General features: G+C 39.7%; 1 protein-coding gene across 1 annotated transcript; it reads right to left on the bottom strand.

The window, feature by feature from the left end:
* Nucleotides 1-42507: 42507 nt before the first annotated feature.
* On the bottom strand, nt 42508-71880 carry GNAT3 (G protein subunit alpha transducin 3). Its single transcript, XM_040971380.1, has 8 exons — nt 71629-71880; nt 62550-62592; nt 58616-58757; nt 52364-52521; nt 48528-48656; nt 45602-45731; nt 45268-45421; nt 42508-42704 (listed from the first exon to the last, which is right to left on the bottom strand). The coding sequence occupies exons 1-8, from the start codon at nt 71744-71746 to the stop codon at nt 42514-42516; spliced, it is 1065 nt and encodes a 354-aa protein (XP_040827314.1). The 5' UTR covers nt 71747-71880; the 3' UTR covers nt 42508-42513.
* Nucleotides 71881-72089: the final 209 nt, after the last annotated feature.

The following is a 72089-nucleotide window of genomic DNA, read 5'->3' as shown; positions in this document are numbered from 1 at the left end:
ATACAAGCCAGGTACCTTTCCCAGCCCTGGGAGGCAGCAATGCGTGGACATACTCACAAGCACTCTCTCAGGCATCTTAGAAAGACTCCGACATCTTCCTTTTGCAAAGAGGATCTGTTGAGTTCCACTTTCTGCCTTTCGCTCACCCTTCTGTAGAAAACTAAAATAAAGAAATAATAACAATAGCTAGACACACACAAAGAGGTTTCTTATGTGCGTTTTCGTCTGTAATTTTCTGCTCTACAATACCACCAGCATTTAAGGGCTGTGAACCTCTTAGCTTCTGGACCATGAGGCTCTTCTCAATTTGTTATCAGCTCTTAGAAGCTCTTCAACCAGTCTGGGCTGCAAATTTGAGGACTGCACAGAAAACCTTCACACTTCTCGGCTTTGGAATCAGAAAAAGTCAGTGTGACCAGGGGTAATTGCAAAAGTGTGCAGTTTTCTTTTCCTTCAAAAATAATGATATTTTTATATAATTTGCTAATATTTTAAATATTCTCCTTTGTCAAAGTGAAAATAGTACTAGAAGAAAAGTTTTAAAAATGCATATAATGTTATCCAGTTTTCATATTGAAAGCTGCTAACACTCTCATGGACATAAAGATAAAAGAGCTGCTAATTCTTTGGGAATGGTTCATCATTGTCTTCCCTTACTTTTTTCCCCACAATGGAAGTAAATGAGTAGTTAACACAGAACAGAACAAGCAGAATCCTAAAAATTATGCAAGTTAGTATTTGAATAATGGAACGCGAACTACTTAGAATTCGTCATGATGAGCAAGCCCAACAGGTCTCAGGAAACCAGGAAAACTGCTAGAAAAATAATGTATGCATACACAATTGGAAAATGACTAACAGGTGCTGTGGTTTTGGGATTTATGCCCACTGCATTTGTGTTATTCTATAAATACATAATATACGAAACTACTTTAGTTGGAAGACTTTGTGAAACTTCCGTTCAAGCAGGTTTAAATTAAAGTCAAATCTTATTTCAGCTGCTATTGAGTTGCAGCAATTATATTTTGAATGGACTTTCCAATAAAAGCACAAAATAATGATACAGAATAAAAAATACTTCTATCAGTAGCCATGTGATTTCTTCTAGAATCCAGGCCTTTTTCTTCTTTAAATATTTGCGCTTGCTCACTCCATTATGTTGTTTTTGTGATTGGAATAATACATCAGCAAGAGTGATGAAAACATACTTGTGTCATTCATTTCTATTTTGGGGTGATTGTTTGAAAATCATGTTGCATAAGGCATAGTATGAATTATTCAAATCTCAATATTAGAGAAATCATACATGAACATGGAGAAAAATCAGATGCATTGAATCACAATGTTACACCTTAAAAAAAATCTTAGAGATCATTTAATTAAGTCCTTTTATTGTTAATGATGCAATTGAAAATAAAAGACTAGCATTTTGAAAGACCGACAGCTGATTGTCTTTGAGTCTGAGCCAGTCATTTTTGATTCCCAATATAGTAATGGCTTACAAAAATACGCGCATGATGTCATCTGTGTGACTTCAAACCCTCCGCTTATTCGTGCATTCATTTGTATGAATCTCCTGGTGGGTATTAATTTTCTATTTTTGAGGATGACAATGATGATGTTTAAAAAAAAAAAAACCAAGAGTGATTCTTCTTTATCTGTTTCCTAAAGACCAAAACCATCCCACAGCACAATGCATGCCTTTACTGGCGAGATTCACGACGGGGGATAGAGTCTCCTCACCAGCCACTGTGGTTGGCAGTGATGTAACCCAGAGGCTCCTTAGCAGGCAGGACCCCAGGACCCATCTCAGATGTACGGATTCAGAATGTGCATTTTTTCACAGGATTTGCAGACCTAGTGAAAGCTGATGTACAGCAATGCCGAGCGGTCTCCTGCAGCTCCAGGATGAGACACTGGGCTGTATGGTTAGTGGGGTATCCCTGAGTGCCGATCTCCCTGTGTTTCCTGGTTTGAGGCAGGCAGTGATGAATGCCATCCAAAATCTTCAGGAGACTTTGTAACAGCCTTATAGACTTTCACTCAGAATTTGATGGCGGCTGCATTAATTACAGCTTTGTGGCTTGGTGGCGTATTCTGTACTTACAAAGCGATCTTAACACTTAATAGAATTGACTGTGTATTACATGGCCTTTAAAACTTTTCCAGCAAATGCGATCAGCTAAATTATAAGGGGGAAGTCAAGGGTGCCCTTTATATGTAGTCACAAAAGCCCTCTTCAGCTGATTACAGTGTGGGTGTAATTTGGAGAAAGGTTTGCAGTGGGCCTGAAATTATAGTACTGCCATTGGAATATAGCCAAGAGCCTGGTCGCTTCCAGTAGCTGGATCGCCACCTGCTAAGACTCTTTTTCACAACTGAGTCAGAGGGATGGGTGGAATCCCACGGATCAGTAATTCTTCCTCTAAAACCCTTCATGTTGCCATTACCGGTCACAAGAACCCTGTGTGAGCCCTGGCCTCGTCCTACCTTTAGGCGGAGTGGAAATCCTAAAGATGAAGGCGAACACATTGCGTAATGCGGTTTTTGTTGTGACTCCGTCCCAGGATCCTGTCTGGATTTCAGCTCTCCTGTGCTCCTCATTCACGAGAACAAAGGTGAAGCAATTTTGATGGCTCCCCCTAGGGTGCTGGTGTTAGTCCACAGCAACTGTTGCAAGAGCTAAGCCTGACAAGCAGCGTTGGTCTTTGGTTACTGCTGACCCGGAATAGCTAAGAAATGTTGGTGACTTCAGGGCCAAGGCTCTTGCTGCCAACACCAGGCATGGCTTAGGAACAGATAGCCAAGGAGCAGTCCCTGTTTTCTAAGGCTTCCTTTCCCAGGAAGGCAGCCTCCATATGTCTTGGGCAAATTGAACTAGTGTTGAAATTCTGTCTATATTGTATGTATGAGTGTGTATGTAAAACATTTGTATGCCTTCCATAGTAATTCTCATGGCTCTGCTTACATATACCTCCCATGTGTAAAGCACTGAGTTTGTGGGGAAAGTTTAAGGTTTCTAGACTTTGCTCATGAGTCTGCCTTGGGCTTCCTCCCATGCTCTATCTATCCACATAAGCAACTCTCTGGCCCATTCACCAGAGGGATCTCTCCAGGTGAGATGACCCCCACTCCTGCATGCATGGGTCTTCACTCTTTTTCTTTCAATGCATTCTCTTCTCACTCTGTTCCTGGCTTCTCTGTTTCCACTCCAGCTCCCTGCCACTTCCATGCCAGGGAAAGCAATGGAAGATAGCTTATATCGTGGCTGCATGTGGGCCTCGACAACAAGTAGCCTTGTGGGAGACGTGGATGGGCTTTTAATCTTTTGCCTTTAGCCTGGCTCGGCCCTAGATATTGTGATTATTTTGGGAGTGAGCCAGCAAATGGAAGATCTCTTTTTGCTGCTCTGCCTGTCAAATAAAGAAATAATTCATACAAAAAAAAAAAGCGAAGCACAAAAATATTCAATGCTTTGACCAAGGCCATTAAACTAATAAGGAGCCAAGGTTTAATCAGAGTTCCCATAGCAGAAAATGCTAATTGATACTGAACATGTAGATTAGCTGATGGTGTCTGACATCAGTGGAGAACTGAGCGGACAGGAATGATACAGGCTGTAAGAGTTAGGAACTGTAGTTAGGAGTTCGGACCTGGAAGGAGGGAGCCTCACACTTCTGCAGAGACCCAAAGCTCAGGAAGTGATGACACATATTTAGTGTTCCTCCTTGTCCTCTCCAGGTGGAAAGCAAGGGACACACAGAAGGAGGGGTAATGCACCTGCAAGGAGAGGAAGGAGCAAGTCAAGGATGCATCCCAGAAGGCACCTGCCCTTCCCTAGTTAATTCCACATGGCTAAAAAAAAAAATAAATAAATAAATCAGGGTTTTGCATTGAGTTACACAAGGGATGTTTTCAATGTTCGGATCTTTGCGTGCAGATGGAAGGGCCGGGTAGAAACTCGGGCAGCTGGCTGGACTGTCGGAAGTCACATGGAAGGATGCAAGCCTGTGGAGGCAGGGCTCTGTGATCTTGTTTCTGTGGTTGAGGTTCATACGCAGGAGGAAGCACCTGTGAGCTGACCACTGCATGAACAGAGGCTAGGAGCAAACAACACAGTCGGTTCCATTCTTTGTTTTATGCAGAATCTTTGCCATTGTATTCGCTACATGATAGAAACTTGAGTATCATCAGCAAGGTAGAATTCCTTCAATTTAGCAACGCACAAAGAATCCTGAATTAAAAATAATGTAATACGTGTCTGGAAATTGGAGGCAGTCTCCTGGGAGAGAAGATGCTTTTAATTAATGTGAAAATAGTGAGGGTTCCTCTGGCATTGAGACCATGAAATATTAAAGCAACATGTTGTTGCCTGTCACTTCTTTTTTTTTTCTCTTTAGATCATTAGCATGGGAATACAATTTTTTTTTTTTAAAAATGCAACTTCAAACTCAGAGCAAGCAGCTGGCTCTTCTATTGCACAGACAATGCACTCATACATATGTATTATGCACTTAATTAAAACTGTGGCACTTTTATTTTTAAAAACTTCTGATGATGTGGTGAATTTTTATAATGATTTTGATTTCTGGACTATTACCCGCTTTCATATTGTAAATGGCAAAGGAGAGCTGGAGTCCATAAGCATTCCAAAATTCATATGATCAAAAGAACATGGCAGGAAATTAACATTAGTGCTGTTATTAACATCCACCATGGGTTTCAAACCTTTCTATTTATAGGAGTTGTTTTCTCTCCTGAGTTTTAAAATTTAAAGTAATATGTGTTCATCACAAAGATGTTAGGAAAATATAGCCAAGCACAAATAAGAAAATTAAGATGATCTATAATCCAATGAAATAAGCATTATTGATTCTGTTTTACCTAGATTGTCTATGCTGTTGTCTGATATCTATATATTTATTAGAATTACATGAATATTTTCATAAATGCACTGTTGGATTCTCACTTATAGACGGAAAATATTTTCCATGTCATTAACTTAATACAATTTTTAATTTCCCATTCTTTTTCCCTCTCCCTTTCTCTCTCTCTCTCTCTTCCTCTTTGTCTCCCTTCTCTTCCCTGGATATAAAGACAGAGAGAGTGACAGAGAGAGAGAGCTTCCACCAGCTGGCTCACTCCAGCTGGTTGCAACTGGTTGCAACAGCTGGACTGCACCAGGCTGAAGTCAGGAGCTTCTTCAGGGTCTCTCATATGAGCGTAGAAACCTGGGCATTTGTGTTGCCCTCTGCTGCCTTTCCAGGCATGCCAGCTGTGGTGTTTGACTGGAAATGAAGCTATCAGGACACAAAGCAGTGACCGTATAAGATGTTGTTGTCACATCGGTAGCCCAACCTGTTATGCCACAATGCCAGCCACACAAGTACAGTTTTCATGGCTATCTCATTGTCATCATCACCAACAACAATTCTGTAGAATGCTTTTGAGATAACATTTTAAATGTACATTGCAGGGTTAGCATGTGGCTGGGCCTAAGCTGATACAAAGGCAGGAGCCAGGAACTTCCTCGGAGTCTGCAGTGTGGGTGCAGGGGCCCAAGGACTTGAGCCACGCTCTGCTGCTTTCCTAATGCACAAGCAGGAGCTAGGTGGGAAGTGGAGCAGCCAAGACTAGAACCATTATGAGGTGTTGGCGCCACAGAGGGAGGCTTCGTATTCTCTTTCTTTCTCTTTCATGCTTGTCTCCTAACAGTTTTTCTACTCATTCTTCCTCTTTGAATTTCCTTTTCTTTCCCCTTCTGTCCCTCCTCCCCATTGCTTTGCCAAGGTTAGCAGTCATAGCCAAGTTAAAGACGAATAAGGCATCATATCCAAAAAACAAGATACATCGCACACAGTAGAGGACATGCACATTCCAGCTGGCACAGCACAGTGAGTTTTGCCCACCACGAGGTAGACAAAATAATGATCGTACAAGATGTCCGTGTCTTATTTTCCAGAACCTTGATGGTGAAGGGCAATGAAAGTTGCTCACCAGCAGGTTGAAACATGGGGAGGTTATCCTGTTCATTAACACGGACCCAATGCAGAAACCAGAGTTCTCAAACATGAGAGATGAAGGCAGAGGGAAGGGAGCCAGCAAAACAGCCTGAGAGTAGAGGGAAGGGCAAGTGTTGTGATGGGGTTTAAAGTCTTTTGCAGGCCCAAGGGGCTTCAATTTGGAGAAGACTCCAGGAGGAAGGAGGAGATGAAAAGGGATATAGTATCCCAAGAGCAAGATAAAACCTTGTGTCATAAGAACTGAACACACACGCAAAGGCAAACAAAGCAGAAGCCTCAAATGGAACACAGTGTGCTGTGGAATTCAGAATGTATTTAATATGACACAACTATAACACATTTAACAACGTACAGATACTAAGTGTGAAAATCAAGGGAATGTAAACTGCAAATTGTTCTTCATTTTTAGAGAACAATCTACAAAGGAAAAAATTAGCTCAGTTCTCTTTCTACATATCCAGATGGCTATAAAAACTTGTTTAAGGGGATGTGGTGGCATAATGCAATGGCTCCGTGGCTAAACCCTTGCCTTGCACACACCAGGATCCCGTATGGGAGCTGGTTCGTGTTCCAGCTTCTCCATTTCCCATCCAGCTCTCTGCTTATGGCCTGGGAAAACAGTGGAAGCTGGCCCAACGCCTTGGGACTTTGTACAAATGTGGGAGACCCAGAAGAATACACTGGCTCCTGGCTCGTGTTCAAAGCTGATTCCCTCCTTCTTAATAAGTTCCTTGTGTTTGTGTCCATTTTTTTTTTTTTGCCATTATGATAGGCACCTTCCTTGTTAGCATGAGAAAGTGTATTGCAATTTATTTATCTGTTTGCAGCTCATAAGGTGGATTGGAAGAGGAAGGGGCAGCGCTTGGATTGGCTCTGCGATATGGGATGCCAGTATTCCAAGAGTGACACCCACCCGCCAGTGAGCCATGACACCCACCACCCCCCGATATTTCTTAACACCAAGAATCGTAATGATTCTAAAACATGAATGATGTGCATGTTTGGGGGAGGAGATAACATTTATCCCATTAATGTCAGCAGGGACTATTCTGTTCTCCTTGCAGCAGGTCAAGAATAGAAGCCCAGAGATGAGAAAAAGTTCCTGGGGACATGCGTGTTGTGGCACAGAGGGCTAATCTGCCCTACAGATGCCTGCATCCCATAACAGAGTGCCTAGTTTGCGTCCTGGCTGTTCTGCTTCTCTCCAGCTTCCTGTTAACTCTGCTGGAAGGCAGTGGGAGATGGCATTGGTACCCGGAGCCAGACCACCAGAGAGGGAGACGGATGGAGTTGGTGGCTCCTGGCATCTGTCTGGTGCAGATGTGGGTATTAGGAACATTTTTTTTTAAGCGATAGAGTTCCATAGGCTTAGAGATCTCACCCCTGTCCCTACCCATCTTACCTTCCTGCACGGATTTCCCCTGTATTAAGACGTGACGATACTGTGGTCATTTTGAGAGTAAAACAATAGTTGTCCCTGCTATCTCTGTTTCTCCCTCTCTCCGTCTCGCTCTGCCTTTCAAAATTTTTCACTAACTGAATCAGGAGTGGGTCTCATTCTTGCTATGATTGTTTCTGTTATATTTTTCATACAAAGAGTTTACAAATGCACTTCTTTCTATTTTATGAAACTAGAAGAGTTTTTTTTTCACCGCACACAGGGACGCCATAGAAGAGTCTGGAAAGGTAAAATATCTGTCCTATTTTTGTATATGTGCTTCAGAAAGAAGTTCCTCAAGCACATAAAAAGAAAAGTACACACAGCGAATTCAGGCTTAACTCACCGCATTGGGTTACTATTTGACAGCGTTAAGACAGGTCATCACTCAGGTAGTTTTCATAGGTTCTCAGGCACATGGGAAAACTTCCAAGACTCAGAGGCAGTGTGTATGAATATGGTCCACGGGGACGCACGCTCAAAATACAAAGATACTGAACAATCATATTCTGGAATCAAAGGGGCTGACATTTGATATTGGACAGAGTAACACAAAAAACTCAAGTGTAAAGGTAACCCACCCTTGCTGGACAGTGGACTCTGGCACTGGACAAAGAAGACATAAGGCAACATTTTATGAAGTCATTGAAATTGAAGTTCACACATCTTTAAATTTCTCTGCGCTATCTGAGAAACTGTAACCAAATTAGTCAAACATGATATTCATGATGTTGTTGACACTCTGATCAAGATACTGTTTCTATTACCTTAGATTGATGGAAATATAATAAAATTATATAACATGATAAAATGATGATTTGTTTAAAAAAGAGTGTTTTTTTTCAGGGGGGGCGGGGGGGAAAGTCAGAGTTACAGAGAAAGGAAGAGGGACAGAAAAGAGAGATTTTCCATCCACTGGCTCACTCCTCAAATGACTGCCATGGACAGAACTGAGCCATTCTGAATCTAGGAACCAGGAACTTCTTCCAGGTCTCCCATATGGGTATAGTGTCTCAAGACATTGGGCCACCCTCTGCTGCTTTCCCTGGCCATAAGCAGAGAACTGAGTCAGGAAGTGGAGCAGCCAGCTCACGATCCAGTGTCCATATGGGGTGTTGGCCCTGGAAGGTGGAAGATTAGCCTGTTAAGCCACTATTTCAGTCCCAAAGTTATGATCTTGGGGAGCTCTTTTGATAAAGTTACAGTTTCTCAGCTTGTGTGGACAGCAAGTCAAAAAATTAGTGCATTTGTTTGTGAAGCTTTTCTTAAGCAAGACACATGCCATGCAATTTTCAAAATTGTGTCTTTCTAGTATTTAGCAGGGTGCCCATTTCCTTGTTGGAAGAGTAACTGGAGTGTGTATAGTCTCCATGCCTTAGTAACAGATGTTATCTCCACAATGTACAAATCTTTTGAATAATTCCAAGCAAACATGGTGTCCAGGAAGGTAGCATCTTTCAGCCAAATTTCCATCTCAGAATCAGATGTTTCTGCAGTGAGGAAAAATGTGCCATTCACAGCCTCTTTTTTTTTTTTCTGGTTAGAGGATTCTATAGCATGCTTTATAAATGCTTAACAATATTTACTTCTCCTTCAGAACAGCCAATAGATTGCCCACAAATTAACTTGACATTTTGTGGGTCTGTTTGCTTTTCTTAGAGGAAGAATGAATGCTGTTTGGATTGAAAAAAAATCTTGGTAGACGTTTGAGCTTTGGAAAACTGAAATGTCATCCCTATAGTGGCAGGGAAGAGGCATTTAAAAAATTCTTGTGTTTAATTGCTTGCATTACTTTCTTGGAAACCTTTTTATTATCGTTCCCCTTAAGTTGTTCCTTCCATTTCAGTTTCCCAGCTAGGGTTTCTTTTGCTTGCTTTGGCAAAGAGAGAATGAAATGTAAAGTTGATTACGTGTCATTTTGTCCTTAAATTTGAGTTCTGTTAGTCTAAAGAAATATTGTAATTTTTTTTTTTAACAAAATAAGAGGAACAGAAATAGAATACATCGGGACAAAGTGACAGCAATCTGTTAATTTTTGCCGACTGCTGGTAATATTGGTTATTTTTGTGTCACTTCGACTCCAAAGAGTAATTGAAAATGCAATTGGACAATTGTAAATGTCTTTAAGTACGTCACGGGTGACACATGACTCAGAAAAAAATGACTTAACAGAATATATGCCAAGGGCAGATGACTGCATAGGAAAGCAAGCGCATGGTCATGAAAATATCATTAATGGATATTTTTGAATCAGATCGTTTCTTTTTGTTGAGATTACTATTGTCCAATACAAGATGTTCATTTGTGCTGCTGTACTAACTGTAGGCTCCTTGGCACCACCTCCATTCTACAAGAGGGTTTCAGAGAGCTCAAGTGAATATTGGATTAAAATCCATTTTATTTGAATACCAAGTTTCTGAGCTTTTTTTTTTCATAATAGGCATGTCCCACTGACCTGCAAAAACCTTCTTATGTTGACTAGAGAAAACACTTAAGACAAATGTTGAACAGACAAACTTGATCACGCAACCTGCCTACACTGGGGGTGAAGGTGGAGGCTAGCGGATTCAGAATGTTTTATATTCAACTTATTTTTTTTTCTGCACTTGAAAAAAGAAAACCAGAAAACATACTAGGAAGGATTTTACCATTAGGCAATTGCACTCCATTTTTGAGATGAGATTTCATCACCGAAATATGATTTATCTAAAATAAAATACACCAATTTTAGAGTGTATATTCATTTATGTATTGCTTCTGTCACTTATCATATTGCTGTAGAAACCCATCCCTCCTGGCTGTGACAGTTAGCCATTTTAGTGGCCACATGTTTATATTTGTATGTTCCTGGTGACTGATGGTATTGAAAATCTTCTGTACTATTGTTCTCAATTATTGCACATATTTTTGGTCAAGAATCTCTTGCCTGTACTCTGGGCCTTTTGAGGCTGAACACAGCCTTCAGATGTGGCATTTTTTTTTTTCACTTGAAAAATATCAGGTGTTGCATTAGAGCAGCCTCATGAGGTTGTTTTTTGCTGGAAGAGTTTGGGGGCCTTGGGAGCCTTCCTTCATGTCACATTCATCTCCTGTGTTCCTCAAGAGAGACACGCGGTTCAGACGTAGAGTGAGGGATAAGACAAAATTTTCCATTGAACTTGAAGCCTAATGATTTTATCAGTTCAGTTTTTTTTTTAAAGACTTATTTATTTTTTTGGAAAGGCAGATGTACAAAGAGGAGGAGAGCCAGAGAGAAAGATCTTCTGTCTGATGATTCACTTTCCAAGCGGTCGCAACGGCCGGTGCTGCGTCAATCTGAAGCCAGGAGCCAGTAGCTCTTCCAGGTCTCCCACGTGGGTACAGGGTCCCAAGGCTTCGGGCACAAAAGGAATTTATTTTCCTTTACGACCCATGACTTGAATACCATTACATTATCTCAATACTAAAAAATAATAGATTTCAAGCAGTGATTCCAGATAGTTCCGAAGAGATGGAAGGAAGAGGGCCCCGGGGAGCGAGTGGGGCTTGTACTACCAACCTGTAGATGCTAATCACTGAGCAGCACTTGTCATCCAATCAGATATTCACGTGCTGAGGCTGAGCCAGTCACAGAGAAAAGTCCAGTGGCTACAAGGGGATTCCAGTAGAGGCGATCAATCTGTCAGTGGAAAGCTTCCGTCTTGTCAATAATATTTTTGAGATTCGTTATATTAAAAAAAAAACCAAAAAACCTCCCTTGATTGCAATGCTGGAAAAGAAAAAAAAAAAACCCATTCTGACCAATTGATAAACCTGTCTAGATTTTTTTTTTCTTTCTGTGAAAACTCAGGTTCTAAGAGAAGGCAGGGAACTAACAGCTTTTTTTGATTCTTTTCTAAATCTGCCACTGACACTTTTATTGCAGTGTGAGGTATCCTTGTCTTCATAAAGACAAGGAAGCTGATTCCTAAACACAGTTGAAAAATAGCTATTGCAATGAAGAGATGCAGATGGTTTATGCTGATTGCCACAGCTTCCATCAAAAACCTTGCTGACAGTGTCTCTGCATCTTCTCCCGCTTTGCATGTTCTCAGTGCTGTTGTCACAGCACCTCTGTGTCTTCCATGACGGTTTCTTGGAAGCAACGAGCTGGGGAATAAGCAGATGGGAATCATTTGAAACAGGTGGGTGACACGAAGAACTGCAGGGAAGGTCAGAGGAAAAGACTTTGAGCAAGCATGTGGTCTCTGGAGGAGACCGCCTTGCCTTCACATGGCACCTGCTCTGCAGAGCAGGGGGCGGAGGGAGCTGAAGCAAGGGGCAGCCCGCGACACTCAGTGTCCTCTGCCAGCAGGTGGTGGTCTCAGGGAGGGACAGTTGTGAGGCGTTAACAGTGACTCTCAAAATAGCGGGGAGACAGATGTGCCAGCAGGCACAAGGACTCTGGACATGGAACCTGTACGATTTGTATTTTAGAACAGCTGCAGTCCCCGAATGGACTGATCGCCATCCGTTGAGTTCTTGGAATTCACCATTCGTGTGTTCATTTATGAATCTGCGGTGATTATCAATGAGGTGGTATAACATTACCGTATGGGCTGACCTTACTGAACAAGTGAAGTTCTTTTACAAAGATTGGTTAGTGAGTCATTATACTTATTACATCCAATACCTTCAATTTCTATTACTTTAGTTAACACATTATAAAAACACTGCCAAATAGGCATGCGAATTATTTTTAAACTGTCTATCTAAAAACTACATGCGTTTATTTTTGTTTTATTTGAAAGACAGGGCGAGAGGAAATCATTCATTCTTCCATCTGCTAATGCAGTCCCCAAATTCCTGCGACAGCCAGGGCTGAACCAGGCCAAAGCAGGTCTCCCACGTGGGTGCTGGGGGCTCAAGTATCTGAACTGTCTTCCAGGTGATTCCCAGAGTGGAGTAACAGCCAGGACTCGAACCCAGGTACCCCACGTGGGATGTGGTGGTGACAAGTGTCCTCTCAGTTGCCAAATTCCCACTCAACTCTTACATGACTTGTTCATTCCCAGCAACTGTGTATTTTTACAGTGTGGCATTAGTATGTAGGGTTTACAGTTATCTATGAGCTTTTCCATCTGTTTTAGATTGCTCTGTGGTTTTCTTTTCTTTGCCACTGAATCAAGATCATTTGTAAAAAGCTTTCATCGACAGAAAATATTCAATACGTGTGAACAGAATCCAAACTGTTGAGGTGGCACACGGAGCGTTAACTCCAACAAAATGGCTCTCTTAGATGAACAGTGTTAGACATTCTGGATTGCTTTTAGTGAAAGGATTCTTTTCCTTAACGAGGCGTTTTTGTTTGAGGAAGGACAGCATGCAGAAGTTTTTGTTTGCCTTCGAGTTTGCCTCTCCCTAGATCTATGTTTATACTGACAACTGGAATAACAGAGGCGTGACTCCAAACAGCCAGTTGGATGTTAAATACAGGATGAAAGAGGGTATGAGATTTCATTTGAAACAAGATGTCACTATGGGTTTTGTCCTATGATTTTTCTCAATCAGGGTCTATGTTTAGCTGAGACAATCACAGCCGTCGGGGCCCTCAGTTTCGTGATGTCAAGGATGTTTTTAAAAGTCACAGAGGATACATGCACGCCTTTGTCCGTTGTGTGCTGACACATGCCTTTGTTTCATAGACACATTTTAGAGCAAGCTGAGAATGCTCGGTCCAGAATAGCACCCATGATCCTAACAGGGAGGTAAAATAGAGTGTGAGACTGGAAATCATGGGAAAAGCCACTGGAGGAAAGTAAGAATTCTAGCGTGAAAATGTTTTTCACAAGAAAATCTTTGAAAAATAGCGAAGCTGCTACACAGATTTCATTTCCAGCCAACGTAAGCTAAGGAATCAGGCAAACCAGAATGAGTAACATGTCGTTTCATGTGCCTTTTGGGAAATCATACTTTATTGATAGGCGTTGAGTAACAGTTTGTGTATCCTTTGGGGCACTTCACCAGTTTTCAAAACATCACATTTCTTTGAGTCTCAGGTTACAGTTACAGCAGCATTTCAGCGTGTTTCTTTGGTCAAGATGACTATTTGAAGACTACAAAACAAATACACATTTTAATGAGCCATTTGAGACTTCAGAGAAGGCATTCTAGAGGAGTTTGTGACTAAAGAAAAGGGACTAGACCGTGCATTTGTAAGAAGCCAGAAGGTAAAAAGATGTTTTAAATTTTTATGTGTTGGAGATAATAGGAACTGATTTCTTCCAAATAGTGTTTGAGATTAAGTGAAGAAAAATCGGGAAAATGGTAAAATAGAATTTAATATATGCCATGTAAGAAAAGATTAGAGAATTTGAATATCTTAATGTGTATGAAAAACGTGGAAGTGCATATAATATCATTTTATGTGTTCACAATCTTTAGGCCATGAGGCATTTGTTTGCATATATATATATATAAATACATATTTATTTATTTATTTATTTATTTATTTATTTATTTATTAGTTAAGTATCTCCTCCCTTTACATACCTGAAAGAATGCCCATTGTTTAAACATTTTATAGCAATTTTTTTCAAGTATTCTCCAGGCGTCCTTATAATATTGTGATAAATATGAGTCAGGTACATGCTGAGATCCCAGACCACTGACTTTGCCATTGGTCTGGATTCAGATTCTTGTTCTGTCCTTTAGAACCTGGGGGGCAAGTTCTTACACCATCAAGCCTCAACGTATTGCAATCTACAAAGCAAGGGTCATGGCACCTGTCTCTTGGAATTGTGGTGAAAACGACGCTAGAATGACCTTCGACATGTTTCCTACCCACCACCTGCTCCTTGGTTACTCCACAGGTCACTCAGTGTCACCCTTGCCAAAGTCTATTGAATTTTGTGATGCTTGACCTAAGGGCCATTAAGGCTGAAGCAGTTCTCAGGTTTTTTTCATTTCTAAAAATGGCCTGATTTGACCATTTTTCCCCCCAGCTTTTTCCAAATCTCCCTCTTATTTAAACCTTGGAAAAAATAAATACAAAGAAATGTCAAAACCGAGGAAATAGCCAAGTAAATCTAATTCTTGTGATACAACAGTTAAAATGAAGAGTTTGATTCTTTAACTTCACACCAAGAAATGCTTTTGCAATCAAAGGAAGTCCTGTTGGACAGGAGGGGTGCAGAGAGCCAGTGCTGTGTGCTCTGGAATTAGAGCCAGGAGTGGAATGGGACTCTTTCTTCCTCACACAGTAAGGTCAGAGAAATAAAAGTCACATTCTTGGGAAGCTTTTGGAAAATGTGAAAAATATTCACTGATACATATGATAATTCTGGGGAAAACACTGGGAAATTATGGGGCCCGGTGCAAAAGTCCTCGCCTTGCACACACCGGGATCCCATATGGACGCTGATTTGTGTCATGGCAGCCCCACACTTTCCATCCAGCTCCCTGCCGATGGCCTGGGAAAGCAGTTAAGGATGGCCCAAAGCCTTGGGACCCTGCACCTGCATGGGAGACCTGGTAGAAGCTCCTGGCTTCTGGCTTCAGATCAGCTCAGCTCCAACCATTGCAGCTGCTTGGGGAGTGAACCATCAGATGGAAGATCTTCCTCTCTGTCTCTCCTTCTCTCTGTATATCTGACTTCCAATAAAAATAAATAAAATCCTAAAAGAAAAAAAATGGGGAATTAAATAGTTCAGAATAAAAGAAGCCAAGAGCGACATAATAAAAGATACTATGACCTTCCCAATTCATGTCTCATTCTGTCATTTCAGTAGGGCGTGTGCCAATCAGAACTAAATTTACTTGCTTCTACTTTCTATAGTGTTGGTTCGCTTTTTGAGCATGTTTGCTTGAATTTTGCTATCATAAATTAAGGCCATGATAGCAAACATACGGCTTGTTGGAAAAGCAAACATGTTACTAACAGTTAAATACATAGAGATTTAGGTAATATTTAACTTTTCTATAGTTCCCCAAAAAAGCATACTATGTTGTTCAACTTCTATTCTCATAGTTATATAATTGTTTCAAGGACATTGAAATCCGTCAGTTATCTTCTAAAAAGTTATTCATGGTTTCTGTATCATACGATTTATTAGATATAAGTAATCACCCTTTATAGCACTACAAAGCAAGGTGCAACAGTACTAAATTCTAGCCAAATCAATATATTCAACTAGAGCAGCCATTACCTGAATCATAAATCAAGACAAAGTAACCCATATAATGATCTTGGTTTTTCAGTATCTGGTGAGTATGCATTCATCTAGAAGCTGAAGTCAATATGCACCTTGATTAATTTCTGCCTGTTGATAACCTTGAGTTTTACCCCGAGTCTCACTGATGATAACACAGCACTCTGGAACATTCACCTGACTCAGAATTCTCCTCTAAGTGCTTTTGGTAGAACACCATTAGACACCCTGAAGGAGGGATGTGTTTCCAATGCTGATTATTTACTCTCCTGCCGACTTAAAATCACATTTTTTTTTTCCTCTGTGGAAACCATTGCTATTCCATCATTTGCTGGTCCTAGGAAACACCATGAGACTTTGATATGGCAAATAGTCCTTTTATTTTGCCATTGTAAATCATCTCTTAGAATACAATACTCATTGCAATCTTTTTTTTTTTCTGTTCTGAAATGAAAGGGAGGAGGATCTGATTATTCAGATATCATCATGTGCTTCAGAGTCTTTTTTTTTTTGACACACAGTAGCCATTGTCCGTGCCAAACACTTAGCATCCTTGGACAATCTCAGCTGCGCTCTAAAAGAGGAGATTCAAATCCAGTGGCCGTCAGGAGCACAGCATCTCTGGGGACGTCTAGCTCCGAAGGTCTGTTCTGTTTAGTGAAGGGCTGAGTCCCGTTTGCACTGACCTGTGTAGAAGACTTTGAATATCCTCTGCAATTATCTTGCGATTTCTGTTGCAAGTCAAGAGACTATTCCAAAAACTTGGGGCTTCATTTTGATTCAAGTAGTCACAACAAGAATTAACCAGGACACGAATTCACTGAGGGTTTCGGTTCATCAAGCGATATGACTAGTATTAACGCAACAATAAAAATTGTAAGAAGTGGCTGCTAAGTTCTATTCATATCCTACGTTCCTCTGATGCCCACTCAAATTCTTCCTTACAGTTCAGATACAGAGTAGAAATTATTCAGATCGTGAAAAGCTGGGGCTTCTGTAGTTTTGTTTCCCATTACTATCAGGATCTTGGAAACATAGGCAATAATAATAGTAAAAATAATAATATACATCCCGTTCAGATTTATTTGGGGATGTTTTATATTCAGTGGAATGATTTGATTCCAACTGTTTCAGAGGCATTATGTACTATGATTGGTTCCATAGGAAAAAAAAAATGTATTTCCAAATGGGGAATAACTTTAACACATAAACTCTGTGTCAGGTGCAGGGAGTGACAGCTCACATGCCTACTTTATTCACACGTGGCTTTGGAACATGACTGCCGTCCCCTTTGACAACTCTCTTGTAGTTCTAAATTCCATTCGCTTTTCTCTTCACTCAGAAGAAATAAATAACGCATATTTAAAACTTACTTTTGGATTGGCTTTTGACAGACTACAAGTTGTGCATTGCCAAAACAATAGATTGTTTATTTTCACAAACTTTTACATAGCAAATATACTGCGTGCAGACATCTCTGCTTTTTAATTTCACAGCACTTTAAGTTCCAGAAATTCACTCTCTTTGCCTGAGAATGTAATAATTTTCTGTCTGCAGTCTTATGTCAACACAACATGGATATGGCAAAATTTATTCTGTTGCTAAGGGACATTAAGATTTCTTCCATGATTATTCATTTCTGTTACAGATATTTTTGTACAAATGTGCGTGTTCTGGGGTTTTCTAAAGAATCAGGCATAGAATTATTGAGTTATAGCTTCTGTTTTAGTGGAATATATTCATTTGTTTTCCAAAATGATTGAAGCAATGGGTATTCAAGTCACAATTTTGTGATTTTTTTTTTCAATTGGGAGGTGAGATATGAAGAGGAGAGACAGAAAGGAAGATCATCTGTCCATTGATTGACTCTCCAAGTGGCCCAAATGGCAGGAGCTGAGCTGATCCAAAACCAGGAGCCAGGAGCCTCTTCTGAGTCTCCCATGCAGGTGCAGGGTCCCAAGGTTTTGGGCCATCCTCTACTGCTTTCCCAGGCCGCAAGCAGGGAGCTGGATGGGAAGTGGGGCTGCCGGGATTAGAACCGGCACCGATATGGGATCCCGGTGCTTGCAAGGCGAGGACCTTAACCACTACGCCATCGTGCCGGGCCCCCAACATCATTTCTTAAGTTGTGTCGGGCTTTCTTCTGGCGGAAGCACAGTTCCAGCCGTCTTCCGCTGCACCAATATTGGATTATCCTTATCATACCTTTGCAACCCTTCTTAATATTTTATAAAGTAATTCTCACCTATTTATCCACCACAGGACTGTTTTTTTCTATTGTATTTTTTGTAAGTCTAGGTACATTTTATGTATTTGTTTATGAGAAAGAGAGAGAGAACACCCTGTTTGCTATCCCTCCTCCCATGGACAAGTACTGAAGCCAGGAGTGGGAAACTCAATTCAGATCTCCTGTACGGATGACCGAGCTCCCACTGTCTGAGCCATCACTGCTTTAACAATTTCTCATCCATGTCCTCACCACTCACCTGTTCCTGTATTTGTCAGGGTCCTTATGTTGACTAAAGATTTATTTCCAAACTTTATCTACACATTTTGTTGCTTGTCAAATTGCTCAATAGTTACCGTATTTTCAGTTAAACTTACCCCAGAACCAAACTTTTCTTTTTCCATGACAAATCAACTGTTTTTTTCTTTCTTTCTTTCTGGCATCAAGCATTTTTATTGAGTCTACCTTGCTTCTTCCATTTACCGGCCCTAGAAACTTAAGATCATTGGTAATTTCTCCTTTTCATTGCATCAAGATTACAGTACAAAACTAGACACTGGGGATCTTGGTGGACAAGTAAACATCTCTCATCCTTATCAAGTAAGAAGTCTGGAGACCAAAATATCCATCGTACCCTCCTGTTCACTTCACTCTACTCGGTTGCTCACATGTAAGTCATGATCCAAACTTCCCTTCAGTTTCTGCCCTCTAAACAGACACTATGGGCATAATCAATTTTTTTTTTAAAAAAAGCAATCTTCAAATGCACAGCTCCAGTCTCATTTGCATAATATTAAACATTTTCAGTGGATACTAGAAGGGTCTTACGCTCTGTTCAAAAACAACATCCTTTCAATTTGTCTAGTGTGGACCAACGTTGCAAGCTAAGTATCGAAACTACATTAAGTAGGTGTGCAGTGAGGATGAAGTGTGTATAAAACGTAATTCCAGGTGACTTTTTAACCTGTATACAGGACTTTTCCCCACCCCAAAAAATAAAAAGTAAGGAAAAGAATAGCAGCTTTTGAGGCATTTTTCTATAACATATTAATTGGTTCACACTGCTTAACTTACTAGTCCAAGTAAGGAAATCCAGAAAACTGTTTTGTTAACCTGTGCCTGACCTATTGTTCTCGGATGGGAAGGCCCGTTTGACTTGTTGGCCTGCCTGTAGAACGGTAATCATGAAATGCTTAATTCTGGACTATGCACGGGTGAATTATTATATTCACTGTAGATAACCTTGATTTAAAATTCCCATTGGCATAATTACACGGAGTGCAGAAACTATCTTTAACTAAATTACACACTGACTTTTGTTTACCTTTATTTTTTTTCTCCAAGTGGCCTGCTGTCCACCCAGAGCCCTTTGACCCACACACACACACACACACACACACACACACACACACACACACGAGTAATACATGCCCATTTCTGGAAATCTCTGAAAAATCATTCCCTCGTTATTGGTTTTGAGCTAATGAATTTTCCTGCGTCTCTGTGTTGGCGTGAAGATCAGCTAGGTTTTCTTCACGTGTATTAGTTTGCTTGTTCAACAATGTTGTGATGCTTAATGATGTGAGTGCCAAACTATAGATTCAAGTGACATCAAGGAAAATATAAGGTCTATAAATAGGATAGGTGTGAATTCTTTTTACTCAGAAATTCATGTTTTTTTTGTTTGTTTGTTTGTTTTTCCAGTCAGTAAGAAGTACATAATAAGCCTGACAGTGTTGGGACCTGGAAATGCATGATCTGAGTCCCCAGGTGTTGGGCATGCGTGTCGCTGGCTGGGATGCTTCAAACCAGGTCGTGGGTAAGCTCAGCGGAATCCAGAAAGATAACGGTCTGGGTCTCCAGGTACAGGCATGTCTACAGCTTGGGCTGTTAAAAACTCTGCCGGGTGGCCGGGGTGCCAAGGGCAGACCAGTCAAAGCCCTTAGGCAGCCTGGTGGAACGCTCTGGACACTTGGGGGTGTGGACTTCTATGTGGCCTGGGGATGGAACAGGTGGGGCGTGCAGTGACCTGAGGGCTCACGTCCACGGGATGAACAACTTCTGAGGGTCTTCCATAGACAATGCCACTGTACTTGAAGGGCTAGTTTATGGAACTTACCTGTGAGAGTCAGATCAGGGAACGGGCAATGTGAGTCTGATTCATGACACTAACCAGAACATGAATAAATTAGGTCTGGGAGCAGAATCTGTGGGCTCACCCGTGTTAAACAGTAATCTCTGCTGGCATACACAAGATCTATTGCTGGGAACAGGCCTGGTTGGGGAGCTAAGGGAAAGCCCCAGCTGGTTTTGAGTTTCCACTGGTGAACATGAGAGCCTACATGGGGGTAGCAGTTTGGACTGGGCATGGCTGCAATCTCCCTTGGCATGGGTGTGGACTGGCTCTGGGGAGTGCCAGACTGGGCAGGACTCCAGCACCCACTGGTACTCACGAGAGCAGAGTGGGTGTAGAACAGGCTAGGCTAGGTATCATCTCCCACTGAGTTACATGAGGGCTGTGCCTGGGTCTGGGCCAGGTGTGGCTGGGCTGCAATGCACAACAGTAATTTTGGGGGTCATTTGCACAAGGTCACTGTTCATCCAAAAACAAGAGGTAGACAAAGTCAGCCTGGACCAAGGACCCACTGGTGTGCACAAGATCTGCCACAAGGAGGTGCCTTATGGAAGAGCCTGTGGAATTCCTTTGGCAGGACGCAGTCCCTGCAGGTGAACACAAGAACCAAGATGGCGAACATCCCAAACCAGGCCAGTCTACAGTACCTGCCAGCATACATGTTGGTCAGACCTGGGAAGCAGACAGGGCTGAGCTAGTTCATAACACTCACTGATATATCTGTGGACCAGCACAGAAAAAAAAAAAAAAAAACAGGTTGAAGAGGGCAGATCGGGCTGAAACACCAACCAGCTCAAACCATGGATAGGATGGGGTGGGGCTGGCAGGGACAGGATTGACTGTAGCACCAACCAGAAAGAGCTGGGAATGGGGCAGCCTGTACAGAGGCAGGCTAAAGAACATACTAGTCAATGCCAAGGTGAGGTGGGCCGTCCTCGACTGCTTTCCCAGGCCACAGGCAGGGAGCTGGAAGGGAAGCGGGGCTGCCGGGATTAGAACCGGCGCCCATATGGGATCCCGGGCGTGCAAGGCGAGGGAGGACCTTAACCACTTGCGCCACCGCGCTGGGCCCCGATATGTTACTTATAATAATAAGATTTTTATTTTGTAAAAATTCAGCTTTGCATGTTAGCTGTTTTCCTACAGAGGAAGCAAGAGATTACTTATTTTATTACATTAACTTTTCCCATACACCTTGCCATACTTTCTCTTCCTTTATCCCTCCAAATATAGGTATATAATGCTTAATATCATTGTCTCATCTTTAGAATCAAGTGTTTTTTTTTTTTTTATCAAAATCACATGTTGATATTCACAGCTGAATCTTAAATTTCTTTCCCTCTACATCTTTCTTGTATAATATTTCTCCCCATGGAACTAGCTTCTTTCTCTCCTCTAATTTCTATGTACCAATGAGCACCTTATTTATTCCGGGGCCCACTAACAGGGAGCTGCTTTGGAAGTCCAGTAGTTGCTTTGGAAGTCCAGCGGTTGTTTTGGAAGTCCAGTGGTTGGTTTGGAAGTCCAGCGGTTGGCTTGGAAGTCCAGCAGTTGGTTTGGAAGTCCAGCGGTTGGTTTGGAAGTCCAGCAGTTGGTTTGGAAGTCCAGCGGTTGGGATTCAGAAGGGTAACCACAGGGATGCCAGCGTTGCAGACAATGGCTTGCCCTGCTGCATCAGACTGTCCGCCCCACCAGTGATTCTAACCTCACCGCCTTACGTGTAGGTCATACTGCTGCACTCTGCATGGTTCCCTTTTATAGTCTCCATAGCGGTTTTGGGAACCTTGCCCTTTCCTCAAGCCATCTCCACATGAAAGACCTAGATAGAGTTCCTGACTTCAGCCTAACCCAGACATGGCTGCTGAGGCGTTTGGGGAGGGTAACAGTCACTGGGAACTCTCTCTCTCCCTCTCTTCGTCTGATTCTCTCTGTGCGTGCCTCTTTTTCAAATAAAATGAGAAAAAAAAATCCAATAATAATCAAGGTCTTTATATCATTTTAGAAACAGAATTCCAGACTCAGAGAACCAAGGTTGTACATGTACATATATATGTATATACCCATTATTGTTATTATTTTTAGTGTTTATTTCACTATGTAGTATCTAAAATGGGCTTGACAAATCAAATGGGTGCCCACATTATCAGTACTGTGATCAAGAAACCATAAAAGCACCTAACGCAATGGCATAAACTGAACCAAATTCCTAGAGTTGAGACGTATGTAGAAAAGTGAGAAAGAAAAAGGGCTGGAAGGTAAAACGGGAGTGTGCATGTTTCGACACAGATGGGACTGACCTGGAAAGCCTTCCTCGCAAGACAAGCTGATTGGGCGATTTGTGCCGTCTGAATCTGATGGTAGCTTGTATTACAGAGTGGTTATGTTCAAACCTTGGAAAAACAATGGATTGGCAATCTATTCACATGCAAAAGTACCCATCAAATAAAATTTATTTTCCTACGTAACACACAAGAGGAATTTCGCTGCCATGCACTTCCTTGTCTGTCCAACTGAAAATAGAACTGGGATAGAGGCAGGAGCCAGGTCTTGCTTGATGAAAACAGCTCCTTGAGATTCTAAACGATTGTTGCCCATTTCTGCCCTCTGGTGGTGGAAACGTTCTGTCCTTGCAGCCTGGGGTTCCCTATGTATTCTATGTATGTAAATATCAGTAATTATCCTTACATTGCCTTCTAGTGAATCATTTTTTGTGAATGAATCTGTCACGCAGTTCAGCATGATATCTTGCACATAGAATATGGGATGTACTTATCTCAGTGGTTCAGTCAATACTAATGATGGCTGAGTTGCACACACCCAAGTTTACTGTCTTGCATGCTATGGTATCACTTTCGGATTGCAGCTTTTAAATGCTCTAACGCGATGATTCCCTACATTTCCCAATCAATGCTTCCCCAAATGCCGAGGAATCTTAAGTAGCTGTCAATATAAATTTGTAGTTTTGAGTCGTTCTACAGAATGGACAAGTGAAATTAAATGCCCGGTGTCAAAGTGAATTGAAATTGTCAATGGAATTCTAAGAATGTGTGTGGACATCCGGCCCTTCCTTCTGGTGTCCAATTTATAGAGCGCTTTCCTACTTATGTGAAGTATGCGGGGCATCGGAGCTTCTAAGTGCAAGTCTAAGCCATCCTGGGCTGCTTGAAAAAGGACCCCTTGTCTCCAGTGTCAGTGTTAAACTGACTGGCCTCCTCTAAGATCCTTACTCTGGACTCCAGATTGCCTTGAGATATTTTGCCTTTCTGGCTGTCAAGAACCCCGAATGTGTCGTGGCTGTAGACCCAGATTTCACAAGATTTTTTTTTTTGGTGGTGTCAGGGCTCTTCATTTTAGATTTGGGTTGATTTCTTTGTTCAAATCTTGGCAGCTACAAGAGTGCACAGTTCAGCCTAGACAAGACTGTTTACAATATTAGCTGAAATTGAATTTTCCATTTTAATGATATCTATGTTTTTCTTCCCCTATGAAATAAAGAATATGAAATTTTGAAGCAATCTATCTGAGTTCTAGGTCTAACTGCTTCTTCTTTTTTTAAAGATTCATTTATTTTTATTGCAAAGTGAGCTATACAGAAAGGAGGAGAGACAGAGAGGAAGATCTTCCATCCGATGATTCACTCCCCAGGCGTCCACAACAACCAGAGCTGAACTGATCCGAAGCCAGGAGCTTCTTTTGGGTCTCCCACGTGGGTGCAGGGTCCCAAGCTTTGGGCCGTCCTGCTTTCCCAGGCCACAAGGAGGAAGCTGGATGGAAAATGGGGCTGCTGGGATTAGAAACAGCGCCCATATAAGCTCCTGGTGTGTTCAAGGAGAGGACTTTAGCTGCCATGCTACCGCACCGGGCCCTAATTGCTTCTGTTAACATCACAAAAATAATTTGGTTCTAGTTTTTAATAGACTCATCAATAAAAGGAATGATGATGGAAAGACCATGCTTGTGCTAACACACTTGATGATCAACAAATACCTTGGTTTTATAAAATTTTTTAAACATCAGATAGCCAAAAATGTATACAATATTATCCTTTGTCAACATTGATCCAATTCTTTTTTTTTCCCCCTTTTCACTGCGTCCAGCTAGGTCAAAACCAAGGGATAATACTATTTCATGGAGCAAGAAAAACTTGGCTTTAGAGAGAAATCTTTCCACAGATAGTCAGCTTATGATGTAGCCCAAGTATGCAGGGGGCTACTAAATGTCACATTAAGGCAGCAAAACAACTTCCTCTCCAAACACCTCCCCCCACTTACAAGATGTCAAACTCAAGTTGAAATTTTGCAATGAAGCTCAAATCCTTGGGGGGATTTTCAATGGCACTTCCTTGTCCCTGGGCCCTTACCACGATGAAAACATTCGACAGGTGTCCAGCAGTGTAAACGACCAACAGCGTACTGACACCAAGCCCTGTGTATAAACTGGAAAAAGAAGAGTAAAATCTTTGTCTTCTCCTTGACTTCAGCTACTCTACAGATTCTTGCAAGGTTAAGCCTTCCTCGTATGATAACATGCTTCTCTCCAAACCTATAATGACTTCACTAAAATAGAACAAGGACAGGCAGTCATCAGGGATATAAATGTACAAGTTTGTTTTCCTTCAATATTTTCTAGACTTTCCCTGAGATAAAATTTGTATTATTCTTTTAAAAGAGGCATGTTTTGAATGTATACTGTGTGCAGTTTTCATAGTGATAAACTTATAAATAAATATATTCTTAGCTCATACAATAGATCCAGACACATTTCTAGGGTTAATCCTCATTGGAAGTGATTACACAGGGGAATTTTCCATTCCTGCTTAAGAAATCAGGATGATAATGAATTTGGTCTTCTAAAATTATTCCTCACCAAATATATTTTGCTCAGAACCATAAAAATGATGTTTAAGATGGTGACAGGCTGTGATCACAATTTCCTCTGTGCCAAGGATGGATTTTTAAAAACAGCTTTGCTGTAAGATTGCCAATAATCATTCTATATATTTTTTTCTCCTGAATACATATTTTTGAGAACTAGGCTGACAAAGTAAGGTAAAAATGAGAGAATTACATATTGAGAGACATTCATAGCAATAAACATCTTCTTCAACTTGAAATTAGTGGAACAAGAGAAATTATAAACCTGGCCATTCATAAAATGCTCCTAGGATATTGACAGAGCTAAGCCAGAAATTATGCTAGGGGCGAAACATGCAAAGATGAATTAAATGGTAAGTACAAAAAAATGCTAAATGCTTGAATGGTACAGATAAATATTCAATCTGAACCCTGATTTTAGGAACATCATTCATTTCAAGAAAACAGAAGGAAGAGAGAGAGTTTGTATACACAATAGCACGAGCAATAACATATTGAAAAGCTGAGGTGCAATCAGACATGATGGCAGATTCATCCTGAGAAGAATGGAGAAGCTGTGTTTTGGGCATAGTAGTTAAGACATCTTTTGAGGGCACCACAAATTTAGATAGATAGGGAGACATATGGAAGAACTATAAGGTATATGACATAAATTCCTAATTGAATGATAGATTTCAAAGAATAGGCATGGATTCTCATGGCATTCTGTGGTTAATTTGTCACTTAGTTTTTTATTCCCACGTTGGAATAGCAACTACTGAAAAGAATGAAATTATTGACAGACTATTAATCTTTAAATCTTTTTTTTTAAAGATTTATTTTTATTATTTTTTATTGGAAAGGCGGATATACAGAGAGGAGGAGAGACAGAGAGGAAGATCTTCCATCCGATGATTCACTCCCCAAGTGAGCCGCAACGGGTCGATACTATGCCGATCCGAAGCCAGGAGCCTCTTCCGGGTCTCCCACGCGGGTGCAGGTTCCCAAAGCTTTGGGCCGTCCTCAACTGCTTTCCCAGGCCACAGGCAGGGAGCTGGAAGGGAAGCGGGGCTGCCGGGATTAGAACCGGCGCCCATATGGGATCCCGGGCGTGCAAGGCGAGGACTTAACCACTTGCGCCACCGCGCCGGGCCCTAATCTTTAAATCTTTCACCTATCTGGTTTAGATTCAACATTTTAAAAGACAGTAGATTATGTATGATATATGCATATGCAAGATTGTGTTTGCATGTTAGGGAAGCATATGAGGATTCATGAATTTTGTATTCTCTCTCCAAGATATGTCACTATTATAAAATTAACTTTGACATTTTTTTACATCAGATCATGTGAATATTTTAGTCCAGTCCTGGCCTTTGGGACCATTTGGGGACTGAAGCATCTGATGAAACATCTCTCTCTCTGTAAATCTGCCTTTCAAATAAAAACACATACATCCTTTAAACTATGGAGATTATATCAAATTAAGATTTCATGCACGAAAATAATGACAGATCTTACTGCATGCAGGACTAACATATCTTTAGCAATGAAAATTAAAATAGCCAAATCTTGAAAACCAATGTAAGTATTCAATAATAATGAAATACTGAATTAATGAAGGCACATTCATCAATTAGAAATCATGCGAGGCTCCTGGTTGTTGGTTTTCAATAATGCAATGGAAGGGAGGAAATGTTCAAATCGGCATAGTGAGACAGTTTTGAAATTTTTGAAAACAGATGGCGTTAGTTTTGGCAGACAAAAGTCGCACAAGGAGCCAACGATGGCAGTTGCACATCAAGAGGCTGTATTAAGAGTGTACCGTGCCGCTTTGTTCATCTTCCTATGTATTAGTAAATTTATGAAAGCCACAGCATCAGGAATTATCTGAAAGCTCAGATTTACTCTATATATTGAAGTTCAAACTTACATTGAGGTGTATTAAACGGGTTGAACACAGCAAACCATGGGACTTCTAAATGTCTGTGGGAATAATTCCATGATGTTTACTTTAGGGCTGGCACAGTGGCAGAGTAGGTCAATCCTCTTCCCGCAGCAGCGGCATCCTATAGGGGTTACCGCTCTCTGCTTATGAACCAAGAAAGCAGCGGAAGATGGCTCAGGTTCTTGAGTTCCTGCACACACGTGGGAAACACTGAAGCAGCTCCTGGCTCCTGGCTTCAGATTGGCTCAGCTCTGGCCATCAAGCCCATCTGGAGTGTAAACCAGCTGATGGATGATTCCTCTTTCTCTGTCTTTCCTTTTCTCTGTAATTCTTTTAAATGAAAAATAAACTAAAATAAATAATGAAATAAAATGTGATTTTTTGGGGGGGGGGGTGGGAAGTGTTTATTGTGTTGAAAAGAAAGTAAAATCCTTGTCATGATTTATCGTATTAAACATTTTTTCATGAACATTGTGAAGCACTTTAATAAACCCATCTTTTTGGCTAAATTACATATGACACAAAAGTGCATACTAACTTTATTCAACTAGAATGGTTGAAAAATTGTTCCTACCCTGATATTGATTGGTGATGTATCAATAAGCATGATCATTAATTATAGCAATTACTTTTATTCAAGTAACAGACGAAGGCAGATGATGGGAGATTTATTCGTTCACGTATTAGGACTGCTTTAAAGTGCAACTATGTTTTTCCTGTAGTTATCTGAGTAAAATATATAAGTAATGTTTATCTTTTTTTAAAGAGACTTCTTTATTCGGAAGTGAAATGATAGAGAAAGAGTTTGTAGCACAGTGTTAAGTTAATCTGAGCAATGGTGGCCTTTCATAGGAGCCCCGGTTCAGGTCCCACTGTTTGATTTCTGATCCGGCAACAGAAGCTGGTACAAGTGCTTGGGATCTGGTAACTTGGAAGTGAGTTGAAGTTCTGAGGTCTTGGTTTGTTGCTTGGCTCAGCCCCAACTGTTGCAGCAATTTGCATAGCACAAATGCAGGCTTGTCTCTTGCTATCTCTCCCTCTCTCTGCCTTTCACATAAATTTTAAAATAAAATCAAAGATAATTAAAAAGAAAGTGATAGAACTGAGCCTCATTATAGAATGCTAGTTGTACACTAGATGCAGTGTAATTAAACATCCAAACTTTTTACAGATGAAGTAAAACCCTAAGGCTTATGTGCCACATCTTTTCCAGTTCATTAATTGCAAAATTAAGATGAGAGTCTATCCATATTTAGTAGCTTTCACATAAATATTCTTTCCACACTGTGAAAGCAGCTATAATTATTCTGAAAATTTGGGGATTTGTTTGAAAATATGTTAACAATTTATTTTTCAGTTTTCTAATGAAGACATTTGCGATCTAAATGCAAATGCATCCACTAAGTGGAAAAGAAATATTGGTGAGATTTGGGGACTTTGGGTTAATTTGATGGAGTATAAAGTTTTGAAAGTCTGTTATTTAATAATTTGTTAGGTAAATTTACAAAATTCCCTTTTTCGTAGAAATCATCTTGCATTTCCTTTTTAAAGAAATATTTACATAGATTACTTTATAATTTCTTTTTTATGTATCTTCTCTGCCATATTTTACTACTATTTTTATTTTATATGCAATGAGCAGATTTCACGTTTTTCATGTTATGGATTTGAAATATTGGGACTGCCTCCTCTCACACTCCTCTCTCTCTAGTTTCCCCTTTACTATTTTTCTCCAAAATATTACAATAGCACATTTGTTCACTTCACAAGAATAATCTTAACTTTCTAAGATACAAAGGTGGAGGAAGAAGAGAGAAGTTTACTTACACGAAAAGTGAACTGGGTTGTTTATGCGTTAAGTTCTTTGAGTTGGCTATGCATACTGGATATTCATGTCATGATGAGTATAAACTGAGATTATTACTCCCCTTCTGTCCCTTCATTCAGTTTATTTTTGCCTCCATTGTGCCAAAATTTCTTACTTTATATGATTCCATCTGTCTGTTTTTGCTTTTGTCATTTTCACCTTTCCGACACAGGTCTAAGGGGGGGGGGGGGTGTCCCTCTGGGTCCTTGCCATCCTCATGCTTGCCTAGAGTGGGAAAGTTTGCAGCAATTATTTTATTGATGAGATTTCCTACAGCTTTACTTTTCTCTGCTTGCTCAAGAATATTGCTCAGAGGACTCCCGAGTGCTCTTCATTCGTTTTACTGCTTTTGTCTTAACAGCATACTTCATAAAGCCTATCCTCACGTTCGGATATTTTTCCTCTTCTTGATCGGATCTGTTGGTGAGGACTTGAACTGTATTTTCTGATTTTATTTCGTGGAGTTCTTGATTTCCAAGGTGTCTGCTTGGCTCTTTTTCAAGGTTTTTGTCTCTTTGGTGAATTTCTCCCGTCTCATTTCTTGCCTGGTTTTTCTGAGTTGCTTCAGCTGTCCGCTTCTATTCTTTGCATCTCTTTGGCTTCTTCCATCATCTGTCTGCTTGTCAAGCAGCTCCCCAGGCCTTATGATTGGGTGAAGATCTTCCTGAATTTTAGCCAATTATAGAAGCCCCTATCGCTATGTTCTCTGTTCAGGGATGCATTTTGTAGGTAATTCCTAAAACAAAAACAATGTTAGGAAAATGAGGGCATTAGACTGTAGGCAGCAAGCTGATGCCAAGGCCCTGAAGCCAGAGCATGGGTTGGCATGATGGCCCACCATGTGACATGTTTAAAACATGACCCTGGGAGAGGTGGCTCCAGGCACAGATTTAGAGCCCAAGTTCTCACATGAAGGTTATAAACATCTAGTTGAAATTCACAGGAGAGCTTGATTTGTGCTGTAGAACGTTCTTGGCAAATGTGTGAAACTGAAGGAAGTATTATTGACAAAGTGGAAAAAAAGCCAGTTTTTTTAAGGCATTTTTTTTTGGTTTTTTCTTTCAAAGATTTATTTATTTTTATTGGAAAGTCAGATATACAGAGATGAGGAGAAACAGAGAGGAAGAATTTCCGTTCATTGAGTCACTCCCCACAAGGAGCTGCCTGATCAGAGCTGGACTGAGCTGAAGCCAGGAGCCTCCTCCGGGTCTTCCATGATGGTGCAGGGTCCCAGGGTTTTGGGCCATCCTCGGCTGCTTTCCTAGGCCACAAGCAGGGAGATGGGTGGGAAGTGGAGCATCCAGAGCATGAACCAGCACCCATATGGGATCCCGACATTTGTGAGGTGAGGATTTAGCCATTAAAACCACCAGGCCCCTAATTTACCATTAAAGTTCTCTCATAGAATAAACATTTGTGGGCCCGGCTCGATAGCTTAGTGGTTAAACTCCTGGCCTTAACCATGCTGGGATCCCATATGGGCGCACCAGTTCTAGTTCCAGTGGCCCGGCTTCCCATCCAGCTCCACAGTTACTCTGACACTGAAATCGTGGCAGTTCCACAGTAAGTTTGCAAGTCTTTGGAGTTCTTCCACTCATGTGTGGTCTCTGCTTGAACCCAGGACAATCCACAGGCTTAGTAGGAGGAGAAACTGTCTTGGCTCCAGTACATGGGCAACCACTATCTTGTGATTGTCCACAGGCGTGTTCCAATGTCTCTTCGTTGTTGTTGTTGTTATCTCCTTTTAATTAGATGTTACTGTGTATGAATCTATAAACAACTATACATGCTATTATGTTTGCGAAGGTTAAAGAGAGAGCTTTAGGGAGCTGACTTTCGGCATCACAGATAAGGCACGCTTTACCCACGTTGGGGTACCACCCTTTGTCTTCCGGCTCTGTGTCCCGACGGCAGCATCCTGTAATGGCCATCGATGTTGGTTACAGTAAGAGGGTTCCGACACTCACATGGTGAGGCTTGCATGGGGCTCCTGGCTTCTGGTTTCTGCCCCTTGCCCAGGGCCATTTGAGGAATGTCCCAGCAAGTGCGAATTAGCTCTGTATGTGTGTGCCTGCCTGTCTCACTGCCCCTGTAAGTAAATACATAAACAGTTTACAAATAATATTCAAAGTGTCAGTTTGGGGAACATGACGTAAACAACAGCAGATACTTTGACTATGTTAGTAAGAATAATGAAATCGTATTTAATATAACCAGTTGCTTATGATCCCTATGGCTAGAATACACATGAAATAGGCATTTTTATTTTCTTCGTACCATGTTCCTGGGGAAAAAAAAGCAGAAAAATTTCAGAATATGCAGAGGGTAGCCTTATTTTTTTCCCTGGAGAATTTGGAGTTTGGAAGTTGGCAAAGGAAAAACTGGTCAGTTCTTTCACTCATGTTTTGGGCCTGACTGGCAAATTAATTATAATACTTTTTGTCTACAGTACCCTAGGGGAATTTACTGAAATGTACTCTCAGAGCTGATTTCCCAGGAGGATACAAGTCAATTATAGTTCGAGCTCTTCTTGTCTCATTAGCCACTTGAATAATAATGTATTTGAATGATAACCCTGGAGACCAGAATTAGGAAGTGCGTGTGTCGGTCCCAGATGAGCTTCTGAGTCACACGCGGCCAAGTGTCCATTGTCAGTGTGAACACGGCTGAATGCCTGAGTCAGGGCTGTCCCACTCATATCCAGACAGACGGATGGACTGTAGCTTTATCTGCCTTGAACACATAAAGGTGTGACTACATCAGACATCAGTAGCTGGACACATGGTTCCTCAGCTCACCACAAATATTCCCAAGCCATGAGAAGATGCAAGAAGTAAGCCAGTTTTGAGTTTTGTCAACTTACAAGAGGATAAGTATTATCTGTTGACGAGAATTCAGCTTATAAGTATTTTTAAAAGCACTGTATCGGTATAACCAAGACTGACATCTAAGGAAATTATTTTGTTGTGTTATTCCTGTGATTTTTTTCTTTGTGTGTGTGTTTTTTTATGGATGGGCTTGAAGATGGGGACTTTCCTATAGAATTCCACAAATGATTCTAGCTTGGCTTGCTTTTTAAGTGAACCACGTAAGGAAAAAATTGCAAATGTCCCAAAGGGATGATTTTTCATCTAAGTCAGATCTTGAAGTGTCTATATATGTTGAATTAGAAGAAAAAAAATTAAGATAACATTTGGGTTATTCTCTGGAGCACTTGAGAGAAAGCTGAGGCAAAACAATGGAATCCAGAACTTCTTATTTGCTAGTCCCTACGGAGTACAGATTTCCTATTATGATGGTACGAATGTTAGTGGGACTCAGCTGACCAGCAGCTGTCATTGCTGACTTAAAGCCACTACTTCAGTCATTCTGTAAAATGTTGAATCACACTGCTTGGAGCATGTGCCTTTTTTATTCTAAAAAGAAAAAAAAAACCCCTAGAATTTAGAGATAATACGAACATATTACTTTCTGCAATTAATATTCGTTCTATAAAATCATTAAATCCTTCCTATTATGGATTAATATGAAATCTTGATGGAGGAACACTTGGCTTCTCAGTGGAGACACTCCACTCCCTTCAGACTGCCTGGGTTGAATCTGGCTCTGCTTCCTATTCCAAGCACCTGCTAATGTGCATGTTGGCAGTCATTACATACTCCTGCTTCTTCCAACTTTTAGGGTTTTAAAAAAAATGTCCTTCAAAAAACTCCCTGCTACGTTTTAAAGAAGTTCTAAATTGCAATACTTCTGATTTCTGTGTGTATAAGAATCGTCTAATATTTGCAGCAGCAGTTACAAATTCTTAAGCTCAATAATTATATACTAACAACAAAGACACTTTATTTTCTCTGCGCACTATGATCTAAGGAAGATAATTACATTCTATCACTTAAACTTCCCAGGGTGAGGTGGAGACTAAAACTTTCCCATGTCACACACGATAAAATTGAGGAACGGCATGCAACGAATGAGGGCATTGGGACTTCACTGTCTTTTCCCGGTGTTTGTTGAGACGGTAATGTTAGGGATTCCTCACCTTTGCAGGGATGAATTTCCCACACACAGACTAGGCTGGTGTGAGGAAAGAAGGCTTCCCTAGGAGGGACTGTAGATGCTCTGCCTGTTCATCATTATGCCTGGCATTATTGTTGTTGTTGGATTTTAACTTACATATCAAATAACCTTGCACAAGCTACCAACACCTCCTAAGCCTAAGTATCCCATCTGTAAATTATGCATCCTCTTTGCCTTACTCAAGATGTGGGGGATTTTATGAGAAAAATAGAGACAGCATCCCCCAAACACTGAAAAACCATGCTTTCTGTGTGTGCATTATATTGTTTGCTACCTGATCATACTCTGAAACACAAATTGATTTTTTTTTTCTGAAATAAGAAGAGAGAATCCTATTTAGACATGAGATTCCTGAGAACAAGCTACCAGCACACAAAGATGTCTCAAGCGCATTCTTCTCAAACATGTGGACAGAAGGAAAGGAGCAGCTGTTGGCACTGCAGACAAGCCCTGAGAAGGAGGAGCGAGTTCTTTTCCTGGGATGGCAAATATTTAGAATGATACGTTTCTTTCAAGCATTGCTAACCATTTGCAAAACAAAAGAAGCTATGTTTATGCACCATAAAGAACATATGTAAACATGAACAGAACGATATATTGTCTTATTAAATGTCCTTGTTGGCACAATTACATTTATTTAGTCACACACATGTCTATGTCCCTCAAGGTATCATTATTATCCAATATTATTTGGAGCTTTTGTGCTCGACAATGAAGTTGTGGATAAGTCAGTACATGCCTCCGAGTGAGTTTCCTATTCTAAATTCATAGTAAAGTCCAACCTGATTTCGAAGTTAGAGGAAAGCAAGCTAAATTAAGGCAGGTGAAAACAAAATGTTAGCACTCTCACTGGTGAAAAGATCTCTGGGTAGGTCTTGCTCAGATTAACTGAATCCAGGGCCAATTTATTTGACACACTTTGTGTGTCATCAGACCTGATTTTCCTTCTCTCTCAGCTCTGCTCTCTTGATGGGTCAATTTTCTGGAATAAAAACAAAACAAAACAAACAAAATAACCCTCTATCAGCTCTTGTTGATTCTTTAGGGTCCCAATTCATTTGATAAGTAAACTTTCTTTTCCTAAACACTTGTAAGCAAAATGCCTTGATTGTATTTTAACCTAGCTCCTTCCTCACCCCTGTGCCAAGTCTTATAGAGCTAAAGGCATGTGCTGTCTGTATTGGACACATCTCAATCCCAGGATGATTCTTGGAATCACGTGCAGATTCTATTCTGGGCGAAACACATGTGATGGTTAATTTTATCTGCCAAGTTGGTTAGATTTAGACTATGGTGCCCAGTGTTGATCAAACACGCATCTAGATATTTCTGTGATGAATTTTTTAGATAGGATTAACATTTAAATCGGTAGAAATTTCAGCAAAGCAGATTGTCCTTAACGGTATGAATGGGTGGCAGCCAATCAGCCGACAGTCTTAAGTGCCAAGGCTGACATTGCCCACATAGAAACGAATTCTGGAACATAGACCTGGGGTGAGTTTGCAGCCCTCTCCACCAGGCTGCTCTGGGCTTGTCAACTCTCACAGCTAATATGAGCCAGATCCTTAAAATTAGTCTCTATTATTTAGATATCTATACATTTATATGTGTGTCTGTACCTATGTAAGTATATACATGTTATATATTGTACATATATGTGTTCTGTCTGATATAGCACTTGACTAAAATGGAAAACATGCAACCACACAAAACATCAAGGCTCTCCTTTTTTTTTCTAACAATTTATTGACTTTTATCTAAAAGGCAGTTTTACAGAGAAAAGGAGAGACAGAAAGGGAAAGATCTTCATCGGCTGATTCGCTTCACAGATGGCCTCTGTGGTTGGACTCGAGACGAGCTAAAGCCGGGTGGCGGGAGCCTCTTTCCGACTCCCATGCAAGGACTTGGCCCATCCTCCTACGCTTATAATGAAAAAGTCAGTATTTGTACTAAGGTATTCCAGTAAAGGAAAGAATCCAGAAAGGCAGAACGGAAGCCATCACTGTGTGCAAAAAAGAGTCATGTGGGAAAAGTTATGTAGGAGACCTTGCACTGGGTATATTTAAGAGCCAATCTATAGGACAGACAGACTGAACATGATGATACCGGTACAATGGTAAAGACTTCTGCAGTGGCCAGTATAGACCTTGTGTGTTAGGCTCAGGGGTTGCTGTTTACACTGTTGACAGAATTACGCACTTGTGCAGCAAGCTCAGCAGATGCGTGAGTCCTACCATCTGGTTTGCTAAGTGATCAACCATGCAAGCTCTGGTAAACGATGAGATTTGGCTAGGCTTAACTTTCTTCATGAATAAAATGAGCGAGTTGGAGAAAATGACTCCCAAATTAACTTCCGAACTCATTTCCTTTTGACGCTGTAAAATTGGAATACCATCCGTGCGAGAGATTTTTAAAGGATGTGTTTATACAGAAGGTTGGGGGGGCAAGGTAAGGCTGATGGCATCCACTCTGAATGGAGATGGCCTGGTTTCCAGGAGTGGAGACAGAAGACAGTCATTCTTTGGGCATCCTACGACAGGTCCCCTCACCAGAGCTGTAGCTATGGGAACAGAAAATGAAGACAGTTTAATTTTGAAAAGAAAACACAGTGGCAGATTTTAAGACTGTCGACAGATTGAGGGGAGAGAACAGGAAGGTGAGGTTCCTCATGATCATTTCATGAGAATGAGACCAACGGATATTTAAAATGTCAAAAAATGTGGAAATGAAGACGGTTTGGGGATGATGTATGGTCGAGCTTTCTAAACAGAGACAGCCATCAAGCTATCGAACTTGTGAAGAATGTAGACAAAACGATGCATTGGAGATGTTTCATGAAGGAGCAATGCACGATCAGATGAAAAATAAACATGAAGACGAGGGGCTGGTGTTGTGCAACAAACCTAAGCTGCTGATCCCAGCAACTGGCTTCTTTGATCAGTGTTGCTTGGAGTCCTGGCTGATCCGCTTCTAACCCAGCTCCCTGTTGATGCTTCTGAAGAGGCAGTGGAAGAGGTCCCAAATGCCTCTGGAGCTAGGATCTCCTTCCAGGACTGCTATGTGGATGGGCAGAGTCTCCCGGAAGGAGATCCTAACTCCTGCTTGGGGCTTGGCCTATTTATTGTGGTTATTTAGCAAGTGTACTAGTAGATGCAAGAGATAGATGAATTTGCAAAGCTGGAAAAGGTAAGAAATGCAACTGACACCATGGATGAACAGACCATGCTGCTTCCTGGCAATGTCCATAGGGAAGTGTTGACGAAGATGACATTTAAGAAAACAGGAGAACAGAAGCAAAACGCCATGTCAGCGCTGCGCATCCTCGGCAGGCAAGAATAGACGCACGGATGGCAACTGTTGCAAAAGGAAAATCCAAGTTAGGTGACCTTAGAGACAATAGTGTTGGTCAAGAGAGAAAAGTAATACTATCTTAAAGAAGTGGTAATCAGAGAGAAGGGAATGGAGGCAGAGAGAGAGAAGAGGGGAGAGAGCGCTAATGCAGACGCATATTTAAAAGTGAAAGGTCTATAGCTCAAAGCAGAAGCTCATGTTTGTGTTTAGAGAGGCAAAATGAGACAAACTATCTTTAAAAATTAATTTTTTAAACTTTTAATTGAAAAGTAGATGTACAGAGAGTAAAAAGAGAGATCTTTCCATCCAGTAATTCATTCTCCAAGTGGCGATAACGGACAAAGCTGAGCCGATCCAAACGCAGGAGCCAAGAGACGCTTCCAGGTCTCCCACATGGGTGCGGGTGCTTCAGGACTTGAAACTTGCTCATTCGCTTTCCCGAGGCATAAACAGGGAGTGGGATGGGAAGTGGAGAAGCCAGAACTTCAACTGGCACCTGTAGGGGATGCTGATGCTACAGGCAAAAGATTAGATTGTGCTGACCCCAAAGAAGTAAGCAGAGCAGTGCAGAAAATCAAGTCCACACTTTGGACACCCTTCCAGATTCAGGGGCCCTGCTTCTGACCAACCTGCCTGCTAATGCCCCTGGGAACACAGCAGGTGATGTCTCAGATACACAGGCCACCTGTTTGGGAGGCCCAATAGAATTCCAGGTCTCCTTCAGTTTGGTCCAGATTTGGCTGTTGTGGGCATTTGGATGGCAGCCCATCAGATGGAAGATCTCTGTGCTCTGTTTCTTTCCTTCTTGGTTGCGCTAACTATTCAGAAGTTAAAAATAATAATAATAATAAACAGTCGAAGAATATACAGTGTGACAAAGCCTTGCACAAATAGCCAAAAGTAGGCTGGGAAAGAAAAACTTCTCTCCAAGGCGTGCACTGACTTAAAAGAGAGATGGTTTTTGCAAAAACCTTGATTTGAGTTGTGGGAAATTGTTACATATGTTATTATGTACCTAATATTCCTGCAAAAATTTTAAAGCATGCTTTATCTTCCAGGAATCATGATAGGTATTTGAATTTTAAACGTCACCCAATCTCACTAAAAACTATATGGGGTATGTTTTATGAGTACCACTTATTACAGATGACAAAATTGAGGCGTGGTATTGAAATGACTTCCATGGAATTACAGGGCAATCAAAGCTTATTTTAACCAAAGGTCTGTGTTTCTCTGCCTTCTACTGTTGCACAGCGTTTTCTATTATATCGGGCTCAACCTTTTCAGGCTAAACTACAAATGAACCTGAACATGATTCTCTATCTCATTGTTTCCTGCCATTTGGAGTAAATATCTCATTTACTGTGAATGAGATGTGTGGTCTCTTTCAATGAGTAGAAACCACAATCTGGGGATGGATGTGTGCAATGAACGTTTCAGTGAGATATGTCTGATTCTCAAATTGCTATCTTAGCCAGATCTGAACAACCAGGGTAGGAGAGCATGTGGAGGCAGTGTCCAGCTCCTGAAATCACAGCTCTGTGCTTCTCCAGCAGGGCGCAGCACACACCAGCAGATAGGATCCTTTACCTCTCTGCCAACACACAAAGGAAATACTTCATCAAACTGAAGAGCTTGAAGACCCTGTCTTCAGAGAGCGCTTGACAAAACACACCCCGTGTGGCTTTTGCTCCTACTTCCATTCTTTAGTAATGAGCTACCTTGTCAGTCCTGTTTGAGTTTTGTAAAGAAGCCTCTTAGAGGTTGAAATTATGATAGACAAATCTCAGGATCAATGTTGAATATCAAACCTGAAGCGACTCTTGGGAATTCAAAGAAGTCAAAGGAATCTTGGGAAATCAATCTTCAAAGATTGTTGGGCATCTAAGACTTTGAGAATAACAAACTCATAAAGCCACACTTGCTATTGGCTGTACAAAAGAGAACCTGATGTTACTACAGGTGCAATTCATTTATTTTTTGTTTTGTTTTGTTTTGTTTTTCCTACCAGAAAATCACTGAGCTCTGTCTGGTTTTCACTATGAATATGATAACCCTCTTTGAGAGGTTATTAATTTCATTTCCATTAGTGCTGTTACATTACTTCGTTTATAAAACCACTCTTTTGAATTTGATGTTACCATAATTAAACCACAGGATAAAAAAATCATTGCTTAAAAAAATCATAGATTAGATACTATTCAGACATAAACCTATAAAATCCCATCCTGCATGAGACGGGTTCCTGGATGAGATGGGTTCTCTCACTGTTGTGGGTTCTGCTAAGCTCTGCTTGTCCAGGTGCTTCCAGCTGGCACCTGCCTGACAGAGCTTTCATTCAGCAATATCCTATCCCTCCTAGCCTTGTTCTTAGGGCACAAAAACATCTTGGTGTTCTTCCTTGGTTTCCATGCCCCGCCACTTGAATTTCATCTTGCGAAGTGGCTGTAACACAAATACAGCACATATTCAAAGCCATACGTTTATCCTGTGACCTAGAGGCGGATCCTGCCCATTAAGCTGACCATCCACATTTACACGCAGTTCATATACTCCGGCCTGTATTTTGTTTTTCTCCAGATGTCTAATAATCATCCTCATTCTCTTTTTTACAAAAAGAGACCCCAAAATGCTAATTTAAGCAATCTTCTGCTTGCAATAGCCAGTTCAACAAATGACAGCAAAAACCTCTTACAGACCACAGTCTTCCTGTGAACACAGAGACAACAGATTATTGACAAGGCGCAATCAGCATGTCGTTTGTCTTAAACTGAAGGACGTGTTAACAATTGTGAAAATTCAATCAGAACTAGAAACAAAAAGCTCCAAAAACTTCGTTAACAAATAAGAAGAAAATTATACTTTATAAAATTTTAAAATGGGGGAGCATTTTAATCTGATTGAACTATTTGTATGAAAACTTGCTGTTGTTCAAATTAGAGTTAGAAATGCATTGCCCTGCACCACGAGGGAGTCTGTTTTCCCAGGAGGTGGCCTATCTAAAGAAGTGCGAGTATTGGTCCTATCTCACAGGCATTTAGTTTGTGAACACATCTGTTTATGTGTCATAGAACTGAAAAATCAGGAAAACAGAAAACAAAGCCTATGGAATACTATTATTCCTACTCACATATTACTTAATATTTCCCAAACTCTACTTTCCTAGATTCTAGCTATGGAAGTAGCGCCTCCAAAAAGAAATGGGTCTTATAATGGGTTGACTTCTCAAAGAAACACGTTTAATATTATTGAACTTTGTGTATCTATCAATGGCAGAACTTCCTCCTAGAGTGACCTCCCAAACACGCAATAACAGTAATTCATTGTGGAAAAAAAATGGCATTTAATTTGTGATTATTTTTTCTTCTTCAGAAGAGAGAATGACAACATAAACAGAATTAAGGTTTTGCATCATAAGTGTGAACTTGTTTTTGTTTCATTATTGCCACTTCAGAAATTATCATTATAAAATAATGACTTCAGGCCTGACACAAGGGCTCAATGGATAAACATTTGTTTTGCACACGCCAGGATCCCCTGTGGGAGCTGGTTCATGCACTGGCTGCTCCACTTCACATCTACTTCCTTGCTTGTGAGGTGGGAAAGCAGTAGAGGTTGGCCCAAAGCCTTCAGACTCCTATTTGGGAGATCCGGCAGAAGCTCCTGGCTCCTGGCTTCTGATCGGCTCAGCACACCATTGTGGACGCTTGGGGAGGGAACCAGCTGATGTCAGATCTTTTTCTCTGTATCTCCTTCTGTCTGTAAACCTGCCTTTGTCAGTAAAAGTAAATACATATTTTTTAAAAATAGTGTCTGTCACATATTATTCCTTGTGTGAAAAAGTGTAATAATTATAGGAACATTGCGGAACCGAAGAAGCAAATTAGGTTCTTTTTATTTTCTCTCTCGTGTGACTCTTATTATTACTCAACCATATGACAAATGGGACTTAAAAAAATCCTATTACTGTTGAAAAATAGGCTGGCAGCAGTAATGTTATTTAAAGAAAATGTCACAAAGCACTCACTCTCTTTTTCATTTGGTGGAGTGGTAGCAGAGAAAATTTTGCAATAAAAGCAGCAATAAGACAGTTCATGTTTTAACAGAAAATGGAATTTTCCTTTAATTTATTTAGAGCACCCGTATTAATAAGCAACCAGTTGGGCATAAGTCAGAAAATGTAGTGGACGTCAGGAAGTAATTCTTTTTCTTCTGCTCACATTGTGAGCGAAAGGGTATTTACAACCGTGGAAATTAATAGGAAGACAGACCACGTAACGTGGAGGTTACTTAGATTTCAACCACAGCTTGGAAATGATATAAAAAGAAAAAAAACGAAGCCATGTGAGTGTGAAGAGGAAGTGTCTGCATGTCACTCTGCAAATTTAGATCAGTTGAAATGGCTTGCTGTTTTGGACTAAACTGTTGCACGTTATGATTATCGGATTATTATACACTAATGAGACAAAAGCAAAAACTGAACTGTGAGTCTACATAAGATTTACTGCTTCATGAATGTTAACGTAATCCAACTTTGCAACATTTGGGTAGAAAAAGATATGATGTAAGAGTGCCCCCATGTGGTTCTAGAGCAGGTGAGAACCATGTCTGAAAGTGTGTTACAATGGAAACAGTGTGTTGGCTGTGTGTGACGGGCACTTTCCCCACCCAAGGCACAGGTGGAGAAAAGTTATTTGAAAAGTTATATGAAATTTTGGGCCCAGCACGGTAGCCTAGTGGCTAAAGTCCTTGCCTTAAAAGCACCGGGATCCCATATGGGCCCCCTTCTCATCCTGGTAACCCTGCTTCCCATCCAGCTCCTTGCTTGTGACCTGGAAAAGCAGTCAAGGAGAGCCCAAAGCCTTGGGACCCTGCACCCACGTGGGAGACCCAGAAGAGATTCCGGGCTCCTGGCTTTGGATCAGCTCAGCTCCGGCTGTTGCGGCTGCTCGGGACGTGACTCAACGGACAGAAGATGCTCTACTTTGTCTCTCCTTCTTTCTGTATAATAATAATAACAAATAATAATAATAACAAAATTAAATCTTTAAAATAGTTATACAATACTTTAGAGCTCCCACTTTCTCCCATAATTCTTTTTTTTTTTTAAAAAAAAGATTTATTTATTTATTTATTTATATTGGAAAGTCCATATGGAATGCAGCTGTTTCAGGTGGAAGATTAGCTTGCACCATACTGGTACCAACATAGCAATATAATTTATCTTTTACTTCATAGTATTTGTTGAACACACACACACTCTCTCTCCCTCTCTCTCTCTCTCTCTCTCTCTGTGCATGTGTAAAGCCAAGACACTGTAGTCAAGATGAATTACTGAGATAACATCATGCTTAGGTGTTGAGAATGGAGACATGTTAGACATAGCGAAGCAGCCACACTTGGAGACACAGCGTTACCTAAGTCCACCTGGACTGGAGACTGATAACTTGATTAATGTATGTTTTGTATCTCACCTGATCTGTAAAAGCATCGTTGAACATCTTTTGATAGCAACTCTTTGCTTTATACACTGGCCTTCTATTCTGACACATTGCTTTTAGGAAGTACAGAAAACAAAATCGAGGTATGCTTTTGGAGTGGATGTTACGTGCGTTTGTTTTTGCATTTCTGGAAAAGTGTCACGTCTACTTTGGTTTGTGAGGCTCAGAGGGAATTTTCAACGTAGACTTTGATCACTGGGACACATGATGTTGAGAAAGAATGGGTCCGTACAGTTATCAACAGACAAGGTCAACGTTTCTCTTCCAGAGACTTCCTGTCTGCTCATTCCTAATTTCTTCTTTTTAGCAGAATGTAGCAGCATACTAACCCTGACCCGCTCTTTTTCCCTTGCTGTCTAGAATTGTTCTCCCACAGCCCGTGTGACCCTCTCCATCATTTATTTCGTACTGTGCCAGCCTGGAATAGGATGCTATTATGCACACTTCATTGGAACTGAAAAAAATACAAGAGGGCCAACTGACCAGTGAAATAACTCAAGCCATTTATTCATAGTTCCTACAGTACAAATAGGGTAACATTTATCAGCAAAAATGAGTCTTTCCAAAATCTGTCTACTAAAGAGAATATGGAATACACTGAACTCTTTCAAGGTTTTATGCTTAAAATTAGGCCACATTTAGAAGTTTATTTCCAAGAAAATTCCTTATTACTAAAAAATATACAATTTCAGCTATCAAAATATATCAGTGTTAAGGCGTAAGAACATAAAACACAGTCCTAGTGTTCATGACCCAGATAAATTAAAACTTATTCAGATATAGATAATGCACTTAATTTTGCTGGATGAAAACTGCTGCACTTATAATGCTAGTTATTATTTCTAGCTGACCTGATAGTCAAACTAATAACACAGCCCTTTTTATGCCTCGATGTACTCTTTTAAGAGTAGAATACAACGAGTTGGCTAGAAAAGCCCACAGTCTTTCAGGTTCTCTTTGATTATTATATCGGTCACGGCATCAAAGACAAACTTGACATTCTGGGTGTCTGTAGCACAGGTCATGTGAGAATAAATTTCCTTATCTTCCTTTTTTAAATTCAAGTCCAGAAACTGGTTCTTGATGTAGTTCCCAGCATCTTCAAATGTATTTGGCCCTTGTTAATAAAACAAAAAAAAAAAGAAGTAGGTAAATAATTACACTACAAATAATAAGTTAATAAATATTATTTAAAAAGTGTTAGAATTTTCCATTGTTTACTTAAGTACTAAGTACTCTGTTATGAAATCAAAATGTCAAGAGAGTCAATTTTAAGAGATTTATACAGCATCAACTTGGTTCTCGGGGCTTCTGGTTGCTAACATATAAACCCTGCACTAAAAAAAAAAATCTGATAATGCTTTGGAAATAATGAATAAAGTGAATAATAGGAAAGGGCCTGGCGCAGTGGCGTAGTAGCTAAAGTCCTCAGCTTGAATGTGCCAGGATCCCGTATGGTCACTGATTCTATCCCTGCCAGACCTGCTATCCAGCTCCCTGCTTGTGGCCTAGGAAAGCAGTCAAGGGAGGGCCTTGGGACCCTGCTCCCGCATGGGAGACCCAAAGGAGGCTCCTGGCTTCAGATTGGCACAGCTCTGGCCCATACGGTCGCTTGAGGAGCGAATTCTTGGAAAGATTTTTCTCTCTGTCTCTCCTCCTCTCCATATATATCTGACTTTGCAATAAAAAAATAATTTTTTTAAAGATTTATTTATTGGAAAGTGAGATATACAGAGAGGAGGAGAGACAGAGAGGACGACCTTTCGTCCGATGATTCACTCCCTAAGTGAGCGCAACGGCCAATGCTATGCCGATCCGAAGCCAGAAGCCTCCTCCGGGTCTCCCACACAGGTGCAGGGTCCCAAAGCTTTGGGCCGTCCTCGACTGCTTTCCCAGGCCACAAGCAGGGAGCTGGATGGGAAGTGGAGCTGCCGGGACTAGAACTGGCGCCCATATGGGATCCCGGACGTGTTCAAGGCAAGGACTTTAGCTGCTAGGCTATGCTGCCGGACCCAAAATAAATTAATCTTAAAAAAAAAAGAGAGAGAAAAATGTATCTATTTACTTATCTACCTATGTATCAAATGTTTATGCCGGGTGTTTTAATGTGTATATGTTTTGTATGAATCAAAAGAAGTAATTTTTAAAAATAGATGATTAAGCTGAAGAAACAGAGTAGAGAAGTGGGAAAAATGAATGAAAACAAAGAGAAGAAAAGAAGAAAAAATTAAAAGAGAGATACACAAGTCTGCACAGAGAATACAAGGGCATGGTTGGGAAAAGGAGTGGATTTTGAAAGATGTAGCCTTGTGGAAGAGAAGTCATTTTGAAGAGGAACTGTAGGAACAAGGTTGGTATGAGCCACATGATGAGTGTGTTGCTACCTGAGCACAGGAGCTAACTTGAGCCCAGAGTTCTTTTTGACTGATCTTTTCATAGAATACTAACATGGCGAAAGCTGCTCTGGAGAAAGTCTTGCCTAGACCCAGGAATACGGTGGATCTATTCAGAAAAGGCAGAAATAAAATAGGTCTAAAAAGTATAAGGTGGCTACAACAAACCTGTTGGCTGGTTTTATAACAGAACACACTTGGGGTGGGGGGACTTTGTACAAGATGGAGCAGTAGCAAAAAGGTTTTCCTAGAAAATAGTTTTTTGTTCCTTACTTTATCATAACTGGGAACAAAAATTCCATCCCAGGCCAACTATAGATGTATATAATACAACTAACTAACCATTACACGGACAACACCAAATTCAGTCAAGAGTGTAGACTCATGTCATACTTACTCATTTGTTGCAAGTGTCAAATGGTCTGGTTACTTTGATAAGAATTTTGACAATTTCTTACAGAGCCAATTATATCAGCTCATTAATTATGATAAGTATACCACCTAATGTTAATAATAATTATACATCAACATCAATTTATAATATAAACATAGACACACATATATAATTCTATGATGCATATATCAAAATATTATACGTGATATGTATAATACATACTAGCACTAATTACAATAAATTAATTAGCACAAATGTCTATTTTTGACACAATATCATGATCTTAATAGCTTTGGGTTATTACATTTACCTGAATGATAATTTGCATTAAATATGAACAATCTCATTTCACCTAATTTCATCAACAATAGAGTACCCAACTACTTATGAACTACTTAGTTTATGAATGAAAAACAACCTTGCTATGGAACTTAACATTTATACATTCCATAATGGAGCAGTACTAAAAAGCTAGAACTGAATGACAACTAAAAACAGAGAAGATGCCACTAATTTTGAACTTACTCGATTCCTTCTAGAAACTGAATTTAGAAGTTGAAAGTCACAGAGATCAGTATACATTATAAGCTCCAATTTGGAATACAGTTTGTATTCCTATTACAACATGGAAGGTATTATCTTGTTTTGGAACGTTATTGGACAGGTAATAGGGAATGTGTACCCTGTTACACCTAACTTTCGTCCTATTCCTTAGGACTCTCTTCATGTTTAAAATGTACTGGAGATTTCTCTTATAAAATTTCTTCCTGTATGGATCGTCAAGAACTGTTCCTAGAGCGCATCCTTATAAACAATACACATCCAGACCCAGACAGGAAAATACAGGCCTGTTCAAGAATGCATCGCTATGAGTTCAAGGGAGAGAATCTCACCAGTGTATTCCGGGAAGCAGATGCTGAGATGCACCTTGGCGACTTTTTCCTGGAAGAGATCCTTCTTATTGAGGAACAGGACAATGGAGGTGGTTGCAAAATATTTATGGTTACAGATGCTGTTGAAGAGATGGAGGCTCTCGTGCATTCTGTTCTATAAGTACAAAAGACCAGAAAATGTGTAGGTTTATTCTTTGTAAAACATGAACGTTGGGCCCCCTAAGCCAGCATCTAGAACGACTGTTCAGTTTCCTTCGCTGAGCTGAGAAATGTGGTAACACTCCTAGCACAAAGTTTGCTTTCTCACCTTGACCTTGTTTTCCACTTGACTTACCACTTCTTCGTCCTCCACCAGGACCATGTCATACGCACTGAGTGCAGCACAAAATATAATGCAGGTAACGCCTTCAAAGCAGTGAATCCACTTCTTCCTCTCTGATCTCTGTCCACCTACATCAAACATTCTTGAAAAGAAAACAATGAAGTGAGCGACAGATCCCGTGAAGTTCCTCCAAAATTGCCATTAACCTTCTAAGTGGCGAACAGACGTTTCCATCTTTCGAGGCTGTACTCTTTTGATTTGTACGGATTCTAGAATGAATTTACGTTGATCCTTACACAAGGAGAAACTTCATCTTCCTTATGTCGTCTTCATGCAGGCTAGAGTAAAATAATTCATGCACACACTTTCAGCAACTGGAAGATGCCACCTGACCCAATCAGCTCTATAAAGAAGAAAATGTTCATTTTGGCTCACAGTTCAGATTTGACCCATCATGAGCCCTTTTGGTAGGGATGGAGCGCATGTGAAGAGTGCATCACATATCCTGAGTTAGGAACCAGTCATTGGGCCTATACTAGGACTTATAAGAATCTTCTCCAAGAACTCTCTCTGACAGCACTCCATCCACAATCTGAACACCTCCTTCTAGATCTGTACACCCCCACAGAATGAGGTTCCCACCTCCTTAGCATCATCAACTTATGACTCTAGGGTTCAAAATTCTATCAATTCACCTGCCAAGTCACACTCAAAGAATAGTCGGTGACTTTGGATAACTGTTGACTCTCTCAGCCAGGCAATCAAATATCTTACCTTAGAGAAAACAATCTTACTTCTCCCCCTGCTATGTTCATTTTGCTTTACTTTTAGCAGGGGTGATCCCTAGTGAGTCAACGCAAAAACAAGAATAAGCAAGGCATTCAGCTGCCATTGTAGACTGTACAGGAGACACAAATTTCCTACTCATTCAACTCATTCAAAGAGGAACAGATGGAAGGCAACACACACACACACACACACACAATTTGGGGCAAAGAGACTCAATACCAGAAATCAAATTTTAAGAGTAGTAGCTATGTCTGGGATCGCACAGGTGAACGAGCTGAATTTATGTGGACCCCATGCATTCGCTTTCTACAAACCAATACTCTCAAGCAGTTTTCCACCAAACTGAAAACCAGAACATCAGAAAATAAAGGCAAGCCAACGAATGCCCTAGCAACACCTGGCTTTCTCCGACGAGTCAGCTTCTCTGCAGCCTCCATGTGCCATCACCCTTACAAGAAGCTGTCCCCCGACTTCAGCTGCTGGTGAATCATCATGATGGGGATTGCTCATTACAGTTCAACACTACACGTTCCGATTCTCGATTCTAGCTCCTTGCTGCCTCGCTCAAGACACTGTGATAGCTTAGGTCATTGGGTTCCGGCCATTCACGTGGGGGACCTGAATTGGCATCTCTGGGTTTCAGCTCCTGCCTTGATCTCATTGTGGACAGTCAGGCAGTGAGCCAGTGGATGGAAAATCTTCTCTATTTTTATAAGATTTAGAAAACAGTTCCAAGAAAATGCAATCAAATGCTGTCATGTTGGTGAAGAACACTGTTTAGATTTGCGTAGATTGTCATGAGTTGTTATTGTTGTGTGTGTGTGTGTGTGTGTGTGTGTGTGTGTGTGTGTGTGTGTGTTTTGATTCTTCCTATTCTATCTACCCTTTCTGTAAGTGAAGAAGCCTGGCTTTTATAGACTGGGTGGTTTGTTTCCAAACACACAGTTGATCACAGGTAGAAATGAAGCAACACGACCTTTGGTCCCACGTTCTGTTAGTAAATCACACAGCATCCAATAAACACGCTTTAATAGGCCGAATATTCATTCTAGGGAGGACAAAGAGCATTCAGCTTTATTCATGCTGATAAAATGAAACTATCATACCCTTCTCCTTCATGACTCATTGGATACATGATGCTTTTTTTTTTTCTTTTCTCTTTGTGGATTGCCATAGGAGACCTAAGTCCAGGAAATACTATTTCTCTAATCACATCTGCTGTTACCCAATTGAAATGCTTAGCAGCAAGTCAGGTCAGGATCCAGGGTTTACCTTTTTATTGATTTTCCTTGTTGTTTCGTGAGCTGTAGGAACAGTTAGAGCTGTTTTGCTATTGTGGCCATCAATTATTTTTCACACATCTCTTTTCAAATTCATCCTTTCCCCTACATTTTATTTTAATTTTTTTTAACAGAGATGAAAGGTTCCCAACGTATTAAAGCAATTTAAAGACGCCTAGAGTAGGATACTTACACACAGATTGTATAAGGATTTTCCCTTATATATAAAAACAAAGCAAAAATCTCCAATGTGCTCATTCTTCCCCCTTCCCCCCCAAAAAAAAAAACAAAATTAAAATGTGAGAAAGACATACATCCTTACTGACTGAATATTTGGGTTGTTCAAATGTAATGAAAATTAATGGCATGGCTATCCATGAATGCCCTTATTCTCTGAAAACTTAGAGCAACTAGAGAGGTGGCGATGTGGAATAGAATTTACAGTCCTCATTTCATATATTTATTGGATGGAACTGCAATAACCATCTCCTTATTTGATCTGACGTTTAAGTCAGGATTCTTCAAGTTTAAAAAATGAAGTTTCTAAATCATTTGTATTTTTGTAGCTAAAAAATGTCAGACCAGGCTTCAAAGTGACAGCTAAGCATTTGAATACTCGTGAAATTGCTCATGAATTAATACACTACCAGTCACCAAAATTTTATGGTTTTATACCATAAGCAGTTTGCTAAACACTTGAATTCTGTAGTTCTAGCTCAAGTAGTTGGCATGGCTGCTGGGTTTCAGAGTTTCTGTTAAATAGTTGGCTACCTATTGGAACACACAAGCACATTCAAGCTTTCTCTAGCAGGAGCAGCTGAGCCCGATCCATGCATTCGTTCATACTTAGCAGCAATAGTCGGTCATACCTGAAGTGCAAATCTTTAAAGGAGAATTGAGTTTCAATGATCCCAGTGGTCTTCACTCGAGAGTGTAGAACATCCTGCTCGTTTGGTACATATCCGGGAGCTGTGATTCTATCTAGATCATTAAGGTAGCTGATAAAATCAAAGTGGAATAGCATAAGTGCACTTAGATGTTTTATATTGTTGTTGAAGATGCCGGTACAAATGCATTTTTGGTGTAGTCCTGATTAAAAATAGCAAATTCTAGAAGGGATGCTTTGTCAAATCTGCTATCAGATTCACCACTTTGGAAGCCGGGGCATTGCCTAGCTATGGCATGAGGGGGTTGCCTAAGCCATATAAGCAGCCTATACATCCATGCATATGCATTAAATTCCATGGTATTTGAATACAAATCTGATGCTTTTCTTCCTTTTACAAGGCCTGGTTCAGTAAAGCAGGGAAAGGTATGTCAATCGACAGTCACACAAGGTAACTTAGAACAGACGCATGTGCAATGGATTGAGTCTTCAGGATTGAGTCTTCTGTTTGCCTCCTCCAGCTCAATGTGTCCTTGCTTATCCCTTATCAAAAGGAACTCACTGCATTGAAGGGGTCCCCATGCTGATCCAACAGGATCATAATCCCTAGGAGACCCATATTCATATCCATAAAAAACCCCATGTGAATGAATCCTGGGTCCTCACCACTTTACCGTGATTTCCATCTGGTCTACCAGATGTAGAAATCATTGTTCGGTAGCTCTTGGCTGTTTCTAAGGGACTGTGCTAAAATTGCCTCTGGGGCTATTCATTGATCTGCCACATTTGTTGTTGTTGATAAAACAAGGTTCTAGGGATCAAATCAGTGGTAACAAACCTCTGCTCCATCAATATGTCCTTGTGTGTTCAATCCTTCCACAATGCCATGGGTAAAAATCCTATCCTCATTCCTACATACAGACACTGCCTTGCTTCTGCTCAGGGAAACTCGGGATGGACTGGACAGAACCATGTACAGTGAAGCTGCATGCTCCGGAAGTCTTTTAGCCCAGAGGAAGGGAACTCTCTTATCGTTTCCATCTTTGACACAGAGAATAATCCTAAACTATATCAAAGTGTTTTGTCATTCCAGGCTTTTGATATTAAAGATTTAATAGCCTCAACATGCGACTACTTCTGCAGAAATGTTAAATTCAAATGTTGGTAGCTTGGGAACATTTTTCATGCACGTTTGTCCACTGTACCGAGTTTACACGTTTGGCTTACACAGGAAGATAAAGATTGGAGCAGCTCCATGGAAAACAGAATTGGGGAGGTAGAATCCAGCTGAAGGTGTTCAAACACTGAATCCATTCATCGAATCAGTTGAGGAGCTGCTGTATCTTAGCATCGGCACAGCGGTTTAAAGAGCAAAGTTATTTTACTATCAAAAACACAAATCCAATACAGACATGGCTTATCTATTCTTTAAGGATCGTTGCAGTTTTAAACTGAAAGCAAATTAATCGTGGGCAAGTTGTTGCAGAGGGATTTTGGTCAAGGACCAAATCTCTCAGAAAAACACACGCATGCATATCATGAGAGTGAATTGTTATTGGGGTCATGTCTTCTTAATATGTAAACACGTCAAAGAAATTGTTGGCAACCTTGGTTAGTTTATTTTCTACTTTGGAAAAAACAGATCTCTTGTGAATTTTTAATCAGCTAAGTTGACGTTGGTGTAGATATTCTGTTGCTCAATTGGTCATGAAGGTTGAAAAAATTAATATAACTATCAAAATAGAGTCGGTTCATTTAAAAAAAACAGCTCAGTGAAGGTTTTGGTAAAGATAAGTTTTAAGGTGCTTTGTTTTGCATGTGTCAATGATTTCAAACAAAACAGGGGTGTTGACAGACACATGTTTGCATGTAAAATGCTTGATTTAATTAACAAATATAGGATTGGGGTGCTCAAGCATGGGGTCAAGTTTGCTTCATGCTAATGTCTCAAGTTTTAAAAAAATAAGCTTGATTCTTCCTCCAATCACGTGAAAGTAGTAGTTTTTCCTTGAGGGGTCTGTGTTAATTCTTAGAGCCTGTGGAATCTGATGAGCAGCCTGGCTGGCCCCATCCTTAGCCAGGCAGCCTTCTAGCAAAAATTCCCCTAATTGCCTCTGCCGTGCCTTCTTTCCTTATAATTACTGGTATGAAAGGGGTTGTCTTAGTGTCAGCTACAACGTCCCTGCCCTTTTCTCTGATTAGAGCCCTTTCTTTGTTCACCTTAACATCAAGGATCTCTAGATTTGAGAAAATGATGAGTTGTCTTACTCTCATTCTGCTCCTTCTTTCAAAATTCAAAAGAAAAAGATAAAAAGAAAAGAAAGAAAAAGGAAATGCTTTGGGGTTTGCTCCGTGCAATGCATATGAGACCAATCTGTGTTTCCATTGTCTTTTAGATGACTGTATTTCAGTATTATTTATAAATCGACTTAAAATTTCTTGGAGAAATCAGTAGCATTTAACTGTTGTATTTACAAAATGCTGGTTTAACTTTAAGGGCATGTGGGGCAGAAAAACTTCTACTTTTTGTGCCTTATAAATGCAATTAATCTAAAGCGTGAGAAAAATCAGCTCTCCATATCATGATGTGGTTGCATTCGTAAAAGGAATGCGAATCAATGTTATTTAATTATAATTAACTTGAAGGACAGATAAAGAGTAAAAAGTACAAAGAAGTTACATTTCATTGGCCCATTTTAACTGTGGAATGTTTGTATTATCAAATAGGATGATAGGATGATCAAATATTATCATAAGGACTACGTACTTCTTTACACAGTCAAGTCCACTGTATGTACAACTTAGTTTGAATCAACATATTTGTGCCCAGGCTTATAAGCATATCGCAATGAAACAACCCGGTAACTATTTTCTAAAAGGGAATTTTAGTCATGAAGTTACATGTTGTAATGTCACAAACTCCTGAATTCCTTAAGTCTAACAGGCTTTAACTGGGGAATACCAGTTGTAAAGACTGTATAACCTTTCTTGAGACTTCAAATGAATCCTGCAGTACACAAATGTCTTAGACGGCAGTGCATCACTTCCTTCTAGAATGTTGTGTCATGATCATCAATCCAGTGAGCCCAAACCCAGTCAAACTCGAAGTTATTTTGGGGAGTGATCTCAGTAATATGATTACAAACGGGGTGGATCACTCCAAACCCTCGCTGGCACCTCGCCTGTCATCGAGCATTGTGCAGACTTATTCATTTTTTTTTATCAAGAAGAAGATAATTTCAGCATTTCTCTTTCTAACATTAGTCATTTAAAAGATACCCCAGGGTCAGCACAGTGGCATAAGAGGCTATCTTTATTGCATATAGCCTTGTCATCCATGATGGGCACCAGTTCATTTCCAGGATGCTCCATTTCATTTTTAGCTCCCTGCTTATGACTGGGGTAGGCAGTGTAGGATGGCCAGATTATTAACCTCCTGCACCCCCACGGGTGACCCAGAAGAAGCTCCTGGCTCTTGACTTCAGGTCTGCTCAGCTCCAGCCGTTGTGGCCGTTTGCGATGTGAGTCAGCAGATAGAAGACTTCTGTTTGTCTCTGTCTCTCTCTGTAAAATCTACCTTTCAAATAAAAATCAATGAATCTTCACAAAATAGCAAAATAAAATATTCCCTTGGCTGTATATTTTAACATTTCAATTATGTCATCAAAAAATTCCCCATTCGATTGTTATTGATGACAATAAAATAAATGGAAAGCCATTTATATTTTCCATTCCATTCACCAATGCACAGTGTACAGAAACACCGTGCCTGATTTGCAATGGATCAGTCGCAATTTTGGTTCAAATGAGTTCACTTACTATGCTGCCGAATCATTGAGCTGATATTCCGAAGCCCTTTCAAAGCAGGCCTGAATTCCCGGGTCTTTCCAAAGTCGTTTGATTATCTCAGCCAGCTGAGGCGTCATTGTACCATCTTCCATAGAGTTTGCCATAGCACAAAGCTGTTGCTGGTCTTCCTAGAGCAACATTTGAATAAGAAAGAAAACATAACATTATTTGGAAGCAATTCTATTTTCAGTAGAACGTTGTCGTCGGAGGATTTCTTTCTGATGCTTTTAGTTAATAAGTCTGCAGAACATCTTTTGAAGACGTATTAAAGTCAGTATGATGGCGGGCCGTGTTGTGGTGCAACAAGCAAAGCTGGCACCTGCAACAGCAGTATCCCTTTTAATGGGCACAGTACTGGCTACTCCACTTCTGTTCCAGTTCCTTGGTGATGTGCTTTATATCAAAAAGGATAACAAAACCATAGTGTATAGTGATGGAGGTCTCAGAGGATTAAAATGACAAACTCAAAGAGTAATAAACCACCGTACAAGAGTTAGGAGTAAAAGCTCAAGGTTCTAAGATTTTATATAAAATTAATATATGGTATTTTTGTCATCTGTTACATTTTTGCCATCATTTGAATCCAAAATGGTTAATCTTCGATCCTCACGAAGATTTTAAACCTCCCTATAGGTACCATTGCACACCTGCTGAGAGTAAATTAAAATAGGGTGGAGTTGAGAATTCATAAAGACAAATATGAGAAAAGTCAGGATTGCCATAGCCCTGTTGAGCTAATACTGGAAGATAATAGGGGAAGAAGGAATTGAGCATTTGTTGGATAAATACGGTAGTCCAGAGTTTGCTGAAGCTTCCTATCAAAGCTCTTTTATTAACTTGAGAACAGTAAGAATTTCTTGAGGTTCAGAGTAATTGTGCTGATCATGCGAAGAAACTCACGTCTTAATTTCCAGATGCCCAAACGCATGTTGTTTGTGTTCGTGGTCTTTCTGATACACTCGTTACACAGACCATCCTTCACCAATTCCTCACCGTGTCGGAGAGTCACAGGATACTAACGCATATGTGAAGGGTCTAAATCTCTCAAAACCATGTTATAACTAAATCAAGGACCAAGCCAATAAACCAAACAAGCACCTGAAATGGAATCCACCCCATGCACATTTTGGCCAAAGTCAGGTTGCTTTTCTTTTCTAGTAGGATTCTATTTAGTATTCTCAACTGATCAGTTTTATGTTACCATTTTATGAAAAATTCACTTCTGTATAAGCAATCAAGGCTATATCTCTTATTAGAGACCATGTTTAGAGTTAAACACCCCATTTCATTCCAGTTTTTTTCACAAGCAGATTACTCGGGTTTTTTGTTTTAGTTGTTTGTTTGTTAAAAGCAAATTCATTAGTGGATAATTAGGCCAATGAGTTAAATGACCAAAATCAGGCATTACCCGTTTTATTGCATTAGCACAAGATACAATTTTAAAAGCCTTCCCTGGGGCCCGACGTGATAGCGTAGTGGTTAAAGTCCTAGCCTTGCATGTGCCGGGATCCCATATGGTTGCTGGTTCTAATCCCAGCGGCCCTGCTTCCCATCCAGCTCCCTGCTTGTGGCCTGAGAAAGCAGTCAAAGATGGCCCAAAGCCTTGGGACCCTGCACCCACATGGGAGACCTGGAAGAGCTCCTGGCTCCTGGCTTTGCATTGGCTCAGCTCCATGCATGTGGTCACTTGGGGGGTCACTTAGGGAGTGAACCATAGGGCAGAAGATCTTCCTCTCTGTCTCTCCTCTTCTCTGCATATTCGCCTTTCCAATCAAAATAAATAAATCTTTTTTTTTTTTTTAAAAAGAAGCCTTCCCTGTTAGCAAATGGAAGCAGGCAATTGCAGACCAGTAGAGTATAGCCAGTCATTCTTGTGAAGAATTCTCTTTGCTGCCTCTCACTATTCAAGTGTATTTTAGCACAAATGATGCAAGAAAGAGCTGCTCGCCCAGTTTTAACCCCAAAGGAAACAAATCATATGCTTTATCAGTACATCTTTGTAAGCCAAATAACACAAGATTTCTCTTTAAAAAGATTCACTTAGGGGCTGGCACCGGGGAGCAGCACCTGTGGCACTGGCATCCTCTATGAGCCCCAACTCATGCCGTGGTTGCCCCACTTCTGAGTCAGCTCGTTGTTGATGTCCTGGGGAAGCAGAGGAGGATGACTCAGATTCCTGTGTTTTCGTACTCGTTTAGAAGCTGCAGAGGAAGCTCCTGGCTCCCGGCTTTGGATTGGCTCAGCTCCAGCCATGGTGGCCTGCTTAGTAAACTCTTCTCTAAGCATCTCTCTTTGGAATAGTTCCTCAAGCATACCATCATTTATATTTCTTCACAGCACTTAACACTATCTATTTAGTTCAGATTTCTTCATTTGTTACATATCTTTCTTATTAGACCTCAAGGACACCAAGTTGTAGATTTCGAGTTTTTTTTTTTTTCCATTTCTCCATTTTGAAGACTGAACAAAATTTAACACACAGTGCGTGTCTTTGAAACATTAGTGAAGCATTAGTGAATGCATGAATCAGTAAAGAAAATTTGTTCATCAGTTTAGACCCTCTGTCTTAGAGAAATATTAAATAATATTTAATCATCTCTCAAATTTTAAAAAATACTGCCCTGGGTAATTAAGTGACATCGTGAATGGACCTTATGTCCCTCTGTTATAAAAATCTGCACAGCCTTGGGACTTATGCTGGTTTCAATTTATGAATGGCTATTTTCTCAAGGTGTCCTAGCCTGAAATTCTGCATGGAATACCAAGGATGCTTTTTCTCCTAATATTTATCAATAACCTGTGGTCTAAGAAGTTCATAAAACTCATTATGAGTGGTAGAGTTATATGTAAAAAAAAAATAGGAAAAACAATCCGAGAAAGTAAAACATATAGAGCTTGATGCGATTGACAAGTACTTGATGAAAACAGGTGTAATTGCCGGGAAATTTCCAATCCCGGAGCCATAAATATTGGTTGCAAATTTTCAAGCTCTTGCAGTGTGTTTATATCTCAAACTCATTTGGCACAGTGCTAAAACTGCAAATGACCTGGAAAAATCAGAACTCTTTCGTTCATATTACATTTCTCTGGTGGTAGGAGTCTTTGTCAAAAATGGTCAGAAAAGCATCCACGTAAAGTAAGAAGAATCGTGCGGTACCCTGTGAAGTCTCCCTAGAGGATTCTAACAGCAGAATGTATAGAGAAGCAGAGCTGCCTTGATTGTTTTTTAGCTCTCTTTCTTCCTGATTCTTCAGCTTTCTCCTCTTTGTGAGGTCTATACTTTTGAAACAAATAAATCGGAGAGTAAGCTAAAACTAAGCCCTAGGAGTTGCCCTCTTCCCACACCCGCAGGGTTCACTCTCCCCTACCCCTAAACATAGTTACTAAAAAACACGGTCTTTGACCTCTGTTCTCAGCACTTCAATTTCCCAATCCACTCTGAATTCTGAGTCAACCCCTACATCTCTCTTCTAGTATCTCTTGTGATCCCATATTGCTAAACCCAATGCGGTTTTTGCAAAATAGGTTTCTTGCATGACCTCTCATATCCTTTAACCCTAAATAACCTCCCCTTGAAACAGTGCTGCTGAATTCTGCTTCCACAGACACCTGATCGTCTGCTACCAAATGTTCTATCATCTCTCCCGAGGGTTTCTTCCCTCCTCCTAGGACTAGGCAATGTTGGAAACACTGTGGCATTCTTCGTTGCTTCATCTCCTTCCCCTTGATTCCTTGTCTTCTCCATCTAGGCACTTGACTATCACATCTCATTTTCCTTCCTAGTGTAAATTGCATGACATTGAACTCTTCAGTCAAGTGCCTCTTCTGACCATCACAGTAGACACCTCATGGAACTTCCAAACTTGGCATTTCCTGTCGAACTAGTTCCTCTTCATCTTGTCTTAATGTTCCCTTTCTTACTGATTCCGTCAATCAATAAGTACCTAGCTCCTTTTGAAATAGCTAATATTTGGCAGTCTCTTGTTCAATGTCAGACTTTTCTCTCTTTCGAGGAGGAGTTTTATTAAGCCCGTCTCAATCATTGCTGATCCCTCATTATATTCCCAATATCTGATTAAAAATGTATCAACATAAATAATAGCTCATAAAATATTTTTTTAAATATGTTATATGTACATAATTTTAATGACATTTCTTTAATGATCATTATTGAAAACAATGTCTAGTGTTTGTTGGGAACTGACATTCTGCAGTCCTCTATACTTAGCATGCTAGTGGATGCTTTGCTTCTCCTGATCATTGTTAAAGAAATTTAATGCGAAAAACTATAGCCTTTGTGAAGAAATTGATCCTTAGAAGAGACCAAGTTACCTGTCCAAATGAACAGAACAAGTAGCTAAGAAAATTCATGCACGTTTTTCCATCAGACTTTTCCCTTGTGTATAGCCATCTGCGTGGTGATGTGCAAATAATTATCCAAAGGAGTACACACACCCACATGCAAAAACAAATGAAAGCTAACCTCAACTTCAGAGGTTGCACATAGGCAACGTTTAACAAACAATGTTTTGACTAAATAATGTAAAACCCATACAGAGTGCATTAATCTTAGAGTCAAATACTAAAAACAGCGATTGGGACTGTTAGAGCTTGCATTGTTTGTTTGAAAGATGAGCCATGTGGCACTTGATACTTGTCCTGACATTTGAGGGTACAGGTGACCCTGTGACCTCATGACAATTCTTTAACACTGGTTGAGCTGTTAGGCTGATGCCATTCAAGGCCACTGTACTTATTTTAATGTTCTGCTTAGCACAATGGTAACAGTTACATAGGCACTATTATTTTTATTCCATCTGTATCATTAAAACTCTCAACCAGCTGATTTTATTTCTTGCTATCACTGATTTGCAAACGGAGTGAGATGTGTGATCCATGTGCAGCAACAGGTACAAGTGGCATTCCGACTTTCTAGACACAAATACATGGAATATTGCACATACAAGTTCTAAACTCATTCTCAGGGAAAATCCATTTCAGTAACAATTAGCATCAAGAAGCGAATTAGGTGTATGAAAATGTCTTTACCATTAGAAAAAAAAAAAACAGGCCTAGAGAAAAGCCAGGAGACGTGACTTTTGCTCCAAGTGCTGGCTAGCTTCTACACATGAACTAACCGATGTTTGCTAGGTTCTAACTTTCTTTATCTTTACATTAAGGCACTTGCACCAGTTTCTCTCCTAAGGACCAATTTAAAATCCTGGGTTATGAGAAGAGACCAAAGACTGAAAGTAGCAGCCTGGAAAAAGGCATTTTCCTTCCCATCCTCATGGCTTCCCCAAATCAGGTGCAAGGACTCAGATGCAGAGCAGAGGAACAAAGGATGCTTTCTGTCTCTGTGCTCACTGCGCTATTCTTCGTTGAATGTTCCTCTCGCAAGGTAACTGAGAAGCAGCCTGGAAACAGTCCAATGCCATTTCTGGAGCTAGCCAGCAACTGCTGGAGCGGATCTTTGGAAGTGAATGACCTCTTCCTGACTATTGCGTCCTGACTCTCATTTTGGGGTGGAGTTAACCATTGTTCTTCGGAAGTAACGCTATAGGCATCCAACAGCATCAACAACATTTTGTGTTTGCATATACAGTGTTTAAACTTAAGTGTATCCATAGCACATTTTAGTCTAAGCTAACCATATTATGAAAGAAAAATGCAACAAAAATGAATTTATTTGCTTTACACCTAGCAACAGAACTGTGAAGACCTGAGCATATTGGCTACACAGATATTACACTCATTTACACAACCTGGAATTCTTTTTTTCAAAACAGATTAACCTGGAAGAATAAGAACTTTCTTGTTCCCACACAGTCTTTGCAGTGGTCACAGAATCCTAACGAAAATTAGAGCAGTATTGTTAAAAAATATTTTGTTTGTATGAAATGACAATTAGACTAAGAAAATGAATGTCGCATATTGCTGATTGTATTTATGTACTAAACTCCTCTATAATTTATCAATCATAAATCATGTTTATTGCAGTGGAGTACTAGTTATTAGGTTTGAAAAGTCATGTGGAGTCAGACCATAGTACATAACGAATAGTGCAAGCTTCATTCATGAAAAATTAAGAAGTCATATGCCAAAGACAAGTAATATTTCTAAAATCTTAATGTATATTATGACTATAGGCTTATTATGTCCCACTGTTTATAGCTCAGATACCTTCGTAGGATCGCTCATTATCATTATTTGTGTACTTACTGCACTTCTGGGGTTTGCATAATCAATCCCTAGGGTTGTCATAGCTTTCACAATAGCTAGGATGGATTGCAAGGTGTTACTGTAGATGACTGTTTTGAACTCCAGGCATTCTTGAGCAGTGTAGCCATTCTTATGGATGATCCTATAATATAAACAAGGAAAGTTTTGGTAAATGGAACAATTGATTATATGAAAGTCCAGTGACCACAAATTGCTTACATGCAATTACGGTATATCTTTCTTTAAAAAGGAAGAATGGTGACTACTTGGACATGTTAAATCTGACCATGTGTTCCTTTGTATATTGATTAATCAATGTCTTTTAATCATATTTTCTCTTTCTGGACCAGTCATGATGTTTATGAAGAATATTCAGGATTTGTTTTTTTTAAAAAAAAGCCACTTTCTAAAAGTTTATACATCATGTACGTCTTGTTTAGCAAGCTGATTCTTGTGAGGGGTTTGCAGATCACAGATAAGGAGTTTGATGAGGATTTGCTGTGGTGTTTACAAAATGATGCCCAGAGGAAATGAGGTCGCTTAGTGAACATGCTTGTCTTTTCCTATCACCTCAAGCATGCTGGAAAATAGGAGTGTCTGATTTCTATTTACAGCTCTGACAAACCCATATTCTTCCTGCAGGTAATTGCACTCTGTTAAAAGCCTTGTCACTCCTCCATCTGTGTACGTGCCACGGAGTTCTCCAAGATGAAATGACCAGACGTTCTAGTTGGCTGACCTCCCCTCTTCGTTCCACATATTCAGAAAGAAGCAAAATTTTGGAATAATAACAGCTCAAAATAGATTTGCTTAATAAAAGCTAAAATCTCTGCATGTGCCAATTGGCCTCTGGGCTTCTGTATTGCTTGATATATTCTTGTTGTTTTATGTGGTTATTTCTTATCATTTTTGTGGTGTTTTCTGTTCAAGTTTGAATGCAAGATTTCTAAAGATTTGTGTTGTATATGTACATAGAAGCTTTATCTCCAGGAGAGAGATAATCATGACTGCTTTTTAATTCTCTTTGACAAAATTATAGCCACTAAACCTAAGGATTTGGAACTACGATTTTTTTTAAAGTCCGATTTATTTTATTATTTTTTTTAGCATGTGTGCTGCCAAAGTGAGCAATTCTAATTAGTACTTTTAATGGGAGACAGACAGAGAATTAGAGAGGGTGAGACTGAGAGAAAGAAGAGTTCTGCCTACTAGTTCACTTCCCAAATGGTTGCAACAGTCAAGCTTGTACCATGTTGTTTCTGAGAGCCAAGAAAAAAATATGTGAGCAGACTCTTGCTGCCTCTCAAGGTACATGTTAAGAGGAAGCTAGAAGTGTGTGGAGATCAGGAATGAAACTCAAGCACTTCATAATGGGATGTAGGAATCCAAGGTACTCTCTTAGCTCCCTCTCCTGATTTATTTGTTGTCTTGTATTTGATTGCCAACCCTCCGTGTATTTCCAGATTAAAACTGGGCCATATTCATCTTCATGAATGAAACAGTTACATAGTTTAAATCAACAAATATAACATAGAATTCATTAAAAGTTATAGAAAATGCAGTGAAATATCTTCAGGGGTAGATTAGGAACGCAACCATGCAGGAAATTGCAGCTGTTTTTCAAAGTTTGAAATGGGAACAATATTTTTATTATGAAATGAAAGTGATCATTACGAATGGGCTTGGCATCTTTGCCTATTCTTGTTGGAGCAAATTTTGATATCTATCCTCTCATCATTGGGAAAGGAAGCATATATCAGAAAACAAGATGCTCAAACCAGAATTTGAGTCTAGTTGAAGTTGCACGTTAAGCACCGCCTAACATGCTTTTCTAGCTAAAGTGTTTGAGTGTTTCCCAGGTCTGCTAAAATGAATAAGCTTTAACTTGCATTTTCTAGAAATCACTACATGATAACCCACTACAAAGAATGACTGGATTTATATGTCTCTGCTCCCCAGGAACAAGCAGACTACAGTTCCACTGGACAACACAGCTGTGAATAGTGGTGATGAAATTAGGGGCTGGTAGGAGAGGCTGGTTAATCCTCCACCTTCAGGGGTGACATCGCATATGGGTGTGAGTTCATGTCCCCGCAGTTCAGCTCCCCTTCTAGCTCCGTGCTGGTGGTCTGTGCCAAGGACTATACTGAGAACTTTATTGTGTTTCCTTAACTCCTACAAAGTTATCACGCGCTTGCATAAATTAAGGGCCTACGTGCTATTGCTGCCTTGTTGATGCTGCACTAACAGGAATCTGGAATCAGGAACAGGAGCTGCGCAATTAACCTAATACTTTAACATGGGCTGCTGGCTGCTGCCCTGCCACGTGAAATGCCCGCATCTAAAAGATGCAATGATTTTAGTGCAATGACTTAGTGGCCATGCTGATAACTCAGTGTCAGAATGGGGAAGGGAAATTATTGGAGAAGATGCTGAAGCAATCCAGTTGAGAAATGATGAGGCAATATTACTGGACAAATTCTTTACTAATATCCTGAAATTTAAAATGTCATTGCGGGTTCAATTTTGAAATTACATAAAATACATTTTATTTATTTAATTTTGTCTTTTGTTAACTGTTTGTTGTTTCATTTCTTAGGTTGGTCAGCTTTACTGCAGTCTTATTTAAAACCAAAAGCTTTTGTATATGAGATACCTCTGTAACTATATATGTGCGTATCAGAGATTCTTTTTCTAAGTTTTTAAAAAATTCGTTTATGGTTTATTCAATGAGAAAGCTTCAGTTTTTTCTAAAGCAATAACTAATTTTGTTTAATTCATAGAAAATGAAGAGTTCTATAGATAACAGACCATATGATGATTTAAACTGTATCAAAACACTGCTGATCGGTGGGCATTTTCTCATTTAATACATACAAAGGAACAGATCTCTTTAACATGCAATTTAAAATGGATTCAAATATGTTTCTGCATATCATCTTCCTTCTTTCTTCCTCTTCTTTAGCAACAATTGTGTGAAATTTTTTTTTAAGATTTATTTTGTTTTTTCTTGGAAAGGTAGATTCACAGGGAGAAGGTGATACAGAGAGAAAGATCTTCTGTCCACTGGTTCACTCCCCAAGTGCCCACAATGGCTAGAGATGAGCTGATTTGAAGCCAGGAGCCAGGAGTTGCTTCCAGGTATCCCATGTGGGTACAGGGTTCTAAGGTCCTGGGCCATCCTCTACTGCTTTTCCAGTCCATAAGCAGGGAGCTGGATGGGACATGGAGCAGCAAGAATATGATCCGGCACCCATATGGGATCCTGGTGCAGGCAAGGTGAGGATTTAACCACTAGGCTACTGTGCCAAGCCTGCAACAACTGTCTTTCAGGTTTTTCTATTATTGACATTTATGGAGTTTAGCAATTGTTGCTTGTCTCAAGTAACCCATTCTCATTTTACTTAGAGGTTATATTAATGCATTATAGCACTTGTATGTTCAATATTTTCTTATTAAGAAATTCAGGTCTATTATGTCACAAATAAGAAATCTGAGAAATAGTACAGCGACAATATTCACCATCCATGTTGGTAATAATGTAAAATAAGCATTCCATTCCTGCTGTCGGTCTGATAACAGCAATGTTCAAAGCAGTGTTTCCTCGAAAATTCAATTGTATCATGGTTTTAAATGTTTCATGGTTTTGGCTCTTGGTATTGTAATCCTTGATGATTCTCAGTTGAGTGTAGTAAAAGTACAACTGCTTTTTCTATTTTCCTATTGAGAGGGACAATGTAAAGAATACGCACAAGCTACAATATGACCCATCTCTTCTGTAGCTATTGGAAAATAAAGCAATCATTTGTGTAGCAACCGTGACGCCTCTACCAACGTCCCTTATGTGAGGACGTCAGCATACAGCACGCGGCATCCATTGGCAGCGTCTCAATGGATCAACTACCTAAGCAGACTTCAAACAGGAAGCACCTACTTCATTTGTTTAACGATTGTGCTTTTTCCAGACTCCCCTGCTCCTGCAAGAAAAAAGAGCAAAATGTTATCAACAAACTCAAAGTAGTTGTACGGCAATTAAATCCTGACGATGACTTTCTTAGGCGAGAATCCTTAACAGGTGCTTCTCCTGGTCTAACTTAAAAACCAAGTGGCATACACCATCATGGAAAAACATGGGGCAGCATTTGACTGTAATTCAGAGAGCTTCCGATGTTGTAAGCCAAGAAAAGTGTATTTCACAATCTCTTATTTTCTTAGCATATTTTTTCATATACATTTTTTTGGTTAAAGTGGTAAAAGAAAAATATCAAGTTATGTTTTATGTATATATGTAAATATATGTGTATATATATATTTACAAAATGTTTTAATTCTTCTGATTAAAAAAAAATGGCCTCTTGTCTACAGCACCGTGTATACGTTGGGACACAGATACAATTCTTTTTGTTTAAGCAAAAGAAGGTTGCAACAATGGTAAGTAAACCTAGGGAATTTGTATGGTAAAAGCAGTTATGAGGGAGTTTCAAATGGGTTTCATAGTCCTAGAAACAGGATTTGGGGACTGGCAGGTATGAGGGGCGGGGGGAAATGACAATGACACCATAGAAAAGCATTTGTATTTATTCAAAACATGTATTACAGGCTCTCTTAAGAAATATTAGACTTTATGTTGATTTCAGCTCTGCAAACATCATATAAAGGAGAACGATATGGATAATTCTTAAAAGATAAAACATCAGCCTTTAGTGATAAATCAGTTGTTTCAGACAAAACAAAATGGAAGTGTTTGAGGCTTAATTCTGCCCTGCACCTGTGTGTGTGTGTGTGTGTGTGTGTGTGTGTGTGTGTGTTCATACGCACCTGTGTGCAAGGTCTTCAGAAAGTTCTTTCATTTCTTTGATGTTTTTCTTGTTTGAGGATACTTGAAAAGGTTTGTGAAAAAGGTGAATGAAAGATAAGGTTTTTGGAAAGCTAGCAAACACGGAAGTACTCTTTACCCAGCACAGAAAATAAAAAATCCACTTGTTTATTTTTACTGAAACTGTGACATTCTACAAACAAAAGTAATCTGAGTTCGGTATTCCCAAATTTCAGAATTCCATTCCAATTATATTCCAGGAAATGATGCCTCAGCAGAACTTATCTAAGTTGTTAAAACATGTCACAATTTGATCTTATTTTCCCGATCCACTTTGACTTTTTTCCAAGCACTTATTTTAGACGCTTACAAGTTAATCAAACACAACTAAGTTTTTTTTTTCTTAACCATATCCAACAACATTATTTCTACCATTTCAGTGCATTAATGCAGATTCATGATGTCCTTCTGCGAATCACAACTCCCCCTGGTCCTTTAAATCTTACGGGACTGGCTCTGGGACTCCTGTGGATTCCAGACCTACCTGGCAAACACTCAAGCACTTCACAACAACAGCATGGTATCTGCACGTAACCTGTGCATAGCCTTCCGTATTTGTCCCATCACATTCAGTACAGATGCACCATTTTTCAAGTATTTTTGACCCACTGATGGTTAAATCCATGGATGTAGAGCACATGAGATCAGAGGTGGACTGTGAGGTCAGATAGTCATCTGATGACAGCAGGAGCTGGTGTAAGTTACATCTGAGGACAGAGTTTGGGCTATGAGATTCCGGTTCTTTGCAATTTAGCTGTCTCTAAGTTTAAGCAGGAGAATATTTAACAAAAAAAACAGAGCGTGTGGTTTTTAATGAAACTGCATCTCCAAATTAACATTTTTCGTGAAAGGGCATTTAAAAATATTTCTGGAGCATTCTTGATCTAGATACTGACTTTGGTATTCTAGGATAGTGAGTTATACTGTAACGGGAGCCTTGTTAAAATCTCTTTTATTAATAGGGAGCTCTGTTACAAAGTGATTTCAGAAAGAAGTTCTCACAGTGTTTCTAGGTTTTAGTTCACAGTAGTCCGTCCATTCCTGCCGCATGAGATCATGTCACAGAAACAAATATAAACAATGTGTTCACATACACTGGGAGTCTCCTGAAACAACCACTTCCTTCCACATTGTAGTCATTCCGGACATTATTTTCTGGGTCAGGAAGTCCCAGACTATTTTGATGAGATTATTTTAAAGGAAGAAAGTTATTTAGTTAATTGCATTAAGTCAATTCATTTGTACTTGAATGCTGAAACCATACTTTATAATCAACAAGAATGGATTAGAATTTTGTTCGCCTTTTTATTTGTACATATCAAAAACAATTGCAAAGCTGCTTAATACCTACACTTGTAATTGAACATCAGGAGAGCAAACGCACGGCTTGATTTTTGCTACCGACAACTGTTAAGATGGGTGAAATGAGACTGGAACCTTTAATTTATAATCATGCATTTCATGGTTTCTAGACAGTGTTGAAATTACATAATTGTACAATGAAAAGAAACCTGAAAACTGTCAGCCTGTACACCTTTCAACCTTTGCCTGAGAGGAGAATGCAAAAAAAAAAGCTGATTATTTTGATTCTCAAGTCCAGGTCCATCGTCAAACAAACAAACTGTATCTCCTAACGCCCACGTCAGTGCCATGGCAAATCACTGCCTTTTACCTTTGCATTTGTAATGTCAATACTAAAAAATAATAAAATTATTTCAACAATTCTTTGCTAAACTCATGGGTTGCAGTCATTTCAAATGAATGAAACAGAATACTGTCATACCGGAGTCCCAGTGTCAGGTTAGCACTCATGACTGTCGTAGTGAGGAATTGTCAGCGCAATATTTTTCTCACTGACTTTATTCTATTCATTATTCCTCCTGCTCATGGGTTAATAACAAAAGTATGTGTCTCTTCTGTATAGTGGCTTTCCAATTGCATCGTCTCATAACGAACATAGAATCGACAAACTCGAGGTTCTGTGTTTCAATATATTTGCGCTTACCCTAATGTGTGACTTTGAGTGTCTTGATTAACCTCTCTGGGAGTTGACTAGTTCATAAAATGGCGTTATCCATATCTACCTCTTAGGGTTTTCGGGGAACCAAATTATAGAAATAACATATTCTAATCTAATATATGAGTATAGTGATCTCAAACTATTTTTCATTATCTGAAGAATATTTTTAGAGAATATGAAGTATGAGCCGTTCCATTCTTGGATCCACATTTGTGCAATGTGATGCTAAACCTCTTAACCCGTGAAGCACACCATTTGCAAGTCATTGTTCTTCTGAAATGCTGTTATTTTGTGCATTAGTTGTAAGATTTATGACCTGCCCTGATTTTCTGGTGGAGCAAGATCAGGAAGCAACCTAGATCCACTTGCATTTAAGCAGAACTTTTCTTAGTAAGCTTTATGACTCATTTACCTTTATTTTTGACTTTGCAGTTTTATCACATTCTGTATTCCACATTGTGTCTGTAGTATTTAAACTTTTCCTACTTTCCTCACATTGACATATATAATTGATTCTGGAGCTCAAAAAGATATTTATTAAATCCCATTTTATTGGTTTTCGGCAAACATGTATGCTAGTTAACCTTCTCTTGTCATTGTAGCCTCTTAAACTAATTTTACTTGAGTTTGCAATGTATCTATTATTGTTCTTCACCAGAATTCCTGTTGAGAGTATGGAACAAAAGATGGCCAAGAGAATGGTACTATGTGTGTCATAGCAGGAGACCTTTCTGTTAACAGGAAACCCGTTAATCATTGTCAGTCCTTGTTTACTGTCTGGGGGAAATGCTTACCATTCGTCATCAAAGACGATAATACACCGAAGGCTTCCAAACATTGTCTTTATTGGATTAAAGGAATTCACCTATATTCTTTTTTTAAAAATTTTTATTGGTAAGTCAGATAAACAGAGAGGAGAAGAGGCAGAGAGGAAGATCTTCCATCAGATGATTCATTTGCCAAATGGCCAAAATGGCTAGAGCCAAGCTGATCTAAAGCCAGGAACCAGGAACCTCTTCTGAGTCTCCCACGTGAGTACAGGGTCCCAAGACCTTGGGTCATCCTCAACTGCTTTTCCAGAACACAAGCAGGGAGCAGGATGGGAAGTGGGGTTGCCGGGATTAGAACTGGCACCCGCATGGGATTGCGGTGTGTTCAAGGAGAAGACTTTAGCCACTAGGCTACCAGATCAGGCACAAATTCACCTATATTCTTAATCCTGATAAGTATGTTTTGATCACAAATGGCTGGAAAAATTTAATTTACTACCTATCCCCAACTTCTGACTTACATTATATAATATTAATTGATCTCCTGAGAGTCATTCAACCATGCATTCTTGGAAAATACCTCATCCAACTTTTGTTTAATTTTGCAAAATCTTGGCAATCATTTATTGATATTTGCTTCGTTTTTTATATCTATATTTCAGAGAATGGTTTGCCATGGTCCTCACTGTTGGAGTCATCAAATAGTAGGCTGAAAAGAATTTCTTAAGAATCGAAGTAACTGTTAAATGCTTTGTCACTGGGTTTTTTGACAGAGCTCATTTGAAAAGCAAACCCTACAGAAGTGTGAGAAAATGTTGTTTTAGGGTCTTTTGTACTATTGACTTTTACCAATCATTGATACTTTGTCCTATTTCTTTGCTTCTCATACATACGCAATTTGACATATACATATACAGCCACTCAATTTTATAGGTTTTATTTCCCTGAAACTTTCAAAAGTAATCAGATATTTTCATCAGCAATATTTTACAATTATCTTTTTTGGAATAAAAGCCATTTTCTACAAAGCTATGATATTATTCTGCACCTGTTTTATGTTAATCCCAAATACTATGAAACCAATGCATTTATTATTCATTTTTAAAAAGATTTTTTAAAAATGCTTTTAGGGGCTGGCACAATAGCCTAGCAGTTAAAGTCCTCTCCTTGCACATGCCAGGATCCCATATGAGCGCAGGTCCTAGTCCCGGCTGCCCCGCTTCCCATCCAGCTCCCTGCTTGTGGCCTGGGAAAACAGTCAAAGATGGCCCAAAACCTTGGGACCCTGCACCTGTGTGGGAGACCCGGAGGAGCTCCTGGCTCCTGGCTTCAGATGGGCTCAGCTCTGGCAGTTGCGGCCACTTGGGGAGTGAACCATCAGGCGGAAGATCTTCCTCTCTGCCTCTCCTCCTCTGTATATCCGCCTTTCCAATCAAAATAAATAAATCTTAAAAAAAATGCTTTTCATTCCTGCCATTGTATTTCTTGCTTTCAAGATTCAATCTTTTTATACCTTCTGTTATTCAGTAATTTAAATTCTTTTAATCTGATCATTTCCTTGTAATAGTACTTTTATTTTTTTATTTTATTTTTACTTTGGACACATTTTCTGAAGTCTAGAATCATTTTCTTACATAATGTCCAGTAACCTCATTATTGGATTCCACAAAAAGCTTTAACATAATCTAATAACAATGTTGCAGTTTTTCAGTGTCACATTAGTGAGTCAATGGCATCAAATTAATTTTTATATCTTAGCATTCATAAGTACTTACTTGTATAAGACAATATCACAACCTTCAGAAATCTGTGTAATTTTTCAGCAACCAAGCCACTTAAGCATGTTTCATTTATGAGAAAGCATACATTATAGCTATCCTATTTTATCTTTTTAATGACATTCAATTTCAGTACTCCAAACATCAGATTTTATGCTTTTTAAAAATCTGGTAGAATTTACAGCTAAATTAATAATTTTGGAGTGTATATTGAAAAATTTAAAAGCAGAGTAGATCTTTGGATGTTTTAACCACTGAGACAGACCAGGCAGAGCATGGCTACAACACTGGTTGGCCTACATGTGACATGCGTTGGAGGAAGCCTGTCCGGGCTAACCAGCTGTGTCCACTGGTGCATGCGTGAGCCACAGCAAGTACAGGCTGCTTGGGCTTTGCCGCAGCATCTGCTGACAGGTACTGGGACTAGGGGCAACTTTGGTTAAGTTAAACTGCAGAACCACCTAGGAAGTGTAAGATCTGAGACTGGGAGTGGACCCAGCAGGGAAAATGTGGGCACCTTTCTGATGGGCTGCAAATCCCACTGGTGAGCATGAGACGAAGGAAGGAAGGAAGGAAGGAAGGAAGGAAGGAAGGAAGGAAGGAAGGAAGGAAGGAAGGAAGGAAGGAAGAAAGGAAGGAAGGAAGGAAGAGAGGGAGGAAGGGAGAATGAAAAGGAAAACAGGAAAATAAAGGCTAATTATTACAATTTTAATGTACATACTTAAAACATTTTAATAACTTCTTGCAGACTTCAAGCTAAAATAAATTTCTTATAACATATGTTGCTCTTTTTTTTTTAAGTTCCATTTCCACATGCCAAGAACTCACAGGAATAGCTTAGATTCCAATTCTGTCATTCCTCCATTCGTCCCAAACGCATGTTTCATTGTGTTAAGCCACAGGAATTCCATGAAGTGCAAAGCCAACTTTGCTCTCCGTTCTCACACGGTCTAACATGCTGGGATCAGTTTCAAATGGACACAGCTAAAAAGAGGAGACTTTACCCTGATGCAAACTAAGGTTTGGGACTCTTAATATATTGCTGAATAAAATTTCAAACCAGAATTTCTTAACGTTGGGGAAGTTATATCGTAGCCCGTAACTCTAGAATACCAGCAGTTCTTATGAAATCTGTCCCACTCATATCCAGACATATGAACTGAAAAGAGAGAGTCTAATTAAAGAAAAAAAAACAGAGTATAAATAAAAAGTATGATTTAACCAGAGTTATATGTCCTCTTTGCTCTTAGTTATGTGTCTACATGGGATACAAAAGAAGGAAAACTGTAGGCATTGCATCTGATTTATTTCAGAGTTAAGAATCTATTATGCAAAAGCAAAAAGCAATCTGTCTGAATGTTTACACTTTATACAAAATTCTAACAGCCACTACATCTCTGAGGATTGTAGCTTTCACAAGCTCATCCTGAGAAGGCACAAAAGTGCATAAAATCTGGCAGAGTCATTGACAAATCAATTTGACCTTAAAGACTTAGAACATTTTCTGCTCTAGTGGTATAAAATTCCATTTCCTCACTCTGCTATGCCGTTAAACCCCTTTAGCCATTTATGCTGGGTAAGCAGTATCGTACCAGTTACTTTATAGGAATTTAGATAATGTCAGAATCATTATAATTCTCCTACTGCCACACTACACAAACTTGCATGCTTTGCAAAAATATTCGTTTGTCGAATAAGTAGGACAATTTAGGAACTTTGGAAGTGTGCAGTACCTGCATTAAGTCGAGGTACACTAGGGAACTCTGTCTTCGCTCTCCACACTTAATCCAAATTTCTGACTCTAACAACTAGATAATTGGCATGATTTTTTTCAACAATAATCAGATGGCTCAACTAAAAGTAATGTGACCTTTACTGCATAGCACTTTCCAGATTCAGAATAAAAAATTTTAGAAGCAATTGGGAGAAACACTTACGATGAGTTTTTTCCCCATTATCATTCTGGAAGTTGCTGACTAGAAACTAATTATAGTATTGTCACTGTAAATGGTAGAATTAATGTTCATGATGCATAAAATGTTGCACAGAATGTTTTTAATATGAAAAACTGAAAGTTGTTTTTTTTCCCCAAACATCCTAGGGGGTCTAAATCTATCTTATAGCACAAAAATTTGTAAAAATGCAAAGGAAAATTATGTGATCATGTGATTTAATTCAAGCTGAAATGTGACATGTAAGGCAAACAGAGGTGTAGGAAAAATGGAAATATGACGTACATGGTTTAGTCCAGACTGATGTTTTTTTTTTTTAACTGAAGACATTCTTCCAATGATGGAGCAAATCCAGTAGATTCTAATGGCAAAGTGATTAGAAAGTGTGAGTTTGGAAAAGTTTATGTTCATTCCACCAAGCATTTTTACAGCATCTTTTTTTTTAAAAAAGGTTTATTTACCTTTATTGGAAAGTTAGATTTAAAGAGAGAAGGAGACACAGAGAGAAAGATCTTCCATCTGCTGGTTTATTTTCCAAGTGACATTTATGGCCAGAACTGAGCCAATTTGAAGCTGGAAGCCAGGAGCTTCCTTGGGTCTCCCACGCACCTGCAGGGTCCCAAGGATTTGGGCAATCCTCTACTGCTTTCCCAGGCCACAAGCAGGGAGCTGGATGGAATGTGAAGCAGCCAGGATTAGAAACAGTAGCCCTATATGAGTCCATTGCCCAATGTGATCCTGGCACATGCAATGCAAGGAGTTAGGGAACTAGGCTACCATGCCGGGCCTTTTATGGTATGTTATTTAGGCTAAATTGTATATAAAAATGAGTTTACAGAGCTTAATGTTCAACTCCAAAATGGGAATGAAGCAGAATTTTATTACAAAAACTTAAGTCTAATGCAATGTCAGTTCAAGTTAAATGTTTCATGAAATTCTATACTATGCTTTTTTTTTTTTTGATTGGTTAATTGGTCATCTATTGTATTTAGAGTTGTGATAAAGCACTGTGCCAAATGCTAAGGGAATAAAGAAGCAGGAAACAAATCCTGACCCATATGAATGTTGTAAATAGTGTAAATGGATTTAAATGGAATATTTGTAAGTGTACAGACATTACAAAGAGAAGCACTCAGGAGTCTGAATAATATTATTACCATAAATCAAGAAAACTTATCAATACTCTTTAAGTAACTTGAGATGAATTGATTTTACTGTCACCAGTAAATAAATAGCTTATTAGCTTTGCTGAAAAATAAACATTTCTGAACAAATAAGCATAATACACAACTTTGTAGCTGGTAATTAGGCAGCTGTTTTCAGTATTAACATGAGAGTCAGGAAATGATCAAGGTACAATAAAACAATACATTTTATAAAGCTTCTTTTCACAAGAGTAAATAATATTGCAGGCAGAATATTCATTTCCTTGCTTAACAAAAATGAAATAAACCACTAATGACAAAAATTATTAAGTATTTATAGAGCATACATTTTCATAATAAATTTCCCAGATGATAATACTCTTGAAATGAAAGGTTGAGAAAAGCCAATACAATAACAGAAGAAGAAATAGATTTGTGAACGCAAAAGCAAAAACAAAAACACATCCCTTACCTAAGAGTAGCAACTTGACAGTTCTTGCGTCTCGCTCAGCATCTTCCTGGAGCTTTTTCTCCAACTCTCTGGACCGCTTGGCTGACTCCTTGCTCTCTGAACTGATCCCGCTTCCCATCTTGTGGTGTCAGTTGCCTGTGACTTGACTTGCTCTAAGTTTTTCTAAGGTAGAGGACCACTCTGGCCTGGACACAGGACGTCAGATCAGTGCCTGCCAAGGAAGCCAGCAGCCCGTACCTTGTGCTGTGAGATCTGGTTTGACTACGGGGATGCTCTCTCTGCTCTGTCACCTGATCCAGGAAAAGAACCAGCCAGCCATGCTGGATACTCAAAAGGAAATTCATTATGCTTCCAAATTAATGTTCACTTCTGGCACATCTTCACAAACATTCTGATTTTCCTTAAACATAGCTTGCTATAATGTCTGAAACTGTCAAAAATCTATGCAGTCAATATGACTT

This window comes from Ochotona curzoniae, unplaced genomic scaffold, assembly GCF_017591425.1.
Source record: "Ochotona curzoniae isolate NIBS_2020 unplaced genomic scaffold, NIBS_Ocur_1.0 contig_21, whole genome shotgun sequence".
NCBI classification, from domain to species: Eukaryota; Metazoa; Chordata; class Mammalia; order Lagomorpha; family Ochotonidae; genus Ochotona; species Ochotona curzoniae.
This window is presented reverse-complemented; position numbering and strand designations above follow the sequence as displayed.

Coding starts and splice junctions, on each gene's coding strand:
- GNAT3 (XM_040971380.1), bottom strand. CDS start 71,746: ATGGGAAGCGGGATCAGTTCAGAGAGCAAGGAGTCAGCCAAGCGGTCC. Junction 62,593..71,628: donor TGTCAAGTTGCTACTCTTAG/GTAAGGGATGTG, acceptor TTTTTCTTGCAG/GAGCAGGGGAGTCTGGAAAA. Junction 45,732..48,527: donor TTTAAAGATTTGCACTTCAG/GTATGACCGACT, acceptor TTTCTTTTCAAG/AATGTTTGATGTAGGTGGAC.